At 35.9% G+C, this 64,085-nt stretch overlaps 1 protein-coding gene and 2 pseudogenes across 11 annotated transcripts; all 3 read right to left on the bottom strand.

Moving 5' to 3' along the window:
• Window positions 1-7,232: 7,232 nt before the first annotated feature.
• Window positions 7,233-21,504, bottom strand: LOC147500063 (mitochondrial import receptor subunit TOM40-1-like). 11 transcript variants are annotated; one of them, XM_086561784.1, is made up of 8 exons: window positions 20,972-21,498; window positions 20,800-20,883; window positions 20,474-20,569; window positions 19,307-19,374; window positions 19,036-19,096; window positions 18,461-18,560; window positions 9,620-9,726; window positions 7,233-8,035 (listed from the first exon to the last, which is right to left on the bottom strand). In XM_086561784.1, the coding sequence occupies exons 1-3, from the start codon at window positions 21,059-21,061 to the stop codon at window positions 20,510-20,512; spliced, it is 234 nt and encodes a 77-aa protein (XP_086417910.1). In that variant the 5' UTR covers window positions 21,062-21,498; the 3' UTR covers window positions 7,233-8,035; window positions 9,620-9,726; window positions 18,461-18,560; window positions 19,036-19,096; window positions 19,307-19,374; window positions 20,474-20,509. The 11 variants fall into 11 exon arrangements, 10 of the variants coding, with proteins under 10 accessions (XP_086417910.1, XP_086417909.1, XP_086417911.1 ...); XM_086561783.1 differs by having other exon boundaries at window positions 19,041-19,096; XR_015196185.1 differs by having other exon boundaries at window positions 7,235-7,889; window positions 19,221-19,374; window positions 20,972-21,504.
• Window positions 21,505-26,516: 5,012 nt separating this feature from the next.
• On the bottom strand, window positions 26,517-63,577 carry LOC147500061 (CBL-interacting serine/threonine-protein kinase 23-like; annotated as a pseudogene).
• LOC147500062 (putative aspartyl aminopeptidase) lies at window positions 33,685-35,050 on the bottom strand (annotated as a pseudogene).
• Window positions 63,578-64,085: the final 508 nt, after the last annotated feature.

Raw genomic sequence — 64,085 nt, 5'->3', positions numbered from 1 at the left:
GTCATCACCAAAATTGGTGGATTTCCTGTCTCTTTTACTCTTCCGAATTTCTTGTTCAGAAATTTCAGGATCTGTTGATTGTTGTTCACTAGGAGCTACCAACCTCTCAATGCCAATTTTCAAAGGAAACAAATTCTCAAAGAAATCAGCATTTTTACTCTCTATAATAGTGTTAGCATCGACAAGGTTATTATCAGATTTTACTACTAAAAATCTATATGCAGCACTATTATGAGCATAACCAATGAACATACAATCAACAGTTCTAGGTCCCAATTTTCTCTTTTTAGGTTCGTTCACAAGAACCTTAGCAAGACACCCCACATTTTAAATATGTCGGGTAGGTACATGACCTTTCCATAACTCATATGGTGTCTTATTCCCTGTTTTTCTTGTTGGGTATCCTATTCTCAGATATGGCAAGCAGATAGGATTGCTTCCCCACAAGTTCGAGGGAAGCTCGAACTTACAAGCATAGCATTCATCATCTCTTTTAGTGTTACTGTTTTTCCGTTCGGCTACTCCATTAGACTCGAGGAGAGTATGGTGGAGTAGTCTCATGAATAATGCCACTCTTGTCACAAAAAGTCCTGGAAGGGGTTAGACTCATATTCTCCACCCCTATCAGACCGAAGTTTCTTAATCTTACAGTTAAGCTGGTTTTCAACTTCAGCTTTGTACTTGAGAAACATCTCACCTGCCTCATGCTTGTGTCTAAGTAAATATACCATGGTGTACCTAGAGAAGTCATCTATGAATGTAATATAATAAAACTTCCCCCCTCTAGACATGGTACTTCTGAATTCACCCAAATCCGTATGAATAAGAGTCACCTTGACATGAAAAGACCACTGTTATTACAATAACCTTTACCAACAAAACCCTCATTCTTTGTCAGAACAAACTTGTCACTCTCAAAAGTCACCTTGACGCCAGCTTTTCCCAAGAGGACCAAAATCAGATTCCTCGAATCTAATCTCGGAACATGAAGAACATTACTAAGTGAAAGGGTTTTCCCCGGGTTAACTTCAGAAGAACCTTGCCTGTTCCCTCAACAGGAACAGACCTAGAGTCACCCATATAGACCTTTTCATCTTTCACTAGTATGTAATCTGAGAAGGCTTCAACATCACCACAGACGTGGCGAGTGGCACCAGAATCTAGTACCCAGTTCCTCTTCCCAGTGGCTATGAACACTTGTGACACGACAGCAGCAACAATATCATCTCCCTCAACTAGATTAGCATTGGGAGGATCATCAGTGTCTTTCTTGTGTCTGCACTGAAAAGTCCTATGTCCAGGTTTACCACAAACATAACAATTTCCATTGCCAGTACCACTCCGTTTAAAAGAAGTGCCTTTGACCTTGAAATTCTTATTTTTGTTGGACTTTTTGCTTCTTAGAGGTTTTGTTAGATTTCTTTGGGATTACCTTCAACGATATATTGGCTTTAGAATGAAATTCCTTAGACAACACCTCATCCCGAAGTCTTGTTCTTTTCCTCTATGTGAATGTGAATGATCACATCCTCAAGAGTCATCTCCTTTTTTATGCTTCATACTATTTTTATAGTGTTTCCAAGACTTCGGGGAGTTTCTCAATCAAACATCCAAAGAACAAAGGATTCGGGTAAATTAATACCCTCGCCAAATCATTAATCAAACACATGAAAATCATGGATTTGAGGCGTTACATCTCTATCCTCTCTCATATGGAACTTTAGAAAAATCCCAATAGCATATTTCTCGAAAGTACCAAAGATCCTCTATTATGTATTTCTTGTTCAAACTCTCCCATATATCATGCGTTCTTATTTGAACAATAAATATCAAAAATCTCATTGGACAAGGTACTCAAAATAGCATGACGACATACCTTATTCCCATTGAGCCAAAAAAGCTTGATTTCTTTTCAAATCATTAGAACCCTCCATGGGTGCTGTATCAGTGAGATACTTTGCATAGTTGAGTACATCTAGGGCTGTGAACACCCTTTCTCTCCATCTCTTGAAGTGTGAACCGTTGAAGGATTCAATCTTAGACACATTAGGTAAATTGCGAGCATTCAGTAGAGGTGCAGCATCTCTCATAGACGAAGTTACTTCCATGACTCCAGAATTAGTTTCTTTGATCGGCGTGGTGTCAACAGGTGTAGACATCTTGATCTTTCCTTAAGATTGTTGTATGCAGATAAAAGAAAACAATAGAAGACAAGGACAGAATAACAGGTAATAACCAAGGCGCGGATTAGGCTGTCCTTAAGGAAAGATTTCGCCCCTTCCAATGGTGCAGAAAGGCAACAGTGGCGTCTTCCTCACAGGATTCAATGGTTAGCAGCAGTCTGACTTTGCACTAGAACAGACTACCCTCTAGAACAGCAATATAACTCTCTCTGGCGGCTGACAGGAAGAAGAGAATAAAGAAAGCAATGAAAGACTTATCTGTTTCTCTGATTCGTGTATGGTGATATGAAGGGATAATATGCACAAGTTCTACATTTACGTTTCATTGGTTACAGAGTAGCAACAACTTTGCGACTTACTTCGCCTTAGTCGGCGCAGAAGCGGCGGCATTTTTAACACGAAGTTCTATCTCTCTGCGTCCTCTCTCTCTCTCTGTTCTGTGATTGATCCCTCTAATGAACACAGCTGTGTTTATATAGAGGTATGATCGAATCATAGATGGAGAAGGACACCTCTCTAATTCGGTTTCACAAAACCAAATCAAAGTAGAACTCTCAAGCTGATATCGAATCCAACTTGAGTGGAACTCCAAAATTAAACTTGTTCAAAAAGAAAAAGTTTAGGCTATTGATGATCCACTACCCACTAGTCTAACAGCCACAGCCCAAGCCCACGACACGACGCGACTCGGCTCGGTGCGGGGCGGGCGGGCGCGCGCGTGTGTGGCTTTGGGTGAGTCCTCCCTCCTAACACAAAAGCCTTTGTACCCTAAGGGCACGCCCTTATGCTAGAGGTTCACCTCAAATACCTCACTAGCTAGTGGTGGTTCATCAATGTGGGACTAAACAACACAAGTATTTGAAATACACATGAAGATTCCAATAATGTTATTTTTCCATAAAAATAAATTCTGTACTAATATTAACTTGAAAAAACTAGATTTTATCGGACTTTTGACAAAAGTTTCAGCACAAAGCCCGTATGGTTTCAGGGAAGTCACACTAATGAATGAGAGGTAACACACAATGTTTGTGAATTTTAAAAATAATTTTTAAAGATAATTACTTTCTTTTTTTGCAATGACTATGAATTCTAATTACTAACTATTTTTACAGGAACTATGAAATCAAAATTACTTTATGGGGTGAAGACTCCAAAAGATTTGCAAACCTAAAGAATTCTGATGGAATTGTCATTGTTATTTTATCATCACTATATATGAAAAAAATCGGAAGTATGCAAATATTTTTATATCCATTATGATCCATTTAAATGATTTATTACTAACTATTATCTAATGTTATTATTTCTTCATATGTGTGTTCGCAGATCTTTTTAAAGCAGCAGTCACATCTGCAACTCAAATATACTTGAATTTGGATATACCTCAATCAAATGAGATGAAAAAGCGGTAAAATACTATAAATACATTGGGTTGCTGGCTTAATATTTGTGAATGCATACTATATTATCGTATTGAATTTTTCTCATCATCATGCGTATGTAGGTTTAGAAGCTTAAGTTATGCGTAATTGCTTATGAAGCTAACTGCTTTTAAGGTGGCATGTATATTCATATACCAATGGTTCGAATAGTGAATAAGCTGCTTTTCTTTGACTTATTTTAGTAATATTTATGCAAACCAACTGTTTTGACGCAGCTTTGACACCAGTAACTTTAAAGTATGTAGTTTGAGTTTGAAAGGAGAAATTAAGGTTTAGAAGCTTAAGTTATGTGTAATTGCTTATGAAGCTAACTGCTTTTAAGGTGGCCTGTATATTCATATACCAATGGCTCGAATAGTGAATAAGCTGCTTTTCTTTGACTTCTTTTAGTAATATTTATGCAAACCAACTGTTTTGGCGCAGTTTTGACACCAGTAACTTTAAAGTACAGTTTGAGGTAGACAAAGAAGGTGAACCTACTACAATTTCTGAACTACTTAGTAAAGACAGGGTAATCATATCTGACCTAATTCAATTAGGCAGAGATAGATGCAATCAGGTTAGTCTGAAATAAAGATTTTGGAAGAGATTTACAAAAAATTAGTGTTTTATGTTTTTTATATTGATACATAAATCATTTTATTTGTAGCATAAGTCATTTATTTGCAAAGCAAAATTTATAAAGCTTTTTGGAAATCGTTGGAATTACAAATCTTGCCAATTATGTACTATCAAACACGTGGAAAACGGAGATGAGCCATAATGCAAGGATTGTAAAACTACTTACAATAAACCATCTGAGAAGTAAACAAATTGAATTTTTTAAATCAAATTATGTTTATATGTTACTAATCTTCTCAGTTATGTTCTCTTTATACACAAGTACTATCTTAAACTTTGTGTGCAAGATGAAACAAATCAAACAACATTTGTTGTTTTTGGAAATAAAGCAGAATACATAGTGCAACAACCATTTGACAAAATTAAAAAGATGAGTTTAAAGGCGAGTATATATACAATTTTTTATTGATACCAAGTAAATTTTTTTTTGAAATTTATATTAATGCATTTCTATTTCTACAATGTAAGACAATGGTTGGGATGAAATTAAAGAAGAACTAGAGAAAGACACTGGAAATACATACATCTTCAAAGTTGTGATAAATGAGTATAGTATGCATGAAATGTATCCAACATTCAGTGTAAACAATATCTTGAAAAAAGAAACGGATAAAGAAAACACAGAAGAGACCGACACAACAGACATTCAAATCATCGAGCAGGTATTTATCTTTTAAACTAACTTCCTTTATAACCATTGGTCAAATATTTTTATATTTCAATTTGTACATGTCAAAAATACAGGAAAATGGAGCAAATAAAAAGAAAAATAAAAACAAGAATCCTACAGATGAGGTCTCTCCAACCAAAAAAAATCGAAAAACTCAAGAATCAAAGCTATTGTGTTCAAAATATTATTTAAACAATTTTATGTAACTTTTAAATTACAAAATGACTTACTTTGAAAAACTTTTCATTTAATATGCAGAACAATGATTTGGAATAGATGTCGACAATTTAGTTTGATGCAACATGATTCGTAGCCAATATGTTATTCGAATAACAGCCAACAATTCAGTTGGAAGATATCTTCAATAAACAATGGAGAAAATAAGTTGACATTTGAATTTTCTTAATAATTCTGCTTTTACATGTCCTTTACGAGTTAATTTGGTTTTTCTTCATTATGGGAATGCTATTACGACCACCACCACCACCATGATGACAATACTCTAACGGTGGAAAAAGAAAGAAAAGGGGGTTAGTTAGAAGTACGTTATCCATCAGTACGTTGCTTATGTTGCATCCTCTGGCTTTCAAAGCAATTCTAGATTTCCCTTTTAGAATTTCTCCATTTTCTTCGCTTGATCCGATGTATTGTTTTCTCGAAGAAGAGTGACCGGCAGCCCTCATAGAAATATGGCAAGTGGGTCACCTTTAACTTGCATTCATGGCGAAAAAAAGAAGCCATCATATAAATTAGTGATGACCACCGGATGCCAAGATGCCATGGGAACTCTCCTTCCCCGATCATCACATAATGCAAAGTAAACAGTAAGTTTATCGCAATATTATAAATAAATGAAATGCACAAATTCTATGTAACGCCTTTTTTAATTAAAAGTGGGGACAAGTGGTCATAGGCTTTTGACCGACAAGTAGTCTTTGGAACAATAGATTAGTTTCCTCCCTAACCAAGCCCGAAGCCAAGAAGGTAATTTCTATACCGCATGTCAAGATTCACATAATATACCCACTTTTTGCACCTTAACTGGAATCACTTCAGATCAGTTGTGCGTAGATAAAATGAACTATGGAAGCTATGGTGAGTCTGCAATACATTTGCTAAAAATAAACGGCCTTTATGATGTAGAGCAAAATGCTGAACTGTCAAATGTCTGTATTCAGTATTCTAAACACTTTCTTTAATAAATACAAGATCCTAATGTCTATCTTGCAACTACCTCCAAAAACCTTTCCCAAAAAAAAAAAAAAAAAAAAAACAAACTACCTCCAAAAACAACTCAATGAAAACTAACAAGTAGGGTAAAGAAGTAAGAGAGATTAAATCTCCCAATATTACAATAGAGAATTAAAACCGAAAGTTTTATTACAGGTAATATTTTTCCCCAGGAAGAGGAAAAAAATAATGTAATTAATTTCAACACTAAACATCTATTCAAATAGAGGCAAAGAAGAGCTTAGCCATTGTACAGATTAAATACTTTGCCAGATATCTATATCCAGTGTAAATATAACGGAATTTTGTCTGTGCATGAATAAGATTATGATATGAACTTCGATGATACTCAGATTTGATAAGCTTATAAACACAAAAATGATGGTTTAGAAACTAATACCGATATGAGTAATGAGTGTGAAGATCAACCGATGACATGAAGCAAGTCCGTGAAGGGTGCGTCCGAGGAAGAAAAAAGAGACTTTATCAACTCATCTATGAAATTAAGATATAAGATAAATTTGTTGTCGAAGACATGGAATCCTCCTCAAATTTGTGTCCAACTCTAAACATCAATTATGCATGTTTTTTTATAGCTTATTTGATATTTTTCTGAAGGTGCTAATGGAGATGCGAGGAACATAAATGCTTATACTATAATCCCTGGGCCATCTGGGATTGGTATCGCTTTCAGAGGGAACATGGGTCAATTCCTGCTTACACTAAACATGAACATTGGGCCGGGGGACAACTATAGAGCAGAGTGCATGACTATCATTGTGGGTGTCGAGACAGCCCTTAAACAAGGATGGAAGAACCACGTGGATCGAAACCGACTCGAGGCAAAGAAAGACGAAGCTTTTGCAACCGGGGATGTTCCCGGATGCTACAACCTAGATGGATAACATGCACGAGGGGACTTCAAAGGTGGAGGATTACAACCATTTGGAGGAAGGAAACTTCACGGCGGACTTCTTTTGCAAACAGGGGAGTATCTTTGACGGAGAATGAGGAGTGTATCATTGTTGGTAGGCCAATCTGGCCGCACAAATTGGGAAGCTCCATTCCAAATATTTTTCCGATTTGTATGAGTTTGTAATAGGTTATGATATAGACATGACTTGTAGAGAATGAAATAGGGGGCAGCATGTTGCCCACCCTATACACCATCCCCTTTTGTACTTCTGTTACAGTTTTAATGAATTCAAACTTACCAAGCAAAAAAACAAAAATCAAATCTGATTATCAACCTTTTATAAATGCTTAATTTAGACTTGATCATCTGCTGTTACAAGATTGAGACATGATCGTCCATAGTCCATACAAATAGTGCATACATCTTGACCATAACTGTTCACCATAATATTTGTACCCTCAAAGAGCAGAGACATCAATTGTTGATAGCAGCATGCAAACAGAAATTGTAAAGGAAGTAAAGGAAGTATTAAACTAACTTTTTAACAGTTCATTTTAGTATAGTGAATGATCCCAGAACAATTTACACATAACAATGCCTCAAATTCATTGAAATGATTTAATATTGGATATCCTAGGTTCGATCACCAAATGGTAAGAGATTTACCCTAGCAGCTACCAACCAAATACAGATATATATATTCCCAATGATAAAAAGTATGTTCACAAACCTTGAGTTGTGGATACAGTTCTAGGGTTGCGTCCTTGAAAATCCCAGCAACAACGATCCCAGTAAGCAGGGGAATGGGTAGAAGTCGCATTTTCCTTTCATGTGCACAGTATGACAACTCACTCAATGAGGTAAGTGCAAGTAACAGCACAGACAAGTATTTGGCAACAACATAGACAAGGCCAAGTATGAGTTCAAGGAAGTTCTCCAGTGCTTCTGGCTAAGGAAAACTCCTGACAGGCTGAGGTTGTTCAATGATAGTTATCCAGGCATGTTAGTTTGAAAGAGAATTAATATACACCTACTCATGTGCCAACTCAGTTGAAAAATTATGAAAACTCCCCTAAAATGATAGGCAAGGATGTTGATTCAGATTATTCAATGATGGCAACATTACTAGCTATTAGTGCGAGATAACTGCAATGAATATACTGCAGACTTTATCATGGGAATGTTTCACCAATCAACAAAAAGAAAAAGTATTTGTAGATAAGAAAATCCCATCCTAGCATTAGGAAACTCTGCATGATATCTTCTTTGGTGAATTGCAGGTTGCAGATATTGGTTCATCAGAGGTTTCACCAGTTAATGGGATATACTGATTGAAGAATGTAAACTAGAGGTCTGAGAATGTGATATGTAGTTTGTGTTTTAAGTAACCGAGTCGAAGTAACCAAATCAGGCGCCCACTACCTACCCCCAATAAGTTTCATGTATGTGTGTTATAAACATTTATTGTCACCACATTTTCAACCCTGGAGTTGCTTATCTATTTGTCGTTGTATGTATGTATTGTAGGCCAAAAGTTTTTGATAATGCAAACAACGACGTGAAAATGATGTGATCTGACCTAAAGTGGCAACTGACAACTCAGTAAGTGCTTGAATCAATTGTTACGACATGCTTATAAAGCTGCAAATGATTACCAGGTGAGCTATGAGAGTAACGTTAGCTTGAACGGAGATAAGAAAAAGGTGTGACTGGACACATTCTGGATAAGTGTGTAGCATTAATCACTTCAAATATGTATCTCTTTAGACGATTCAACTATTAACTAGCAAGAAATGGTAATTTTTATCATTTTTTTCCTAGGTGAGAAATCCGAGTCGTTTTTTTAAAAATTTGAGACTGAGGCGAAAAGAAGGATAAATTCAAAGGCAAGTCCAGGATCCAAGACTCAATGGAATGATAGCAATGGGGGAATGCAAATGATTTTTAGAGCCATTAAAACGTAATATCAACACTACAACAAGTTACAACAACTATTTTAGTAATTTTGTGCTCAAGAACCACCAATGATCCTCTTTTGGTGAAATTGTAAGTAACATTTACTTGCTCAGCAATCAAATATAGGTAAGTTACTCAGTGAGTCATAATTCTTTATGAACATTCTTTCCAACGATTTATTTATTTTACTTAACTGCTCAAAGCTTCACTTGCAAGGAGCAGGATCATTATGACCAAGAAAACCTCTACAAGCTTCTGCAATTCCTAGACTCATTGGACAATTATGGATTTTTGTTCTCGACACTTTGTCAGGTAACAATCTTTCCATTGTTATCTTTATTGTGCCTATGTGTGTTATTGTTGTGATTGCTTAGATAACAAAATCATTGATTTGGTTACAATTTTGGATGCGAGATTGATTCTTCTTTACTTTTGAATAAGAAAACTTTTCGAGTCCGCATATGATATGGTCAGATTGCAGTGACCAAATGTGCAAGTATACCTTTAGAAACGGCCGGCTTGCAAATAGGTGGGTGAGAAAAGACGACTCAATTTAAAATGCAAAGGACATTGAAAAACAAAATAACAAAGGACTTACCTCTTCAACAAACTTTATCATATGGTGGTCCGAGGTCGAAGCTGACCATCCACTCATACAAAATGAGCAGTGACTACAGCTGGAAAACCTGCACCATCCAATACACCCTACACAAAATACCAATTTTAACAAATATTAACCACCATATTTCTATGGGAAATTAGAAAAAAGGTTTTAAGAATATGAAAATCACTAAACTACATATAGACTAACCTTTACAATACCAACAGATGTTATATACTTTCTTTATTACAAAAACCAAGTGCGGGGTTAGGCAGACCCTTTACATGTTTTATGGCTTCAGTTACTTAATCAGCATAGTGTCAGTAGCACCATCCCTTACAAGTATATCTGCACCCTTTCTTGGAGATACACAAAATACCAAAGTTCGTCATTGTTAGCACATATTGCCCCTAGACCATCTGTGCCTTCACTATATGCACGCTTAAACATATTGCCCTCAAAGGAGTTAGATAGACTCCTAATGTGATCAGCTAGGCATTCAGAATTCTAACAGTGTGTAAGGAGTTAGTTTGCACTTCAAGTTTTGAATACCCATTATAATTCCCTTCATCTACCACAAGGCCTTCCCTATGCCAATGATATCTTTCAAATTTAGCCGGAGGATTCATTCTCCGGTCATCATGAAGTACATGATGCCACCACGGTTTGTATCTTTCCGCGCCCAAGACTCTACCTTAGTTGTGCTTTCAATTCCACGGGAATATTAAACTTGAAAATGGTTTGATTTGGTCTCTTCTATACTACTACCTTACTTTCCCATTTAAATGCGAAAATAGCCATGTCGTTGTATGGAAATAAACTCTGCAATTATTTGTTGGCAGTGAAGATGAGAGCAATGTGAACCATTGAACCGCCTTTTCTTTTAGTCCGGTAGGCAAAGGAGCATCGGTCGCGATATCGATAGTTGATATCTGAATCCCCCCATCTTCAATCAGAGTTTGACGAGTGAGTGCGGGCAATGAAGAAAGACGGAGTACGAATACCAAGTTGACAAGTTGTAATGGAAAAGCAGGAGGCTATACACAAGGCAATCAATTATGTTTACTCATCGGAAACTGTGAAAATAATGTTACAGGAGAAGAAATCCGCGTCGTCGAGGCCATTGAACATTGAAGCTAAAAAAGAAAGCCTGAGGAGAGAAATGGAGCTGGCAGAGAGCAAGCGGAATAAGGCGGAAGTGGAGAGGATCCAGGCCAGGCTGAATGAACTGGAGGCAATTGTAGGAATCGTTATTTTCAGAATCAATATTTCTACAAACCGCGAGAACCCATGCGCAGCGGAATCAATGGGGTTCTCACAATTTTGAATAGAGAACATACCTTTTCGAATCGGCTTAGATGTAATCTCTGAGAATCAAAGTTTTATCAAATCCGAAATCAACCCCTTGATCTTCTGTTGTATTCCTTTAGAACAGATTGGACGTTGTGTGGGCAACGATCTACCAATCCCCTTCTTTCTCATAAAGCTAGATCCAATTTTGGATCTATCTTTCCTTGCATCTTTTTCTAATCTAGTGAATAGTGAATAGGTTAATTTCGGCCAAGAGAAAGAGTATTCTATTTATAGGCTACAACAGGGACCATGAGGAGAAATTTGGGTTGGGCCTCCTGACGGGCTTGGGCTTCCCATGTTCGCCCAGAACACACGGCCCAAGTCCGTCAACAAATGGCTTATTCCACTAAAGGTCATTGTTGCACTACCGCCCTAATCCCAAATTACGTGTCAGCATTTATAGGCTCCATATTATATGCTCGTTGATCTCCCCGTGTTTAAGATATCGAATGTCGGTTGATTAAGTCAAGTTACTGACAACTACATTAATAAACTTCTTATGTCCTTGAGTAGTACCACTCAACCTCATTGTCATGTCGAAATAAATCCACCTACAGGGTTTACATGACAATCTTTTTGAGCTCCTCAAGGGGACATCATCAACCCGACTTCTTGTGGGACACGGATTCCTTCTATAATCAACAGCACACCTTACATACAATGTTATTACCCAATCCATCGAGTTTGTTGATTCACAAATGGAATCTCACTCATTGATGATTTAAAGCAATGTACAATGCATATAAGTGCCGTTATTATATCCGGATTAAGAGGACAAGCATCCATAATAACATAGGCATTTGTTCTCTTATACAGTCAGTATAAAGAGAAACAACCTCACTTGGTCCTGTTCAATACACACAAAGTGTACTAGTGTAATCATATAGTCAAGATAGACTAATACCAGATTATACTACAACCGTACTAATGGTTTGTCCAAATCCATCTAGGTTGTGAACGATTACTTATACTTTATAAGGTATGCGATGATATATGATCTTACGTTGTGTTCACACCATATCATCTACAACATAAAGTATTAGACACATGCATATAACTAATAACATATATAATATGCATAACATTTGCCCATATAATTCTCATTCAAAAAATGAAAAATTAGAGTTAATACAAAAGTAATGCTTTTAGTATATAACCCTATCAGCAATTTCTAAGCAGGAAAAGGGATTGGACACCAAGACTGTGAGGTTGGTGGAAATGAAGAAGAAAAACAAGGCAGAGAACTTCAAAATTGCATCTGAAAAAAAGGCAATTAACACAGGCTTGAAAGAGGGTGAAGAATGATGTAATCCATTCTCTAGGAGATGGACGAGATCAACAAACTATTATGTATCAAACACCGAGGAGGAGATCGGTGCCGCAGCTCGCAAATGGGGATATTCTTCTTTGAATCGATTAGGTGTAGGTAGTGGATCAAGAGTAGCGGGGGTCACCGGAGTTGTATTTACTTTAGGCTGCACCACATTTCCCATGGCAAAGATTCCACCTCCCTTTGTTCGATCTAAGCAATGAGCAAACATTTTTTTCATTGATCCAAATTGCAGCCATCTCGTGAAATCATGGAATTACTTGACCGTCCAAAACCAAGTATCCCATCAAGTGTTTGTCGGAGTTCATCAAGATTTCCCATCTATCGAAGACCACACCTATATAGCATTATATACTAAAATAATTAAAAAGAGAGCACAAAGAAAGTCCACTCGACTTGCATCAATTGCAACCTATTGAAAGACTATATGTAAAGTCCAACTAATTTTCAATCGAACTTAATACCAAGAAGTTAAGACGAAGAATACTAACTCTAAGGATCGAACACTATCACACCAAAGACGAACATATTGAGTTGATGCTTCGGATGATGGCGTGAATGTAATAACTAAATGACTTATCCAAATATAACACTTGAGTTGCCTATTGTTGTAGCGAGATTTCCGGATACTTTCGATCATCTTGAATGCTATCTCTCACAAAGTATCCAGCAGTTGAGCTTCCATCTCCATACTGCAGGTAAGATCCACAGCCGACGATAGAAGTGCAACCAGGGATCAAGACCATTCTTATTTGCCAAGCAAAATGGGTGATTATAGTAAATTAATTGTCCAAATAAGCAGAGCTGCTTGGATCGTATAGTTTGAGATGCACCTATTCCCAAAAATGAGACCCTATAATAGTTAAAAATTGTACACGATAACCTTTAAGGAGTGCTATAAGTTACATTGAAAGCAAGAAAAAACATACTCCAAGGCCACCCTTCTTTGGACAAATCAGCTGCATCCACAAGAAATTAATTGTCCAAATGCAGAGTCTGCTTGGATCGTATAGTTTGAGATGCACTTATTCCTAAAAATGAGACCCTATAATAGTTAGAAATTTTATATGATAACATTTAAGGACTGCTATAAGTTACATTGAAAGCAAGAAAAAACATACTCCAAGCCCGAACTTCACCACTATCATGAATAACTCTAACAATGGCTTCATAGACTAATATACCAGCTAGAAGGCATATCATTTGAATGGAAACTAATGCACCAAGGATCTCGATTCTGAAGAAGCCATATGATTGACGGTAGTTGCCTCACAACCCGATGCCCACAAAGAGAACAAAGAGATGGCAAATGCAGCTATATGTCCGAAAAAGAAGATGTACCACATCGTTAAAAATGCGAGATTTGTTTGCTTTGATGCCACTAACAACTTCTACACCCATAAAGATGACACATAGTACAATAACAATTAGAAGTTTGCGCATTGATGCAAATCGTTCTTTTTGGCATCTTTTGAGTTGCTTCCACCGTTTGAAAATCCACATGCTACTCTCCCGCACAAACTTTGTTGCTTCCAGCTCTTCATCTCCCATTATAAGAGATTATAACCATGGAGTGGGAGGTAACACATTTTCTACGTCAAAATCTAATTCCAGATTTCGCACACTCTAAAACAGGTTTTCAAGTGTAAGTAGCAAACTTTTCTTCTAAATAACTTTCTTAAGTTGAATAAGTAAGGGTGGGATTAAGGTGATATTCAAATCATGTTGGCTCATGTACGATGTTGTTCCTTAATCAGCTCACACTCCTTCCTATCTGATACTTTGGGATGGGTCATGGTATATAAATTAATCATTCTACGTATATGTTATTATTCCCTGCATTTCTTTGATATGAGTTAGGAATATCAGTAACAGGATAGCCAACATCCTTAGATCTTTTTATGATTCTCGGGCATCGGATATGCCATTCACAGCTGATTTCAAGAGTTAGACCTAAGAATCTAACAGAGGACCAAAGTCGACAACATATATCTCGATGGAAAGACATTTGCATCAGCTTCCATCCTATGCAAAGTCGCCATAAAATCGTAGGTTTTCTCACTTTGTATTGATATCTTCATCGGTGCTATCTTATCATAATCATCACATTGAGAGTTTGAGACTGTAGTAATATGATTACTCTGGCTTTCAATAGATCGGCTAAGGAGACTAAAGTCTACACAGGGGAACAACAAGGTTCATCTATGGCCATGGAGCAGTTCACAAATCGCATAATGCTTAGCGAAAAATGGAAAAGTGGGATCCCCTGTTGAACCCCAGAGAGTTGAGAAAGATGGAACATAATCTTTTACTTCTCTTTTCTCTTTTCCCTTTTTTGCAATGCTATGAGGAATTGATATAAGTTTGTTATATGGTGCTTCCCTATATGATTATCCGTATCCATATGCCTTCAGCCAGGTTTAAAACATTGATATCATTGTACACCTTGGTTATGAGGAATCCTATATATGATAATCAAATGTCTAATAATTATCAAACAGGCTATCTTAATTTCACCATTAGAGTAGCATAAAACACATACATAAAAAACTATTCGATCACTATACAATTTTTAAATTATTTACAGATTTTTATTTATATTTTGATTTATATGTTGATTTATATACTTCAATTGTGGCTTCTCATTCACCCCAAATTTCCAAAGAAATGGTAAAATGGTTTGCCTTTCGTCCGATATAATTGACATTTTAGAGTACTCACTAAGGTCCTTATATGCCTTTTTGGTTTTGAGCTAAAACACACGCCATAAGCATATGTTATCACTAATCCATCCTTTGCATACGGTCAATTCTACTATCGGTATAAATGACTACAAGAAAGAGTCCCACCATGCTTTAACTTCTAATTGTCAAACAAAAAAAAAATTATAGATATGTTCAAAATTAGAGACATACTAATACTGGAATTCTAATGAAATAATTAAGAAAACCTTTTCTTTCCTTTCCAGCAACCTATATATATACAAAACATACGATCATATCTCCCCACGTACCTCTAACGCATATAAAAAACACAGGTAAACTTTTGGTTCTCAATTATTTTTTCTGACATACATGTTGAATCAAATATTACATATCTAATTAAATTCCTCTAAAATTATTCATTGCATAGAATAGAAGATATTGAACTTCATTGGATTGTAAATATGGATCTACAACAATCAGAAGAGGTACAATATTTAATAATAAGTATGTATTAATTTTTTTCCTAATGTGTATTACTACTATTTGAACACAACACTTTTTCTTGGTTATCTTATGTGAAAAATAGAAAAGGATCACCATGGAGATGAGGAAATGACAGTATTCAAGAAGAATTAAAGTGTCATTCAAACCCATGCTAGAAGATATTATTAGACAACTCAATTTGAATCCACCTATTTACGAAAATTATTTGAAGAACGGAATGTTTAATGCAAGTGTCCAGGTGAGCAACGATGTAGTGGGTATTACAAATATTAGAGGAGAACCATCACGATCACTCGAAAAGTCTGAAAACAATGCAGCAAGAACCACAATTAGATTCAAAAGTGAAGTGTATCTTTTCGAAGTTGGTGACTACAACTTGGAGAAGTTGAAAGAAAGTCAAAAGTTCATAAAAGAACAACAAGAAAGAATTGAATTTCTCGAAAAATCAATGAATCTCAAACAACGAAGAAAGGCAAGTTTTAAATTTCATATAATGTATATATGACTAACTTCTAAAACTTTAGGTTGGACGATTTGAAAAAAAATCGCAGAATATCCAGTATATATATTAAAAGTATTATTTTAGACAATACCAAACTCATGATCAAGGAGAATAAAAAAGCGATACTTTCGAAGTCGGTAAACAAATTCAAAATTCATATTTGTTTGGTTAATTTTAATTTTTAAAGTGTTTGTCTAACTATAAATTGATCTATGAAATTATGCAAATAAATCAATTTGAAAACTTATCACTTAAAACTTCAAAGATATCTTTGATGTATTGTACCAAAATATTAAAGATGGATGACCCGAGTTTCACAAATCGAAATATTAGGAGAAAATCAATACAAATGTCAAATATCAATTGACGTTCCAATCCAAATGTTTAACATCAAAGACAATCACCAATTCGAAGGAAATTCAACAACAAGTCTAGAAGATTCAAAAATTCAAAGATCAAAGAAAACAATTGATTTTCTGCAAGGAGATAGGCTTCGAAGTAGTTGACTATAACTACGAACAAATAGAAGAAATTTGCAACAAACTTGATATTGCAGAAAAAACCGACACGATTAGAAATCAGTGGATACAAATTCAAGAAAGAAGAAATTAACAGTCTGAAAGAAGAGATTGAGTATCTAAAGGCAATTATGAAGAGGGAATGAGAAAACAAATAATGGTTTTTAGAATTAGGTGAGTTATTGTTTTGTTGCTTTACGTAATTATTTCATTGAACTATCTTTTTCACTTGAGGTTTTTTAATAATTCTACCTATCTTTGTCACTATTATGCTTCATTTTCCACTACTTTTTGTTTTAGTATAGTGCAAGTGAAAGTACTTATAACAAATGAAGGAATCCAACTACTATTTCTCTCTGTAGGAAATAGTGCAAGTGTATGTGCACAAACCTTTGTTGTTTTGGCACCTCTCAATGAAGTTTGCTTGCTTGGGTACCTCAGATTATAGCTAGGTAAAGTATTAAAAGATAAATGCATAGGTGAGCACAAGCAGAAAAGTTCCACAATCTGGAGTAAACAAGGCACTTCTCAATTTAACAGACCAATTTTTTTGAAGAGTGCAAAAATTAACATCATTTTCACAATTAATAACTCATAACAAAGAATCTATACTATTGCAAAGACAAACAGAATGAATCATTACTAAAAATAACAATACACCAAAGAAGACAATCAATGGGTTAAAAGTAGATCAATTCAGTATCGCTAACCTAATATACATTTCAACCTTCATTAATGACCAAGGACCATCAATGTCAATCAATTTATACACGCAATTAGTTCAAGTCAAACAAATTAGAAATCTTATTTCATGCTTCCTGACGTTCATGACCACATATATGCAGTGTTGCCTTCTCTCTAAGTTTGTAAACATAAGTAATATGCAGTTGAAACCATTTCTGACCCTACCATTCAACAGCTCCATTCAAATTTCATTTATTTTCTATGAATGCCATCACAAAATCTAAGTTACTTTGACACGGGTACGTGTATCTGTATCCGATACGGGTGTGAAGTGTCAGGTATTTCGCATACAATTTGTGTGTACGGCGTCTGACATAGACACATCCGACACGGATTATTTTTAGAATATGGTGTGTCCATGTAACTTTGCACTAAATAAGTTACTATAAAAGATATCTCCAGGAAGAACGGATATAGGATTAAAACAACTAAACATAGCAACTAGGTTAAGATTTACGATGGTACTGAACAAGGCGTGTATACAAATTCACTACACGAGGCAGACACTTCACGTAATAAGAAAGGCAATAGGGGTGGAGGTAAAATTACAAGCACTGTGAAACCTTTTAAAAGAAACCAGAACCTATCACGGGTAAGGAAAAAAAATCACATAACCTAATATTTAGAGAGCTTTGCCCAGCGATGTACCTACCTAGAAGTAAACAAAAAACAAACCCGGCATAGCCTCCCCCTTCCTCCCAACAAGGGAAAACAAAGGAATAAAAGATACTACTCTTTCCCTCCAATGTCTGACATGAAATCATGGTTGAAGACTGAGCCAGAAAGGATACCCTTCCAGGCACCGCAATCAAATAGTTTAGGTAAAGTTAGGTCCCCCTTCCCACCAACAAGGGAAAATAAGGAATAAAGGAATCAAGACACTACTCTTTCCCTCCAACGTCTGACATGAAATCATTGGTTGAAGACTGAGCCATAAAGGATACCTTTCCATGCACCACAACCAAATAGTTTAGGTAAAGTTGGGTCCCTAACCAAAACCACAAAACACAACGAGATAGCACAGAGGTTGAAATCTAAAGATGAAAAGTGTATGACACTTTAACACGTTGACACATGTTCATATTTGTGATCAGACCAGAATTAAATGAGTTTCCTGGGATACTTAACAAAGCTAAGGCACACAGTCATAACGAGGAACTCAAAAGAAGAAAAATCACTTACAGAAAGACTCCTCATGAGAAGAAATTTCACTTCCTCAATAGACAGCTTAGTGTGTTCAGCAATGACACTTAATGGAATAGTTTGGTCCTCCGAGGGTCGGCTGCAACAAGGAAATCCAGGATCAGATTCACCAATTTTTTACCAAATAGGAGCACAATAAATAACCAAATAGAACTGCTAATACTAATGTTTGTTCTCATCTTCATGCTGCTGAAAGAAAGAAAGAGAATATGTCGTTTTTCTCGCTAAAAACAAAAAACCCTCACATATGTCGCTGATATTATAGAACAAATTATAGTTGAACAACTTCAAAATTTTAAAGACTTATTACTGATGGATGAATTGACCTCATCAAAAACTTTTAACTTTTGAAAATTTTGTTAACAACACCTGAAGTAGTGATAATTTACACTACCCCACAGGGTTAGACAGCAGCGTTCCCTACCCATTTTTCAGGTGCCCAAAGAACAATAGAACTTCTATGCATCGATTTTCAATCCTATGTCCAAAAAGAAGAAGGGATTCCATGTTCTTGAAACCACTTAGGCATATGTAACTTTTCATGGAGCACAGACCTTACATCTTTATGCAGTGATAGTTGTTTGAGCAGAGGAAGTATAGTAGGACTTCCGAGAGCTGAAATGAACAGGAACAGGAGAAGTATGGATTATGAATTAGTTGACAATCATGCAGTTTTGAAGCATTGGTGTAAAAGTTATTTGGCATAGTCCATGGTTCAAAATGTTGTAGCTCATAATACCTAATCATCGTAAGGTTGTCTTGCTAAAAATGGAACACATGGTATTCCGTTCAGTGGTTGCAATAAGAAACTGAATGGGTTATTACCAACGATAACAGTTCGACAGAGATTCTTTGATAGACATGAGAGATCCTTCACATGCTCCCGATACTACCTGTGATGTATACACCAGCAAGTTTTATAAAATACCAAAAGAAGGTACAAACCTTTCAGATTAAGCAGTCAAACATCAGAGATGCTAAATTTTCACCAATTTTATAATCACAAAGTGATCCACTTGAATAGGCCTAAACAGAAATTGTAGATACCATCACTAACCTATACACTACAAACCCTAAAAGCACTAAAGTTTAATTTTGTGATCTGATTCATGCATGTGTCGGGAACTGGAAAATCTGAATACCTTGAGATCTATATAAAAAAATGCATTTGCTGAGAAATGTTTTTAAACTAGCTTATTTCAGCATAGAGAAAATTTCATTAGCTACAGAAGAAATAAAGTGGGACAAAGCATCGCAGATAAAACAACAGCATACCCAAACATAATAACACGGACAAGAACCAGGACAAGAAAGACAAATATTCAATCCTCAATTAAGCCCCAAACAACATTTCAAGTAACCAACCTCCAAATATGACAACCTCCAACCAAAACACAAACAAGGTGTCAATCAACCCCTCCCACAAATTCGACCAAAACAAACAAAATTCCTTTATAAGACACTAGAATCATTGGACACTGCACCCAATCAGGTCAAGAATAAAAGAATTATTTTACACCTTATTCAACATGTTTGCTTTATTACACTTACGTATGGCATATAAGACAAGATGTATCTGCAAAGATCTCTCTCTCTCGATCTACGATAGTGTCAGGTAAGACAAAACTAAAAGAGTCTAGCTGTTGTAAAGAACCAGAACAAAAATAGAAGGAGATTTTGAAACTACCTAATCAGGATTAGGCATCTGATAAAAAGCAGCTAGAAACACCCACCTAAAATGTTTACAGTTTCAAAAGTATATTTTGGATCCTAAAATCCACCAGTCCAAAAAGCTCTATCTCTAAATGAAAAGTTTACAGGTCCAAAACCTCAGGTGACTAAATCTTTTTGATTCTTTAAGCTAGGGAGCTTGGGTGATACTAATAGAATGGTTATGTGATCTTTAGTTTACCAACTCTTAAAAGAGGATCCTAAAAGGCAAGGGTACATGAGCCAATAAAAATTAATCTTACAAGTGCAAGATATCCTCACCTCTGCAGAAAGAATAAAGGTGAGACCCACATTCAGTCACTCTTCCAGAAATGCAGACATGCAGCCATTAGAATCAATCTTTCCCCTTAGACGACACTGTCACCAGCAAAAATAGTAAATCCTCAATATTGAGTTCGTATACAGTTAAAGGATTTGACAAATCCCTTTCCCTAATAACTTCCAAAACATGTGGCTACACACATTCCCACCAGCACACCCACAGCCACACCAAGTCACCAACAACCCAGTATGTGGTGGAAGTATTTGCCAAATCCCTTCCCCAAATAATCACACACAACAGTACTTCCTAGATATTGACAAATTACCTGACGGAGTATGTAATCATACCCAACACTTGCTGTGATATCTCTTGACATGAGGTTAAACATGAAATCTGATGCAAGAGAAACCTGCACATTAAATGACGATATTAAACAAAATTATGATATAGCAGTAGTGACAAGTAACAACAAGGTCCTTTTTTAACAACATTCTTACATTCTCAGATAGCTTATGCACATAGCTAAGAGCAACTATCCCAGTGCTTGCTACTTGTCCTATTGCCACCTGCAATGAACATTGATTCATTTTTATTTCTTGAACAGTATACAGTATCAAATCATACAGTCATTAACCAAGGACAAGAATGACAATCAGAATTGCCTATAAAAAAATCAAGAGGAAGGCTGCATAACAACACCACTACGATGCAATAAAATATGTAAAACAACAGTTATTAATGGAAAAAAAATTGCATCACTGCACGCTTGACTAACAAAACACGCGCTACCTGAACTGCAGGTAGGCCTACCACACTGAGACAACTACTGAAAGTTTCACATAAACAATGACAATACACTCAAGTCATGTACTCAACGTGCCAGTAGCTAAGTCACACAATCCATAACAAATCTCAAACAATGTAAAAAAATTGAATGAAAAACAAAAAACTTTAATCGGATTAAGTTCACATGTTCCAATCACTCTTTTTTTCAAATTTCAGCAAAGGTTAACTGTTATTTAGAAATTTACATAAGCGCAAAGAATTCATAACGGTAATAAGGGAAGGATTGACAACTACTGAGAATGTATATAGATATATTAGGAAAAGAAAAGAACATTGCCTCTGTATTTTTCAATGAAGCAAGTGCTACACAAGCTGTAGAAAGCAGCAACTTTTCCCTTGAATTTAATAGACAATTGAACACAATTTTGTAATTTTTATTCTTTATTAATCAATTACCTTTTAGCAAAAAAAAAAAAAAATGAACACAATTTTTTATATTAGTTATTCAACCCCTGCAACATGTTTATCACATTGCTATGATAATTCCTAATAAAGTACTAAAATATTATTAACACGCACATCGCAGTGAACCATATACCAGTTACTTTATTTGATTGTTCATTAAACAATACTAAGGAACACTATTATTCGCTATGCTCATAACTAAGGACAACTAATTTATACGTTTTTATCTTTTCCTATTTGAGGCAATGAGATATCTATACAATTCTTAAAAACACAACTTTCTTCCATCTCTCCCCTCGAACCATAAAAATAGAAGCGCACGAATTCTCTCACTATCAAAAAAATCCACTTCATGTTATTTTAAGCTTGCTAGGTAGTAAGTACATTAAGCAATTATTTGAATATTTCCTTTATTTTCATTTTCTCCTTAGCCATTGCTAACATAGTGACAGACGAGCTTTCTCTAAGGTTCTAGATCCCCCTGAAGCACACTGCAGTGGAGTGTAAACCCATTGCTCATCCCCTTTACTCTTTATTTAGGACAGCAAGATAATGGAATCTGTCCTACCATGAAAAGGTAGGCCCACAATATACACTCATTTCCAATGTTCAGCCCATATCCAGCCCTTATTCAAATATTTATCTATCTATTTCTAATATTTAGCGTTTCAAATAGTCTATCTAATAAAGAGTTTGTTTCTAATAAAATTTCTACACACCGTACAACACCAAAAGAGGCAAATAGAGTCAGTATTTTATTTGTATAGGACTTCTAACACAAAAAATATACATGTATATTTATATATAGATTCCGATCACATAAAACATAATTCTTTCCCCACAGAATAGCAGCCGAGCAGTGATAGCAAAAGCCTTAAAATAAAAAGGTCAAACTCTTGCATCTCTAGTTTTTTTTCTCCTAAATTTTGTTTCTTCAACTTTTGTTTATGTAACTTCTATGTAACTTTTTTATTTGGGATAGGATATGTAACTTATTTTAAATTTTTAATAGATCTGAATGATACGTAGATCAGTAGATGTATACTTTTTCATAAAGCTATTACCTTAATTTAGTTGTTTCTTTTATGATGTCTTTATTGGCAGCCATGAGAAAAGTTTATTGTATGCGTCAATGGCTCCTCCATTGACATTTAATTTATTGCCCGATCATTTAATTTATAGGACTCTTTCAGCCCTCACCTCAACCACCTAATTTTCAAACAACAATATCAAATCCCTAATCATTTAAAAAAATTGTCTCCTTGCACACTTAGCTGACGTTGATTCTACTATAAACATTCTAAACTAAGACATATTCCTAATCTTGATAAAATTGTTTATTGCAGAGAAATGGATTACACCAGAGTTATTCAAGCTTCAAGAAGAACAATACTAAATACCATACTACTATCACTCAGTATTTATGAAAAACCTATATACAACACCATTTTAGAAGGAGACAAATTTACTTCAATTGTGACTATACAAGTACAAGTTTTAGGCACAAATGAAGAAATGACTGAAACTTTCACAGAAACTCCCGAAGTAACACAGTTGAAATCAGAAAATGCAACAACTGAAGAAGCACTTGGTTATTTGCATCATATCAATGAATTTGAAATCAGAGACTTCAATTTCAAAGAATTATTAATGAGACGTAGCCAAGTAGAAGAAGCAACAATCCAGATAAACAATCTTGAAAGAGACAAATCATTATCTAAGTGTACTACTACAATCTCTTCAAGTTCACCACATTGGCGTTCAGCAACAATTAATTGATTTGGAGAAACAGAACATCGATTTGAAGAAAGCTAGTACAAAATATGCAGAAATAGTCAACATTATAAAAGACTCTAATGATCGCAACAGCTAATGATATTGCCCAGACTCTCACCTAGAAAAATACTCACCAAGTAGATATGCAATCCGATTATGAACTTATTATTCTTAATATTAGTTACTTTGTTTTAAATATGAAGAAATTATCTTTTCTTAGTTGAATTCTCATATGCATTTAGCAGTTTAACTGCATGGATATATCAGAACGTTGTATCTTACGTAGCTGTTTGCTTTTCAAGTTCTCGAAAAACTAAGCATCATATCTTAAATGACTGCTCTCTAACAGATTTGTCATTGACAAAAACCCCTTTCTCTCTCAACCTCCTAATAGTGCTCTCTGCTTCTTAGACCCCTTTGTCCTTGCACAAACCATCGATCAAAGTGGTCAATGTGGAGGCATTGGGGAAATGACCAGCCTTCAACATCTCAACACAAAAGTCAGCAGCGTCCTCCAAATTTCTGCCTCTACAGAGCCCCTGAATCAAGACGGAATAACTTAAGGCATTGAGAGGGATGCCATTTGTCATCCTGCTCAACATAGAGCATGCTATATTACAACCCTTTTCTCCCTTCTAACTATGGTTTTTATTTTCTGTTTCCACCAGTTTTCACCTAGAGCTTTCAAACTTGACACAAGTAGAGAATGTATGTGTTCTCCTTATTTCTTCCTCGGAATGATTGCCATCAAGTGACAAAACGTTGAGACTGCAGAGAAATCTAAAGTTCCTTATCAGTGCGACAGAGTCCAAGTAAGTCACAAATAATAGTAGTAGAGTAAAAGTAGGTCTGGAAATGGTAAATTACCATCACGAGGTGTTGATGATTATATGGAGTGGTATTTTTCCTTAGATATCTTTCCAATCCATTAATACGATTGAACTCAATTTGGCCTTATTGGGGTTGTCCACGTCAGCAGGAGCATTAAGAAAAAATAGGAGAAATAACCACCCAACTAAGAGTCTCAATTAAATTATGAAGAGAGAATGGGAAAACAAATAGCACCTTTTAAAATTAGGTGAGTTATTGTTTTGTTGCTTTAAGTAATTATTTCATTGAACTATCTTTTTGAGTTTAGCTTTTTAAATAATTATACCTTACTTTGCCGCTATTATGCTTCATTCCAAATTAATTTGTTTATTCTCAATAAATCCCAGAATTGATGCCTAGGCACTATGCCTATTTTCTTAATTAACACCAAAGATATATAAAAGTTAAAATGGCTGTCTATACTAACAATTTTGGCTTTACACATATTTACTTTGGGGTCATTTCTTGCATTATGGATAATATAAACTAATGTAATTTTTAAAATGCAGCTCATGGAGTATGAAACCAAACACAATATTTCACTCAAGACAGCGTTGAGGGAAATTCTAATCAAGGAAAAAATTCAGGGAGAACCAGTTTACATATCAAAGATTGAAAACAACCAATACGCTGCAGATGTCATAATAGATTTGCCAATAATGAGAGAAATCTTCAAAAATCCAAATTATCCTATAAGCCAATCATTTCCGGGGACGTATCAAGCTAAGAAAGTGGACTCAGAAAATGCGGCTGCATGAAACGCTATCAGCTTTCTACAACAAATATACAAATTTGAAGTTTTAGACGTCAACCACAAAGAAGTCATTACTAAACGTGAAAAGCTACAAGAAGCAAAGACTAGAGAAAAACAACTTCATCAATATATTGAAAACTTGAGAAATGAAAATGCCTATTTGAAGTCAATAAATGAAGCATTGCTTATAGGATGACCAAATTGGGAAATGGACTACCTAAGCATCCCAAATAATTGATCAGAATTGGATGAGGATTAGTGTAGTGTTAGATCCATCAAATTTATTTTTTTTAGTTGTTTTCGAGATGAATTATCTATTGGATCAGGATTACAATAGTGTTAGATCCATCAAATTTATGTTTTAGTTTTTTCCGATTTGAATTATCTATAGTTCATCATAACTTAATGAAATATTTATTTTTCTCTACATTTGCATTTACTTTTACAGAAAAATTAAGTTTTGCATTAGTTGTACAAATGAAGTCATACAACCGACTACCAATAATCACGGCAGACATGTACACAGGTTTAGATGATACTACTGCCAACTCAATGGTTAGAGAAAAAAATTTCAGCACTATCACAGTCACAAAGCCCCCTGAAATTGTAATGGATTTCAATGCTGATGAAGAAATTGCAGAATGTATTGAAAAAAACGGAATTGGCTCAAGGAATGAAGGATTTGTCAACCGAGTATTCAAGATGAAACTCGATAAATTTATGATGAATTTACGCAACAACCAATATTTTGAAAAAGGTAAATCAATACGTTTTACATTTACTGATTGTTAAAAATTAACAAATCAATGATAGAGATAAAAAATTATAATTAATAAAAAAAAATTTACAGCTATCTACAGGATAAATTTTTGAACCAGAAGATTTCCAAGAGCAAATTTTTTTTTTTATTTTTACAGACTGTAGAAAAGAAAGAATATGACAACAACGAGGAAAACAAGGTTTATATGGAACAAAATGAAAACGGAAAAGCATACTAAACATACCCAACTATAGCAGAAGCAACTTAGAGGACATTTGAATTAGAAAACGAACAAGTTTTCTATATCAACAACACATAAACCATCAGAGCGTGACAAGCAAAGCACTATGAATAAAAGCTTACTATTTATGAACATTACTCACTATTGAAACTGTTATTTAAAAATTTAGTTTAAATTTTGTCTAGCTAATGGAACTATGTCATGATCAATTAGCCAATAGTTTAATGTTTATCAATTATGTCAATTCTTTTGTTTATCTATCCTCTAACATATTATTATTATCTTGAGACTACTTTGAATATGAATTAGATTGAGGTCTAATGCAATAGCTATACACACAAGAATATGAATCTTCAATAACTCATTACCTATAGTATGCAATATCTTATCCTACTTCATAACAGAGCATGGTATTCTAACGAACCCACCCCCTAAACACACACATTTGATGATTACATTTTTGTATAATGCCATCAAATTGGAATCCTCAAAAGGAAAATAACCTTCCATAAGGACAAAAAGGATTACACCACATGACCACAGATCTGCCTTTGCTCCATCGTACCCTTTACTGTTTACCACCTGAAAGAGACAGTATTTGTATAAAGTAGAATCCAAAAGGAGAGACAGAAAGAGAATAGAGGTATTGTAAGCTATTTTATGAAGCAGGAGATCATCCTAAATTCAAAACTACATACCTCTGGAGCAACATAGTTAGGTGTTCCACATGTTGTATGAAGTAGTCCATATTCCTGAAAGTTCAGTTAAATCTTTACAAGCACTGAAATATGACTTCTTAGTCACTGCTCCACAAAAACAAAATCTAATAATCATAGGGTATTCACAGCAAAAGATGATTAATTGTTTGGAATAAACTTCTATTAGGCATAACTTTCACATTTACTAACAAGCAAAAAAAATGAAATAGATGCCACCACACTCACTCAAACTTGCTGAGGCAGTGCACTTAGTCCAAAATCTGAGACTTTAAGAGCTCCATTAGAATCGAGTAGCAGATTCTCTGGATGCAATAACCAAATAATGGAAAAGATGTCTAACTCTGTTCCAACTAATCAAGTTTGTGAAAGGGAGGATCACAAGGACAAAACAAGGGATAATATTGAGGAGCCTAGAATCCAAAACTTTTTTCACCTTGAGGTCCCTATGAAAAACACCTCTGCTGTGGCAGTAATCCATGGCATTGATGACCTGGTGAAAATAATTTCTCGCTTCATCTTCTTTCAACCTCCCATTACTAGCATGTCATGAAGACAAGAAAAAGAAATGGATCCATAGAACCCTATAATGACTGAATCCTACACCTTTAACCTAAGTTATATTGACACGAATACGTGTATTGATATATGCTTCTTTACTACTACTTAGAGGTTTGAACTCTCTAAATTGATGCAAAAGCAACTCAAGGTCCTTACTCACGATCTTCGATTTCGTAGAGTTGGAATAAGGATTCGAACCAACCTAAAGTCTAGGACAACTACAAATTGGTTGTTACAATAAAGGGAACTAAGGAGTAAGGTTATAATACTAATGCTAGGTTTTCTTTCCTATATAACATTTAGAAAAACATTAAAGTTTGAAATCATGCACTTAAACAAAATACAATTTACTAAGAAAAAGGTGGAGAGTTAATCCTCCTCATGTGAAACTAACATTTAGTTGTTGATTTGAAAAGGTTTATTGATTCTTCCTAGACTCATAGACAAGTCCCTAATGGAAAAAAAAATTTGATCCCTAGCATGTATGGCTCACTAAAGAGCTCATACATGCTAGCAAGTGAAACCAAGCAATGACTTATCTCTAAGCTCATTGCTTGATTCCTAACTAGACACTACACCAACTATCATTTTGGGATAGGATGTAGAGTTAGTTGTTCTTCCTAAAAACCTACCAAACCAACAACAATTGTTTTTCCCTCATATGAGTTGGATTAACTCCCCAAAAGGGAAGTTAGCTCATGATCCTTGAGACAAGGAATTTAAACTAGAGAAACAAAGAAAGAGAGAAAAAGGAAGAAGATAAACAATCAAACTCACTTCTATTTATTTTCTAGAAGAAAACAAGTGTTTCCTCCATTAAAACTATTACAAGCTTCTTACTAAAACTAAAAACTAACTTATGATTTTTTTCACTAAGGAACTAAAATAATGTCATGTAAGGAAAATAAGTCAAGGGAGTAAATGGAGTGTCCTCCACCCTTGTCTAATTTCTTCTCCATTTGAGAGAAATCTCATTTCCTCCCACGTGAATCATCAAACCACATTAATTCATTTTTATCCACCACATTAAAACAAAGTGACACCTTGCCTTTTTTCACTATTAACACCTAATCTAATTTATTACATGCAAGGTGTCAACTTTGCACCAATAATTTGTTATTTTTGTCTTGACATGCTCCATGATTGATGACTCATCCAATCTTGTGGCCCCGTATGGGTCCGGTCCATGTGCAGTCCAGATGGCGGTCCGGTATTTTGGGCAGTTTTACAACTTCTACCTATCGTAGAGTTCATCATACGATTGTCCGAAAGACTCTCTTGTCGCATTCGGAGTCCTGGTTCGAGAGGTAGGAGCTTTGGAAGTTTGATGCCCAAAACAAGACATATCATCCAAAGACGTCAGAGTATGTAAGAAAGGAAGACAAGGTAAGTTGTGTGTTCACTTGACCATAGCTTTAAATGAAGGGCGTTTGTCGCACCCCAATTACCGCGACATCACAATTCACTCATACTCCCGCTCTTTTTTGGATCGGCTGCACCAATTAGGTTGCCTACGTACCCTTTCGGGATCAAGCCGCCGTAGTTCACCTCCACCCCCTCCTCCTCTCCTCTCTCCTCCCTCCTCTTCCTTTTTATATCCCTCTCTTAGGGTTACTCATGGGGTATAGTTTGGTCCTGGGCCCATTTTCTGGACCCAATACATACTATGGTCTGGGCCTTATCTCTTGGCCCAATACCTATGTGATACATCCCTAAATATGGCTACTACATTTGCCCCCTCTCGGGTTCGGCGACGATGACGACGGCGGACCCGAGAAGTCTTCAAACTTCCTTGTCTCTCTCTTTGAACTCCAGATATCCACAGTATCCTGTGACTGTACGTAGTCTTCTCCTCCTCAGGACATTTCGTATCCATGTACTCTGCTACTGGACCGTATGTCTGTGAAGTACTCAATCCATCAGTTCTTGTTCATATCCCCCATTAATGTATCCCCAAAGGATCTCATCCCCTTCACTCTCTCTCTTCAACTCGATACAATGCCCACAATGTGTCTCAACCCGGCCATAAGCTCTCCTTCATATAACTCACTACTATGTCCCCGGAGTGTCTCACCTCAACCAACATCTCTCTTTCCGAAAACTTGTCACTATGTCCGCGAAGTGTCGCAACCCTGTCATAATCTCTCCTTCACATAACTCACTTCTATATCCGCAAAGTGTCTCACCCTTTCATTCCCCTTTCGTAGGACTCAACTATCTCATCCCCTTCACTCTCTCTCTTCAACTCAATACAATGCCCACGACGATGTGTCCCAACCCAACTATCACCTCTCACATAGAACTCCCTACTATATCAGCAGTATGCCTCCCCCAGGCACCTGCTCTCTTTCTCGGAACTCACTGCCCTGTCTGCGGAGTGTATCACCCTAGCCACCATCTCTCCTTCAGAGAACTCACTGCCCTGTCTGCGGAGTGTATCACCTCAGCCCCCCATCTCTCCTTCCGTGAGAACTCACCACTATGTCCAGCGGAGTGTCTCAAATGTCATAAGCTCTCTTTCACATAACTCACTACTATGTCTGCAGAGTGTCTCACCCTTTCATTTCCCTTTCAGAACTCCACCTGCTCATCCCCCGGCTCTCTCTCAACTCAATACCATGCCCACGATGTGTCTCAACCCAGCCAACACCTCTCACATAGAACTCACTACCATATCAGCGGTATGCCTCCCCCAGCCACCTGCTCTCCTCCTCGGAACTCACTGCCCTGTCTGCGAAGTGTATCACCTCAGCCACCATCTCTCCTTCAGAGAACTCACCACTATGTCCGCGGATTGTCTCGTCCCCTGCATTTCCCCTTCTCATAACTCACTACAATGTCCGCGGAGGGTCTCCGCCCAGCCATAAGCTCTCCTTCATAGAAATCTCTATCATGTCCGCGGAGTGTCTCACCCTTTCATTTCCCTTTCGTAGGACTCAACATTGTATCCGCCAAGGGTCTCATCCCCCTTGCACTTACTCATGTAATTCGATATACCGTCTGCAAAGGGCCTCCTCCCCTCTATTTCTCTTTTGTAGAACTCAATAGTATTGTTCCTTCTGGAACTCCGGCACGCGGAGGGCTCATCCCCCTCCTCCCCCCACTGTCTCTACTCTGAAATGGAGTCTATTGAGGGGCCACTCTGTTTGCCCCCCAAGTCTGATTGGGATCTCATGTCCCAGAGGGCTCACCCCGCTATCTACGCTCTCGGAGTGGAGTCGATGAGGGTAACTCTGCTTGCCCCCGTGTTTGACTCGGATCTCATGTCCGCGGAGGGCTCATCGCCCCCGTTGTTCAGATCTCATGTCCGCATATCTCTTGCATCTCCGACCTGCGGCTCAACCAGGCTCTGGGGCTACTCTCTTTGACCTGCTGTCTCTTTGCCTTTCGTCCCCGCGCTGGGGCTCATCCCACTCAGCGGGCTCACTCGAGCTCTCGCCTGTTGGGGCTCTCTCATCGCCTCATGTATCTCTAGCATCTCTGGTCCGTGGAAGGCTCATCCCATTCCGCGGGCTCGACCGGGTTGTCGCCGGTTGAGGCTCTCTCATTGCCCCATGTATCTCTAGCATCTCTGATCCGCGGAGGGCTCATCCCACTCCGCGGGCTCTTGCCGGTTGGGGCTCTCATTGCCCCCAGGCTTGACTCGGATCTCCTGTCCGCATATCCTATCTCGCTCGAGGCTTCGAGCACACCGGACCGTGACAACTCTGCCTGCCCCACACGCACTGTTTGGGCACGAGGGTCCGCGGAGGGGTCATCCCCCCCGCCCCCATTCAGATAGTCCCACAGAATATTCGCGAAGGGTCTTCTCGAACCCCTCCGCTTTCTGGCATAGAGGCAGCTCCTCTCTATCTCTTTCACCCATTAGAGTAAACTCAACATCCTCACTACAATTAGCATGTTTCCTCTCAAAAGCCGGCAAACCAAAATATTATATCGGAATACCTCGGAAACATACCCCTCCATTAACTTCTTACTTTGCCATAAATCCATTGCTCCCTCAAGTTTCCCAAAGCTTGAACAAGATCCCGAATCCGGATACCATCGTGATGCCCAAGTGGAAACTTCCTTAAGCTCCAAAAGTCTTCTATCAATCGACGTGCCTCCTCAAACTCATTCTTCTTATCGTGTGTGCATCCACAAGAATACCCACCATATGATCATTTATCACATCGCCTTTTACTCTCAACCTCCTCTTCACACAATATTCTCGGGCCTTGCATCATTGTTCCTGTGGTCCGCTTCCATAACTTCCGTATCACCATTATTAGGAAGAACTACATGACATCTTTCCAACTCCCCAAGTAGTAATGATGACTCAAGGGCCCCAAATTTCAACAGAAACCTCATTATTCTCATTTGTCACAAAAGCCTCAACCAACTCATTATCTTCATCACCATCTTTTGAATCCAATAAGCTTAGATAATTATCCCCATTGCCACATCCGTAGAATTTCACCACATTCCCATCCTCATTGTTCTCCCACAAGTATCATTCAAATCAAAAACATTCCCCGGCCCTCGTGGTTGATAGGAACTCTTTTCCCACATTGTACAAACTGAAGATTCTCCTTCTGTCGAAAGCTCTCAGAGACACCACCATTGTTACAAGGCTCCGATCTCCTAACTTCAGTTCCAGTATGAGAACTATCCCTTGCATCGTAACAGCTAAGCATTTCTCCCTCATTATTACTACAACAAGAAACAATCTCTACGATATATTCCATTCCTAACTCCTTGTCACCTTGCTCCTCTGGATAGGTTGTGTAACACAATTGAAAAGAGCATCATCATTTTCTAAACAAAGAGGGAGGTCTTATTGTACTGCTTCACATCCTCCCACAACGAATTCCCCTCTTCAGATACTTTCGGCAAGATCCCTTCCACGACTTTCACCTTCTTCGCACATTTGTGCAAGTCACTTTCTAGCCGGCTGAACAGCTCATGCTTCCTCAAAATCTGAAGCTCAAGACCCTTCATCTTGTGAGACATATAGAAATGGCATCTAGTGCAGCTTGGACTTCACATCGAAGAATGTCATGACCCTTTGAAGTTGTTGCCAGCTCAGCCTGTAACTGATCAATTTCCAGATCCTTAGTGAACAGCCTCTCTCACCCCCACTGTAGTGTTTTTCTCTAAGTGACAATTGTCAAACACTCCAACTGTCACGACAGTGCAGGGATCAAACACCTCCCATGTATACTGTTCATTCCATTTCGGCACCAAACTGTCGATCACTATACAAGTCGCGAACCCATTTCGACCATACTTTGCAATGCAAGATGCATCGGTTGGCTTCCTTTTCCCTCCTTGATCTTCATTGGCATTAGTCCGGTTGCTCCCAGTACACCCATCTCAAGCACACCAACATGCGGTTTCCAGAGCTGTTTTGCAGTACATCATGGTCTCATCCAAAACATGGTAATCTCCATCAAGTGAGAGACGAAGATGAATCCTAGAACCAAACCTGTTAGACACTTTTGACTCATTGAAGTTATTGTTCATATCAAGACTAAACCACTTTGAGACCACGGGCTTGTTATCCAAACGTCGTTCTATTGCATTAACAGTACATGTATCCCACCCAAAACCTCATCTCGACAAAAAGCCAAACGATCCTCGACAGATACCATCGATAATCTTCGAAAGGCTCAAAACGACAAACATCATGTCCTCATTCCAAAAGGGATTTGATAGGCCTCTATTTGCTGTGGACGGGAGCAACTCTAGTCCTTAACACCGATTCCCCACTTGGGCTTTGGCCATAATCTCGAAATCGCATCAACCCCCCCTTTTCTCCCCATGCACTAGGTCTTGAAGCCGATAATTGAAACTTCGAGACACCACAATTTTGGGGATAGATAAACCTTAGACTTAATCGAACAAAGACTATCCAAATGCACACTAGCCGCCTTTGAGTGCCATGCTTCTGCAAATGCCTCATCAGCTTGAGTACCAAACCAGATTGAAGCCATCACTTCTCCCCCTTTTGATTTATCCCCTCTCCTATCTTCCATTCTGTACCATTGTGGAGCTAACCGACTATCGATGGAACACGCCGCACCTCGCCAAATCATACCAAACTCGACCCAAGAAATCATCCTTATTATTTTCCTTCACAAATATTTCTACCACTGAAGACTATATACAATCTTTGGAGAAGGCAAACATTTGATCCCACTTAGGACTACTAGAACCACTCTTTGTTGCCTCTGAGTAGATAGAACACTCCTGTCTGCAAGTGATGATACTAAGAAATGCTAGAACATGATCTTTCTTCATTATAGATAAAGTAACAGAGTATATGGTTCCAACTTCCAAGCTAAGTCCAAGGTAGTAACAGGAACAGGAAGTAGTGAAAGGACCATAGTTGAAGCCAACGATCGACACACCCTTTTAATCCCAATATCATAGATCCGATTAAAGCCCCTTGTATAATTACTAATGTATCTTTGAACACTAAATCTTTTTAATAATATATCATCAGATCCAGCAGCTCCAACTCGAATAGACGCCAAACAAAGGTAGAAGCCAACTCGAGCAGCATAGCGCATCGATTGACGAATTGCACGCTCAAAGGCATTCTCACGCACATACTCCTGAGACAAGCAATCAACTATTCTTCTCATGGCCTGAAACATTGTAGGTGCACCCGCTCCTTTGTACCGAATCGACCCCACCTCTTCATTGTCAAACAAAGCAACCATCCGAATAGCATGTTCACTTGCCAAGTCTCCGTGAAATTCACATGAACCAACAAGAGCTTTCAACAAGACAATAACTTGAGGCGAAGATTATCTAGCCTTCCAGAAAATATAAATTCAGCATTAACCCCTCCAAGGCAGCTTGGCTGAGTGTCACAAACATTCAACTCGACACTCGTGATCTCATCAACGCTGCAACCCAGTTCATCTGACAAAACCGATCAAGATGAATTGCCAATGTAGGTACACGTAGTAGAGGTCTTTTCACTTTGACAAGCTTGTGAATAAACGACCCATCACTAGCTTTCAAAATAACACGTCCTGCAACGCTTAAATCCCTATCAGACCATGTATGCCATAAACCACCTCCATAAGTCTGTACATTCACCATATGATATCCAGATTTCAACTACGCAGACTTTGGTAGAGTTGTAAAAATAACACGCGAGAGGCTGACCAAGGTCAGGAGTTCGACTTCGCAGAATTTCAGTTTCAATTTCAAACACGGACTATCTGTGTGTGCAGCAATCACATGAAAACCACTACCCGCCTTGTACTTTTGTCCAATGGCAAAAGCAACCAAAGAAGACATATTCCCGGTAAAAGTATCGCCTTTGGCGGGCTTTAAATCCCAGGCATCATTCTCCTTTAACAAATGAAACCCCGCAGCTATTAATTGGCGTTTTGCTTCCGCAGTAGCGTGAAAATGAGTCCAAGACTCGTTGAGGTAATCAAGTAAGTCTCCTACTATTGATGCTGAACTTTCTTTCGAATCCTGGAGAATTGGTTCGGATTTGGAGCAGAAAATAAGAGGAGTGGATGATGAGAATTTCCGAAGAGGAATTTGAGGGAAATAATAGGGGTATTTTGGGGATAAAGAAGATGGAGTGATTGGAAAATAGGAATAAGGTTTGAGGAAGTGAAAACTGTGCATTGCCGCCATTGTGTGTTTTGGTATCCATCTTCACTGTTTTGGTTTTGGTTACAGTACAAATTGATTTTTCCTTGTTAAGCTGGTGGGTGTAACGATCTTCGAGTCTCTGGATGAACAGCTATTTTACTAATCGCTCCCCACAGACGGCGCCATTTGTCGCACCCCAATTACCGCGACATCACAATTCACTCATACTCCCGCTCTCTTTTGGATCGGCTGCACCAATTAGGTTGCCTACGTACCCTTTCGGGATCAAGCCGCCGTAGTTCACCTCCACCCCCTCCTCCTCTCCTCTCTCCTCCCTCTTCCTTTTTATATCCCTCTCTTAGGGTTACTCATGGGGTATAGTTTGGTCCTGGGCCCATTTTCTGGACCCAATACATACTATGGTCTGGGCCTTATCTCTTGGCCCAATACCTATGTGATACATCCCTAAATATGGCTACTACAGCGTTCGAGAAAGAAAACTACTGAAATGTAGTGTTTCGGCGTGTGTCCACTTGACCAGTTGATCTTTGGTAATCTAATTAAGGACGTTTTGGGCAGACGGCAAGGTGTTCCAGCAGTGTACTTTTCACTTGAACTTCACATGTCACGCATGAATAATAATGATGTTCGACGACAAGAATATTTACACTCACCAGCCTTGACGGGGAGGCACTTCCAGCAGCAGCCATGACCGTTCTGGAACATGTAATTCCTAAGTGTTTCATCTTCTTGAGGTGACCACAAACCTTTCTTGAGTTCGGTCTCGGGCATGTCAAATGAGCTGCACCCCATTGTCCGAAGTGCTAACAATGCTGCTTTCCAAGCAAATTGCTCAAAGCTTGTGGTGGAGTCACAAAAAAATGTGGGACGTGGAGCCGGTGGAGGTAAGATTTATAAGCAGCTACATGACTACTATTATTATTATTATTATATTATTATTATTATTATATTATTATTATTACTATTATCTCGAAAAAAAATGACGAAAGATGACACCTAAACTAATGATGGTTGAGACATTTGTTCTAAAAGTAAATGTAGATTGGGGGGTGGGGCCGTGGGGGTAACTGGTTTAATAGTATTTTAGAGTACGATGTAAATAAGAAAAAAATGAAACTTGACCAACAATAACAAATTATAATGATGAGATGGAGCTCTTGCTCTTGCTCTTCCTTCTTGTAACAACTAACACTTTCAAAATATTTAGTTTCTTAATATTACATTTATGTTGTATCAGCAAACCAAATTTCTATTGAAAGTATCAATTTTGACAAGTAATGGCAATGCATCAAAAGTAATTCTTACATCGATGGTACTAATTGTAAGTTGTAATTAATTAGTTAATAACTCGTGTGTTTTGATACTATTGCCAAGATGCGGAGAATGCTTGGGAGTTGGCTCAATGAAGCTAGTAAAACCCTGGAAAAAATATTTAGGGGTAAAAAGAAAGGTTTATCGAGCAAGATATACTGTGATTTCTGCAGATATCAATTATAGCAACAGTAAATTGGAAAACCACGTTTAAAACCTGTAAACATTTCTTAAAATTATTACAACTTTTTGATTTCCCACAAAAGGAAGCAAAGTGAATCGAAATCTTTAATATATATATATATAGAAAAACGAGGGGTCGAGTAAATAGTGAATGTGCGTGGACGTAGGGGCATTTTGGTAATTTCATATTTTATTATTATTTTTTAACTTTTTAGGGGCAAAATAGTAATTTAACGTTTAGAAGTTAAAAAAAAATTAAAAAAGTTTGTGGATCCCACGTGGGTACCACGTGCACAGTAGGTATAACGAGGAGTCGAGTGAATAGTGAATGTGTTTGGACGTAGGGGCATTTTGGTCATTTCATTCACTTAACTGAACTTCTCAGCAATTCTTGATTTTTCTTCACTCTCTCGATCTCTCCATTTTCGCTCACTTCTCAAGCTTCAAACTCACCCACCCTTTCTCTCCGCCACCTCTATATATGTTAAAAAAAAAAAAAAAATCCTTAATCATCTGTGATCTGTGACGAATAAGTGTTTCTCTTGTTATATAATACCATAATACCATATCATAAGTAAGAAATCAATCAAGACTCTGGAAATCAGGATCGGCAATCTTTTGATGTACCGAGAAAATGCTAATTAGCTAAACCCCAAAGAGGTACCTTGAAGTTATTAATAGATATAAATATTTTTTGTATTTGTATAATTTTAACTTTGAAGATGTTGTTCCTTAAACATAGAAATACGACAAGGCTTGAAATCTCATTTGGCCTGATTTTTAGTTATCGTCATTTCAAATTAGAGTTCGTGACATTTTTTTTCGATTAATTGTTATTAATTCTTCTCATCTCTTCCACCTTCTTCATTGAAACTTATCATTACCCATACTGGTGATCGTAATGAGGACAGAGGATGACACACGATGTTAAACCGACATCAGGATTGAAACATCCCAATCGCATTGTATACCATATATATCGACTGAAAGATTCAGCCAAACTAACATTTACATAATAAATTGTTTTGAATTACTTGATTTATCGTTCTAGATTTATCACCTTCTATGCAGTAAATGTTTTTTTTTTTTTTAACAGTTCTTAATTCTAATTGGATGCATTCTCTTGCCCACCAATTATTTCAAGGCTTTGATCATGGACGACTCTTCCCTACCGGAGTCTACTGTAATTAGTGACACAACTCATGTTTGTCGGGATCATCAACAACGAGAAAGAAACCGACGCCAATACATGTCTGAAGAACAGCTTTCCTTGGTCAGAGAGCGTGATCGTCTTCGTAAGCAAGATAGAAGACGGCGAATGACAGATGAACAACGAGCCCTCGAATGCGTACGAAGCCGTGAATGAAGTCGTGCTTACTATCAACGTCAAAAGAAACTTAGGGCTGATGAACAAGAACGTTTCAAGCATAAGGAACTATGTTCATCAGGTAGACGCCGTGTTAATGTTGAATTAACGTTTAAATGTTGAATGAACAATCCAACTTAATTGCTCCTATGTTTTTACCTTTGATTATTTATGCATGCCAATGATAAAGGATCAAACCAACTTCAGTCCCGTACAAAATCTGTACCAATTAACACTCAAGGTTCACACCATTCAGGTAATTAATTGGGTCATTATATATTTGATTAATTAATATTACCATTATCATTCATGAAATTGTCTAATTAGCATTTACTATAGTTAATGCTGAAGAATCGAGCCAACTTCAGTCCCAAGAAGAATCTATCCAAGTTGACGCTCAAGCAGGGGCGGATGTAAAGGTTGGCTGACAGGGGCTGTAGCCCCCAAACTTCTCCCCCCCAAAAATAGTAGTAGGAATACTAGCCGTCTAGCCCATAGGCCCACAAGTGACAAACACACACAATTCCAGTTTGACCGTCCTGTTTGTTTGCTGTTCCCACTTCCCAACTTCCTATTAGCGAAAACAAAGAAAAAAAAGAAATCACAACTCATAATAGAGGCCCACCGCCCACAAGTCACTATCTGTCTATTCCAGTTTCTCACAATTTACAATCAGAGATTCTCCAAAAAGTAAAACCGAACAAAAAAAACCGAAAGGTCAACCAAAAAAAAAAAACTGAAAGTTCGTTACTTTGTGTCATTTCACTCGTCTGAGACGTACTATTCACAAAAAGAAAATTTTGTTCTATATTATTATCTTCTTCCAAATTCGGTTCAATTCCACGCCTAATCTATTTATCATTTTATTTCATATTCGACTATTCATTAGCTAAGGACTAAGGTAAATTGTTTTGTATTATGCCTATATTTTTTATTTCGTTATTGTTTTTCAATTTTCAAATACTAATGTGTTCTCTATTTGACTTATTGCCTTGTTAACTTATAGTTTATATTGGAGTATTAGATTGTCATTTAATTTTTTGTCTTATTTAATTAGTTGAATATTATTGTAGTTATTATTGTGATATTTTTTTTTTTTTTTTTAGTATAGAGCAAACTATTGATTATGAAATTATTATGATTTATCTTAGGTAAGAATGTCTGAACATCAAGCTCGTAAGAAAATGAAAACCATGTTTTCCTTCTTTAAACCCAAAGATGTCACCCCGGAAAATGATGTAACTTCTACATCATCTAGTCTTGATATTTCAAGACTTGATAGAGATGGCCAACCTCCTTCACAAGTTCAAGTTGTTGAAATTGAGCAAGTTGAACCTTCTCCTCAAGCCCAAAGAGTTAGTGTTGAAGAAGTTGACTCCACATCTTTATTTGAACGTGATCCGGGTAAACGTACTCCAATATATAATTACCCGGTTAATCAACAAGATGATGTTCGACGAGCTTTTCTTGGAAAGGGGCGTTGGTTACTTGAACTCAGTGAGAAAGAGTATCCATCCACCATATTCGGAAAGCAAACTCGCCGGTTCAACTCCTCTTGGTTCACACTATTTCCTTGGCTAGAGTACTCACTCCATACTGAGATAGAGCTTATTGTTTTCCATGTTTTATATTTGAAACAAATCTGCGAGCCCCCTGCATTCACTGTTGAAGGTTTTAAATGTTGGAAGAAGATTAATAATGGAAAGAAATGTTCCTTTTGCAACATGAAGGAGGTCCATGCTCACCTCATAGGTCGTGATGATAGCTTGTGAAAATTTCATGAATCCTTCTCGACATATAGATAATATGTTAAATACATTATCTAAAGAAGAGGTTGTTAAGAACCGTTTGCTAGTCAAAGCTATTCTTCATTGTATTCAATTTCTTGCACTACAAGGGATTTCTTTTAGAGGCCATGACGAGTCCAAAAAGTCAAAAATGGTGGAAATTTCAAGGGAGTGTTGGGATTTGCAGCGATGTTGAATGACAAGGTTGCAAATTATTAAAAGATGCTCAGAAATGCCACATATACCTCACATTCAATTCAAAAGACACTTTTGCATATCTATGCCGATAAAGTGAGAGAGAATTTGTGAGAAAATTGGTGATGCAAAATTTTGTGTCCTTGTTGATGAAGCACAAGATAATTCAAACAAGGAGCAAATGGCGATTGTCCTAAGATTTGTTGATAGAGGTGGTTTTGTTAGAGAGTATTTTCTTGGTATTGTTAGTGTTAAAGACACTTGTGCTTTAACTTTGAAAGAAGCTATATGCAATATCCTTGCTTTCGCCATAATTTGCATATTATAAATATGAGAGGTCAAGGTTATGATGGTGCTAGCAATATCGTGGTCAATGGAATGGATTCTGGGCATTGTTTACGAAGGAGTGTCCATATGCATATTATGTGCATTTCTTTGCACATCGTCTACAACTTGCTCTAGTTCGGCTTCTAAAGATGTTTCGATATTTGGTTATTTTTTTCCCAAGTTGGCTTCTATTGTTAATCTTCATGTTTAGCCGTGGCGTAAGCGGGAGTTGGAAGATACTTCGGAAAAATGAAATTGATATCTTTGGTAGCTCTTGGTGAACTTGTTCTTGGAAAAGGAGCTAATCAAGTTTCTACTTTGCAACGAAAGCGGAGATACTAGATGGAGTTCTCATTTTGCTTCGGTTTGTAGTCTGAAAGAGATGTTTGATTCAATTTGTATAGTTCTTGAAAGCGTCATGAAGAACGGGTCAAGCAACTCTATCGTGGAGAAGCTAAAGGTGCTATTCTTGCAATGAAAAGTTTTGAGTTTGTCTTTCTTTTTCATTTATTGCATAAGACTATGGGAATTACTAATGTCTTGTGTAAAATACGCAAGAAAAGTCCCAAGACATTTTAAATGCTATCGGCTTAGTCTCGATCTGAAAAAGCACTTCTTCAAGAATTAAGAGGATCTTCTTGGGGCGCTTTCCTTAGTGATGTGATTTTGTTTTGCAAAAACATGACATTGATATGCCTCGATATGGGTGCTTTCGACACATGGCGGGTACAGTCGTTCTTGCCAAAGAGAAAGATTACATTACTGGTTGAGCACCACTACCGCGTCGAGTTATTTAATCTTTGTAATAGATTACCGGTTGGTGGAATTAAATAACAGATTTCGGAAAAACAATAGAGCTTCTTTATCTTAGTTACGCTTTGGATCCGAAAGATGCTTTTAAGTCCTTCAAAGATTGATGACATTTGTAAACTCGCAGAAAAGTTTTATTGTGGAGACTTCCGCGAAACAAAGAGATACATCTTTTGAGAAGTCAACTGCAACATTACAAACTTGATGTGCTCAAGCATCCTCTTTTCGAAGTTGTCTACCATCTCCGAATTATGTCAAAGACTAGTTGAAACAAGAAAGATCAATATCTATTATTTGATTGATAGATTGATTCGTCTTGTCTTGACACTTCCCCGTTTCCACGGCAACTCTGAGCGAGCATTCTCAGCTATGAAATTGCTCAAAACACGACTTAAGTAACAAGATGGGGATGAATTTCTTGCAGTTGCATGACTATTTACATTGAGCGGAATTTGCTAAAGAAGTTGATTTGGATGTAATAATAGATGTATTTGATAAGAATCCACGCGGTCAAAACTTCACTAGTGTGATGCTAATGTGCTATGTTATTCTTGCACATTTCTTTGTTATATTTGTCTAGGTCTATAGTGAAAACACTATTTTGTCCATTTTGGGTAAGGTAATAAAAGCGATAATTCTTTTGTTTATCAATGCTAGTTTATTGGTATTGGTTCCTAAAAAAATCTTTAAAGGTTAACTCCATGGCAGCCCCTATCTAAAATCCTAGATCCGCCCCTGCGCTCAAGGATCACAACATTCAGGTATTTATCACTTAGGTTCTGCTATATATATTTGATTGATTATTATTACTGTTATCATTCCTGTAAATGTCTAATTACACTTTAGTATGTTTAGTTTATATACGCATTAAAATTTTCGCTTCAGGGGTCACTGTTGTTGGGTATGACGTAGATGTAAAGCATTTACTCTCTCTATTGAAGCAACATATTGAATCAGAGTTTAGTAGATTCACTGGTAATCATTTGCCGATCACACTGGATGTCAATGGTCACACATTTCGAGTTAATATTGGTATGTATTATTTTACAGTTATGATTCAATTTAATTAATTAATTAATTATTATTAGATTATTCTAATTCTTATTTTATCACTATTTATTCGTTTGTTTGTTATTGTTGTTATTATTATTTTTTATTTATTTATTTTATTTTTATTTTTAGTTGGCAGCAATGTGGGAAATCCAAACATTGACTTAGATGATATTTATGATGAGAGTGACCTATTCCATTCCGGGCATGCATTTAGGACTGAAATTCATGATACAAGGATACCTACATCCACAGGTTCATTTCTATTGGAAATTTCTCTAATTAAGATACCAGCTTCTTACTTAAATTTATCTAATCTTTTGTAAAAATAACTAGCAGCTGTACAAGACAATATTAATTTCCATCCGGTGGTACTAGACCAAGCAGAACATCGTTACGTTCATACTACAATTGTGCAAGAGGCTTTGAAGACACCCCTTATATTGAACCCTTTCGACTCAGGATTTTAAAAACATGTCATCACTGTGGAGCAAAATTATTTCCTTCTGAGACAAGTAGTCTCTGTTGTCTTAACGGGAATGTCAAACTCCCTTTGCTATCACCTCCACCCGAATTAGCATATCTATACACATCACAATCAGCTGAGGGTATTCATTTTAGAGAGAATATTCGTTCATATAACCATGTTTTTTCTTTTACTTCTATGGGAGTTCATATTGATGACAATTTGGCAAATGGTAGAGATGGTGTGTACACATATCGTGCCCGAGGTGCCATATATCATCGGATTGGTGGTCTCCTACCACAACCTGGTAACCGGCCACGTTATTTGCAGATATATATTTATGACACCGACCATGAATTGGAGTACCGTCTAGCTGAGAGGAACATTCTTGATAGGCAAGTTTTGGCTATCCTGAAAAGGGTGTTAGACTCCAACAACAGATTTGTACATATTTTTCGTGAGGTCTCTCATCATGACATTCTTAACAATATTCGTCTGCACATCAAAGAGCAACTGCCTAATCGGCATCAATATTCACTACCAGAATCCTCGGAGGTTGCAGCTATCTTAGTCGGAGGTGAAGAACCAAGTGACATGAGTGAAAGGGACATTATCGTTGAATCAAAATCTGGAGAAATATTCAACATCCCAGACACTGCAGGTTATTATGACCCATTACAGTATCCGTTATTACATCCATATGGTAACTTTGGCTGGGATTTGCATATATTTTCTGATAATGCACGTAGAATCAGTTGCCGAGCTTTTTATTCTTACATGCTGCAGGTACATGTCAACTTTGGTGTTAAATTGATAATAAGTGTGCCTAATTATGATATATACTTATATTATATTCAAGATGCACACAATGCTTACATGTATTAAGTTCACATTTGATTTGTACAGATTCGAGATAACCATTTATCATTGTTACTTCGTGGTGGAAGACTTTTGCAGCAATACGCAATTGACAATTATGTTAAGATAGCCACTCAACAGCTCCGTTTCATACGCAACAACCAAGATAAGATTAGGGCTGAGCTATACCAAGGTTTACATGATTCTCTTGCTGCTGGGGTCACTAATACAGGTTTGCAACAAACCCGATCAGTATATAAATAAATATATTTATTATTATTATTATTTATTGTTTAATTACTAATATTTTTTTCTATAAAATCTATCTTTGCCAATTCCTTTAGGTAATGTCGGTCGTAAAATAATATTACCATCAAGTTATATAGGAAGTCCTCGCGATATGCACCAGCGATACTATGATGCAATGGCGTTGGTTCAAAATTTTGGAAAGCCTGATCTCTTCATTACAATGACTTGCAACCCTAACTGGGACGAGATCAAAGAAAATTTATATGAAGGCCAGACCCCACAAGATCGTCCGAAAGTAGTAGTACGTGCGTTTCATTCAAGATTTGAAGAGCTCAAGAATGATCTCTTCACCAAAAACATCTTGGGTAAAGTAGTAGCACATGTTCACGTCATTGAGTTCCAAAAAAGAGGTCTCCCACATGCACATATACTCTTAATCCTTGACAATGATGATAAATTCAACACTCCTGATGACTACGACAATATCGTTCGAGCAGAAATGACGAGGACTTAACAAGGTTATTGGCAAACTACACGCTGTATCACCTTCCGAAGGAGAAAGATTTTACTTAAAGTTGCTCCTTGACCATGTTAGAGGCCCAACCTCTTACAGTGACCTGAAAACTATCCACTCTTATGAGTGCTCAACATTTAAGGAAGCTGCGGAGAGATTAGGTCTACTTGAAAGTGATAATGCAATAAGGGAGTCGTTATTGGAAGCAGCTAGGATTCATATGCCTTCAGCATTGAGACGGTGCTTTGTTACTATTTTAGTACATTGCCAACCAGTTGGTGTCCGTGCTTTATGGAATGAGTTATGCGACTATATGACGATGATTTCTCTTCTACAACTTGCTCTACTCACAAGACAAATCGTTTGCTCACAGAATTGAATTCATTGTTATCCCAATATAATAAATCTATTTCCAATTTTGATTTACCGTGCATATCAGAAACATGCATTCAATGCTCTTCAGACTTCAGCATAATTATGGAAGAGCGACGAGTACCTATACCACCTGAAGACTTGGCATCCATTCATAATTTGAATGCTAATCAGCAGTTTGCTTTTAACACTATTATGCAATCAATTGACCATAATGAAAGTTCTGTTTATTTTATTGATGGACCAGGAGGCACAGGAAAAACATTTCTATACCGCTCAATCTTAGCTTATTTGAGGAATAAAGGTCGCATAGCAATTGCTACATCCAGCTCTGGTGTTGCTGCCACAATGTTTCCTGGAGGTCGTACAACACACTCGAGGTTTAAAATACCTATAAATCTAGGATCAGCACCAACATGTAATATAAGTAAGCATTCTCCTTTGGCTGAATTGTTGAAAGAGTCCTCTATTATCATCTGGGATGAAGCTACGATGACCCATCGTCACGCATTTGAGGCCTTGGAAAGAACCTTGCGAGATATTATGGATGTTGAGCTGCCTTTTGGTGGCAAAGTTTTGGTAATGGGTGGTGACTTTCGCCAGACGCTACCTATTGTAAATAAGGGTACAATAGCACAAACTATAGATGCATGCATAACAAGATCAGTTTTATGGAACTGTGTAAAAGTCATCCGTCTTAGAGTGAATATGCGTGCATTGGAAGATGCTTCCTTTTTTGATTTTTTACTACGTATAGGAGACGGGACTGAGGCATGTGTCAATGGCGACATGGTAAAGATACCTGATGATATGATCATACCATGGGTGGACGATCACTCTTTGACTCAGCTAATAGACAGTGTGTTCCCAGCCTTACAAGAAAATGCAGAGAATATAGATTATGTGGTCCAGCGGGCTCTCCTTACTCCAACCAATGATGTTGCTGATCGAATAAACGAACATGTCATTCAAAATTTTCAAGTAGATGAAGTCACGTACTACTCATTTGATCATGTTGAGAATGATGAACGCCATCTGTACCAACAGGAGTACCTTAATTCTATTAATCCCAGTGGCCTGCCTCCTCACAAATTGACTTTGAAGATAGGATCACCAATAATGCTTCTCATAAACATTGATCCAAAAAATGGACTATGCAATGGAACAAGGTTGATATGCCGGTCTTTTCTACCAAACTTAATTCATGCAGAGATTGCTTTCTGGTGGTTTTAAAGGTGCACTTTTGCTTTCTTGCAAATATACCCCTAAAGCCTAGCGAGGATCTGAAGCTTCCGTTCAATATGATAAGAAAGCAGTTTGCCATTAAGCGAGTTTAAACTTTGACCATACATAAAGCTCAAGGGCAAACATTGCCTCACGTTGGTGTTTACTTACCTGATCATGTATTCAGTCATGGCCAACTCTATGTGGCACTCTCAAGAGGCGTATCAAGACACACGACCAAGGTATTAGTCAAAAAGGGGAATCAACCAGGTTACTTGGGAACTTTCACGAGAAACGTGGTCTATACTGATGTGTTATCCTCCTTTAACTCCAGACCACACTGATATCTCTCAGAGCTTACTATCTTCTTTCTGCTGTAAGTAGCTTCAAATCTTCTCTGTATTTATTAACGTCTACCTATAGGTTTTATATAATCACAACCTTTCATCTTCTTGCTCATACTTCTTTCGTGCTCATTTAACAGTCGGCCTCAATCTTTACCTTTGCAGATTGCATTGAGCGAGATGGCCGATAGTCTGACTACAAATTTTTTTCCACATGGAGACTGTTAGAATGTAAATAGATTCTACAATTCTACTTTCGTCTAATGCTAAATATACGTGAAATTTGCTCTAGATAGTTTGGTATTAAGTCAAAATGAATCTAAGTCGGCTTCTCATTTGATATACACAGGCATACCTAGGTAGCATATTCGAGCATCCAAGAATAAAGAAGGCAAATCTGGAGCTGCACTTCTAGGTCTTCCAAATCCTCTGCCGCCTCCTCGGTACATACTAACACTCATACTATACCTTGATTGATCCACATCTTTCATGCCTAATGAACTCCACATCTTAGGCTTATATTATCTTGATTTTGGTAATAAGTCATGGTGATTTTTGAATTGCTCTGAAATGTTTACATATAAGTAGCAATTTAGCAAAGAAAAGGAATACCTCGATCACTTTTTCGATTTGTTGCCTAACGGGGCTATTCTTCTCATCATGAGCATGTCCATTTGTGACACAGAAAGTCCATATAGGTATTGGGGTGCATTTTTTTGTAGTTCTCCATCAGTACATGTGAGAAAATAAGACAAATATTCATAAGAGATAAGGCATTCTTACTTACAATAGGGACTAAAAATTGGCAAAATATGATAGGAAAACACAGTAACACTGATTGCATGACAAATGGAACCAATGCACGTATTCTGCTACCTATTAATGAACATTCCAGTGCAAGGAACTATACATAGCACCAATTCCTAAGTGATAATTCAACTCATATGCACATCTAAACCAGTTCAACAATACACACATATTTATTACAAAAGTGGAAGATGGAACCTATGCCACCCAGCCACTCCTTTCTATTATAATGTAAAACAGTTGCCATGTTATTGTACCAGGACTACATACTGAAGGATAGACGTAGTATCCTTTTAATTGTATATATCATGCCTTATCGTTATTCGTATAGCTTCTATAACTAATATCATGTACTAATATTGTGTTGTCAAAGAGTGATGACCTATAGATTTTTCAATATCTTACTAGGCTGGTTCCTTTCTTGCTATGTTACTATCAAATGGTAATGGCCTATATATCGTCTTTGATATCTTAATAGCCTGCCCATGTATCATTGACCATTTCCTTTAGACTTTTCAGATCCAAGTAGTATGGGTGCGGAACTCACACGCAGAGAAGTAAGGTTACCTCTTGATTTTGGCCTGCTTTATACGGCAGTATCACTTCGTGCTGCAGTATCACTGCTTAATACTCACATCTCCTTTTCTCTTTACGTTATTATTGTCTTTTTAAAATTTTCTTTTAAATTTAAAGCTTTCCTTTGATTTTGCTGACCTTTTGTCTTCTCTTTCTTCCATCGAACTTCATGTTGTTTAATTTCAATAGTCAAATTTTTTTCAATGCATATTGTTTTAGCTCGCTTTTGTTTTACTCTTGACATAATTTCCATTTAGTGCTACAGGAGATATATAAGGTCATATCTTCACGTATATCTTGACAATTTCTTTATCAAGTTGCAATAATGTATAGCCCAAAAAGAAGATGTACATAACCTACCTTCTCCTGCTTTTGCCTGTAATATTTTGCAACTTCTAATTATATAACAATTAGGAATTCTGTACACGATGTTTTAATTTGCAGTTCTCTTTTATTTCAATAAGAAACTTACTCAGTGAACAATGATAATTTTGGTTTTCATACATCTTACTGACTATATATATGGATAATTATTTAGTCGTGTGATATGACTATATATGTTGGGGATTGTTGGGGGTAAAAGGACCCATGGAAGGTATCTCTTACTGAGGCAGAGGATTCAGTTTTGTAACTATACATCAGCTTAAGCATAAATATTCTTATATTCACTATGGAGAAGGCCTTTGAGGATCATATTTTCTACAGTTTCCGGGGATAAAATTGGCTATGTTGGGGTCCTAGCCATGCATCCCATTATTCCAGTTGAGGTTAAAAAAGAGCAAAATCAACCACCAAAATCAACAATGAAAGAAAACCTGCAAAACACTAAGGCATCCCCTGTTCCAGTACTACATGGGAAAAATGAATCAATCAAATCTTATAATAAATATTATATAATTACAGCTAAATCAGTTTTCTTACAAATCAAAAAAACTAAACATCATTACAACTGGGTCCATCAAGTAACGTATCTCTATGAAGAGCATACATGTTCGCAAGTTGCACAACTAAATGCCTCATGTTTCTTGATTTGGATGACCTGTCCTTTTTCCACCGACTACACATTTACAACCCAATCTAATCTTTCACTAGATAAAGACACAAAAAAAATTCCATTAACAAATCAACTACTTCTCAAGTGAAACTATATCACCGCCTACTTTTTTGGAAGATACCATACAAGTTATTACTGTGAACAAGCGTACACTTCCGTAAGTTCTTTTAGTTGCTTTCCACGTATATTCAAAGTTGGTTTTTTTCTTCATTAAACTATTGTCCTTTCCATGAATTCAATTTAACTACAACAAACATGTATCTTAATCTTAACAATAACTAAACTTTCGTTTACTGATATGCTCTCCATGTGGTAGAAGCCAATTTTTATTTGAGTTTCTTCAAAATTTAGCTTATTTCCATTGAACTGTTATATCATCCATCTTCTAGGCAATATTCCTACTTAAATTTTCCAGCAATATAAACTACAACATGGTAATACAACCACAATAATAAATCTCTCATTACGCGTAGGAATTCCTACGATTGGCACATGTTCAACATCATTGCATTGCGGATATTGACTCAACTGACAGAGACTGGAAAATAATGGCTAAAGTGAGTAGAATTTGGGAAGCAATTGACTACACAAATGCATTTTAAGTAAAAGTTTAGACATGCTGCTCATCGACGAGCACGTAAGTATAATTGTACAACTTTTCCATTTTTTTCTTTAACTTTTCCATATATATAAACTTCATTTGGATTTTTTATCAGGGACATCAAATACATGCAAAAGTTGATAAATCATTGATGAACAAGTTCCAGCGCCAAATAGTTGAACAAGAGATTTACTCTCTAGATCGATTTTCTCTGTCAAAAAGCAAGAATAAATATAATGTCACACCTGGAGAATATCTCATTAGTTTCAATTGGCACACCAGCATAAAGCCACTCAAAATTAAAGATATAAACTTTCCAGAGCATGTATTTTCATTTGTCAACTTCGATCAAATACCATCGAAGACTGACAACAACCATCTTATAGGTAAGTACCTATAAAACTATTTTATTAACTATAACCAATGTCGTTCTAATCTTTTGTCCTATTGTCTTTCTTTACAGATGTAATTGGACGTGTACGCGAGTGGAACAAACTGAGGAGTGTAACAAAAAGGAATGGAAACAAGACTGTTATAAGGAATATCCAACTCCAAGATCAACAGTAATTTATATCATTCCAATCAAACAAACAACTTTCTATATATCCCTATTACCACACACGTACTATCTATTTCTTACTACATTATGTAGGGGATATGTGTTGAAGATCACACTGTGGAGCAACTCAACGCAATGCAACACAATGATGAAATAATCAACAATAATTCTAATGCAGCAGTTTTGATTGTGACTTCTACAAGCGTTAAATACGATGGTATGTTTGTTCACATCAAACTCAATATTGGTATTGATCAAATTGTATAATAATTTATTATCATTTAAATTATTTAAAACTTAACATGTTGTAGATGAACATGCTGAATATGTTCTGTCAACTACAGCTGCAACAAAATTATATATGAATTTGCAAATTCCAGAAATTGCGGATATCATTAACAGGTACGCCTCTCTTTCAACTAGGATCACACCTCTTTCAAACCACATACACGTGTTAGAAATGAGGGCTTTTGCACTGGTAACTTAACATTCGTAATCTCTGAAATTGGCGCTCTTTAATTGTGTTCACTACACTCTTTGAACTATAATTGCGACTCTTTTTCTCTGTTTTGCTACGCTACCTATTATTCCTAAACTCTGCTCTCCATATGTGACATCATTTTCTACTCACTATACCCCAAATTAACATAAAAATTATTTATTACTTTACTAATTAATGACCGACTAAGTGCATATACTGACTAAAAAAAACTTGAATGACTTCAGTTTACTTGAGTACTTTATTTTGTTCAGTAGAACTGAAAGTAACATTAAACAAGTTGGATTTACATAAATCATTTTCTACTTTAGATTGTTTGCTTCAGTGATAGCAACCTTTGTAAAAGACATCAATTCCAGTATTTCACTGTTCATATTACCTGTGGAATTACTTTTTGAGACAAACTCAATCATAATTCATAACATGTTTATCTTTCTATGTAACATGAATCACTATCTATATATCTAAGTTTATTTCTTAGTTGATATTCATTGAGTGGACATTAAATTTATTTCAACATTAGCATATTTGATAAACAATTTAGTATTCTCATTTAATTGACAGACTTTTTCTTTTTCTACAGTCCAATACCTCAACAAACTAAGCTTCTATTGCGGGAGCCACCTCAAAAATTGCCATCACAGAACAAAAAAACGTTGTCAGAAATAATTGTTGCAATTAATGATGATTCATCACAGGTATATCAATCATTGTACATTATTCTACAGCTTTCATCTCCTAAAAATTCCATATCTCTTATAACGTACTACATCATTTATAGCAAATGCATTTTACCGTAGAGGCGACTATTTCAAAAGTACTTCTTGACAAAGGATGGTCTTACATTTCATGCCCACACTGCCGAAAGACGCTTGAAAAAACCAATAGTGGTTACAAATGTACAAAGGACGGCATCGTGTCTCCAAAACAAAAGTAAGATTTAACTTTTATAATTTCTATATTTATATGCTATAATCAATTCATCATATTGCACAGATACCAATTACGAATGGAGATAAAAGATGAGACGTCTACAGCAAAAGTTGTGGCATTTGATCCTGAAGCAACAACACTGCTACAAAGAACTGAAGAAGAACTTGCTCACATTGAACAGCAAGTTAAGAAAATAACTATAACTTCTCCTAGCTTGCATAAATATATTGAACTGGATTTTAAGTTGTGGCACGTTCAACATGTACAGGAAGATGGTACAGAAACTTTACTACAAATATTTCAGGATTTGGTTGGATATAAGGCTATATTCCAAATAAAAATAACCAAATTCAACAAACAACACAAAAACAGTTCATTCACCATTTCAAGAATTTATCCGATCGTGAATTATTCAACAAATCATAATGCATCTAAGTCTGATTAAAAGAGTAAGTGCAATTTTCTTACAATTTAAATGACTTACATACTATTAAATTTTGTCATGTCTAATATATGCATTCATACAAATCTCTTCTTGCCTTGCCAGGGTTGACATTTGTTGTAGCCAACAATGAATTTTGCTGCGAGATCAGAGACACGTTCTGATCCAATATTTTGTTCTTTTGCATTTGTGATGTGTCGTTCTTTACGAACTACTCTGTAGTCTGTATATGATATTATGCATCCCTAAATCAACAATGAATTTTGCTGCGAGATCAGAGATGCGTTCTAATCATATATTTTGTTCTTTCAAGAAATTGGGCTAGAGAGTCTCATTTTAAAAAAAAAAAACACAACTCTAAAGCCCTATCCATAATTTTTTTGGGTTTTAATACCCCTACAATGTTTTTATTCGCCATAAGTGTTTTTTTTATAGAAAATCTTTAGAATCTAAGCTTTTGACTCGAGACCAGGTGCTGATATATGCTTCTTTACTACTACTTTGAGGTTTGAAATCTCTAAATTGATGCAAAAGCAACTCAAGGTCCTTACTCACGATCTTCGATTTCGTAGAGTTAGAATAAGGATTCGAACCAACCTAAAGTCTAGGACAACTACAAATTGGTTGTTACAATAAAGGGAACTAAGGAGTAAGGTTATAATACTAATGCTAGGTTTTCTTTCCTACACAACATTTAGAAAAACATTAAAGTTGAAATCATGCACTTAAACAAAATACAAATTACTAAGAAGAAAGGTGGAGAGCTAATCCTCCTCATGTGAAACTAACATTAGTTATTGATTTGAAAAGTTTATTGATTCTTCCTAGACTCATAGACAAGCCCCTAATGGAAGACAAATTGATCCCTAGCATATATGGCTCACTTAAGAGCTCATACATGCTAGCAAGTGGAACCAAGCAATGACTTATCTCTAAGCTCATTGCTTTGATTCCTAACTAGACTCTACACCAACTATCATTTTGGGATAGGATATAGAGCTAGTTGTTCTTCCTAACAACTTACCAAACCAACAACAATTGTTTTTCCCTCACATGAGTTAGATTAACTCACCAAAAGGAAAGTTAGCTCATGATCCTTGAGACAAAGAATTTAAACTAGATAAACAAAGAAAGAGAGAAAAAGGAAGAAGATAAACAATCAAACTCACTTCTATTTATTTTATAGAAGAAAACAAGTGTTTCCTCCATTAAAACTATTACAAGCTTTCTAATAAAAACTAAAAACTAACTATCATTTTCTTTTCACTAAGGAACTAAAATAATGCCATGTAAGGAAAATAAGTCAAGGGAGTAAATGGAGTGTCCCCCACCCTTGTCTAATTTCTTCTCCATTTGAGAGAAATCTCATTTCCTCTCACGTGAATCATCAAACCACATTAATTCATTTTTATCCACCACATTAAAACAAAGTGACACCTTGCCTTTTTTTCACTATTAACACCTAATCTAATTTATTACATGCAAGGTGTCAACTTTGTACCAATAATTTGTTATTTTTGTCTTGACATGCTCCATGATTGATGACTCATCCAATCTTGTGGCCCCGCATAGTGGGTCCATGTGCATCGATGGCGGTCCGGTATTTTGGGCGCTTTTACAACTTCCGCCTATCGTAGAGTTCATCATACTGATTGTCCGAAAGCGACTCTCTTGTCGCATTTGGAGTCCTGGTTCGAGAGGTAGGAGCTTTGGAAGTTTGATGCTTCTGTGCGGATTTGGGAGAATTCATATATACGCCGTTCCTCGTGCTTTATTGCAGGTTTAACCAATATTTTCATGTTTACTGCAAATACCTGCAAAAGTATGAAAACATATTTATTTCATGATTATTAAACACATAATTAACCAAATTTATATGTCTCAATGGGGTTTCATAATACACTTTTGGGTGCTTATCATGTATCCGTATCGGACATGGATGCAAAGTGAATTTGAGGTAAATCACATACAATATAAGTCTGATATGTGTCCGACACGGACACGTGGAGACGTATCCGATACTGATTTTTTTCAAAACGTGTCCATGTAATATAACATTAAACCAAACTGCTAAAGGGACCAAATGTATTGAACCAAGAGCTTACAATTTTGTCAAAGAGTTCACCACCAGTCACAAATTCCAGAACAATGTATATCTTTGTATTGCTAACCATAACCTACACAAATAGCAGTAAACTACGGTAGCTAGAAGTAGAAGTAGAGTAAACATTCTACAATCAAAATCTTCCACGTGTAGAAACAAATTACTGAAATTAGCAAAAGAGTGCGGACTCGGGCAATGCAGTGAATTCCCAATCTACACACTAAAGAACGCACAACTATTGGTCACAGTTCACTAATGAAACAATGAACTCATAAACAAGAGATCAATTATATGCTGAAGATATATTATTGTGAAAACAATGTGATAGCCATCTTACCTCATACATTCATATAACATTTGGGCATCTATTAGAATTCAAATTGGATTTCAAATTCGAATTAGCAATCCTTAAGTAAAGCCCAAAAAAAATGGAACCATCTGATATTACTGCCAAATTTCCTATAAAAATTGCGATCAACTCAAGACTCCACCCTCCTAACATGAATTTCATATAAAATTGAGAATTGGGTATGAAAATGCCTGCTATGTAGTTCTCTGAGTTGGTTTTCGATTGGGTGAATCTGATCATTGAAAATTTGTTTTCGTGTAATGCCGCGGTTTCTTCATTTCACTCCCATATAGTTGTGTGCTTTGCATCTAAGGCAAAGTATAGGCGGTAAGTGAAAGTCTTCGATCATTTGATTTGGAGTGTGCTCTGTAACTTAATTTGAATATAAGTTGCGATACAAATATCCGCTTAAAATATATCTTATAAAATTTGTTGGGCCTAGGCCCAATAGTACACGTAGAAGTTTGAAAAAAAAACTATTTTAAGATATATACAAAACTAAATTAGATCACTCCTACGAAATCATGCCTTATCTCCTATATATGTACCCCCAAAAAAAATTGCACTACACATATCGAAAAACCAGGTAGCCAACTTTCTTTCTCTTCTCCATTATTTACAATTCTTTTATGAGTTCATTTCATATTTATTAAGTTATATATATATATATATATATATATATATATATATATATATATATATATATATATATATATATATATATATATATATTAAAGAGTATTGGATAAAGAATTTATAAATTTTATTATGTATATTGCAGATAATGGCGTATGAAAATTACAACTTATGTCAAAAAAAATTGCTAAAGGAAATTCTAGGAGAAGGACTTAACGTTCAACAAGATCCGGTCTACAACACAGAATTAGAGAACGGACGATTCAAAAGCACTGTAACATTAAAAGTACCAAAAGACTTATTATTTAACAATGAAGACGTCGTAGTTAAAGAAATTGATGGAAGCACTACATATTTTGTTGCAAAAGAAAAGGATTCAGCAGCTTTTCACGCAATATAGTTTATAAATGATGAACATGATATAGAAATTGAAGACTTCAATTTCAAAGAATTTATAAAGAAAAGTAAAAGAGGTTGAAGAGAAACAGAATCAACTCGACAGCCTCAGAAATATTATGCTAGATTGTTTGGTTGGTGATAAACACAACAAAGATAAGATATATTGTCTCAAAAAAAAATTAAAGAAATGAAGGCCATGGAGAAAAACGAAAACAATGACAAAAGCAACAAAGAGGAAAAGAACGGTTTCATAATAAAGAAAAGAAAACAATGAGAATTAGTACTTGAATAGCAAAATTTTATTATATTGATCAAATAATATATTTTTTTTCTGTTGAACGGTTATTTTAAACTTTATATATGCATTAATTTCAATTATTAAGGTTGCTTTGAAAGAAGAATGTAGTCAGAACTTTTGAAAGAAGAATGTATGGCATTGCCAAATATGTAGTCAATCGTTCCAGTGATTCTATATTCTCTATAGAACTTTGTTTCTCCGGTCCTGCCGTGTTATTAAATAAAATTAACTCTTCAACAGGATCAACATCATATGTGTTGTCACCGAGTTCAACTGATGAGGTATGCAATTGGGAATCAACAGCTACTACAATTATCAGGCTAAAAACGAACCAACACTCCAACATAACTGCCAGGTGGGACTGCATCAACACCCAAGCTCATTACCTTATAATCAAATATGATATATTGAACTACCTAGCTATAGCTAATGTATTTGAATATGGTAATGCAAGTAGTGGTTAATCTTGAAACATATAGACAATTATTTGTTCAACTAACAAAAGAAAACATGCAATCCTAAAGACTTGCAACAAAAGTTTCTAAATTGATATTACATTTTCAAAAAAAAAAAAAAAAAAAAAAACTGCTCCTGACATATTCCTGATTAATGCTAAGAGAGAAAAATGGATAGGAAACATTACACTGTGATCACCATAAGCTAGAAAATAATTTAACTAACCCAAACACACAAACTTGAAAAGTATCAGGAAATATTACAATTCAAAACATACAAAACTGCCCTCCAAAAACAAAAAAACTAACACCAACTTTCTAAAACAAACAAAATAGCAATTAGTATTTCTTAACAATATTCACAGCTACCTCAGCATCCAAAGCATATGTGACATTGCTATCCATTTCTGTGTTTGCAACAACCACACATTTGTCTTACAAATCCATACTCTACTCCTGATGTAGGTTTACTGCTAAACCTATCAAATTAAACATCAAATATTCAATTCATCCAAAACATAAATTAGGAGAAAGAGGAAGAAACGTCAAATAAGTTATATAAATAAAATAGCCTAAGAATGTGGTTTGGAGGGTTTATACTTTATACAACAACACACACACGCACAGAGAAATTGAAAGGGGAAAGAAACCCTATGACCAACCCAATCTATAACACAAACATTTTAGGACTATATGGACCTAAATATGACAACCAGCGAATGGTAGAATTCTTTGATTCTTCTTCCATCATAACTTAACAATTTAGTAAGTGCAAGTTTATACATCAACAAAAATGTCTTAATAACTAAACCAATGACACATTTTCATTAAAAAATTAAACTCAACCACAATTAAATGGGTTAATAAACTTTATTATGGGATATGTCTTTCGACAATGCAATAGAGGATGTAGTTGACTTCATAGCAGTATCGTTGTGTTCTATGAAGGACCCATAGAAATAGGTTTTTGCCATGTAATGAGTGGGATTTCCTTACTTTTCATTTGTGATAGGAAGTCCGAGACTTGTCAATCATATATTTTCATTCAAATAAACATCTCCCCTTTAATATATTTCAGCAATTGAATAATTTTTTCCAAGTTATCATTCACAACATAGTAGTTGCATAATTGCATCATTGATTGGCACAACGCCCTAGCCAACATAGACAATAGAAGAACTGCATGTTCTTTAATCTGAGTGAAGATATTACCAACAACGCTTGATTCTATGTCCTATCGACCAAGTGTTAAAGGCAGACTTAATGCACTTTAATTACGTTATTCTTAATTAAACATTAGTTTTCATTACGAAAACTAATTTGTATGAAGCTAAGTACCCTGGCTATAGTGTAGTTTGGCATAAATTTTCTTGCTAAAGTGCTCCAAATTGTACAAGTGTATATATGCAGCAAATAGAACGCCCCAATCATACACTTCAATCTTTAGAAACTTGAATCTTTAAGTTACAATCTATCAAAAACTACCTATTATTTTATCAAACATGCATGTCTATTGCGATACTCAAACTATTGTGAGAATTTGTTTGGTTCAATTCATCAATAATCCTTGCAAGAGCAGACACCATCCTTGAAACTGTGAAGCCTGTTGTTATCTCTCACAATTATTTCCCTTTCAGTCAGCTTTTAAATCACCTTAATAGCAGCATGGCAATCTACACACACCCTGAGGTTCTTCACCACCTTGATAACTAACTCTGCTCCACTCACAGCTCCAAGTTCTATAAATCGTATGCTTTCTCTAATAATAATCTCCAAACTACTTTCACTCAAGGTACATGTATTTGATCTCCTTCTCAGTTTCTAATCAAAATATATATCTGCAAGCATTCATAGAAACATAAAAAATCAATATAGAATTAAAGAGAAATTGTAAACTATATGCAAATGCATCGAACTAGCCTTAAAGAACAATTAACGAGAAATCAAAAACAGGATGCAAATGCATTGAACTAACCTCAATGAATAATTAACGGAAAATCAAAAACTGGATGCAACTGCATTAAACTAACCTAAAAAAATAATTAACGAGAAATCGAAAACTAGAGCTAATCTTAAAGAATAATTAACGGAAAATCGGAAACTAGATGCAAATGCTTAACCTCGAAGAATAATTAACAATAAATCATAAACTATATGCAAATGCATAGAACTAACCTCAAAGAATAATTAAAGAGAAGTGGGAAACTAAATGCAATTGCATTGAACTAACCTCAAATAATAATTAACATGAAATTAAATCAGAAACTGAATACAAATGCATTGAACTAACCTCAAAGAATAATTAACAGGAAATTGGACACTGGATGCAACTGCATTGAATTAGAATAACTAACAGGAAATAAAAAATTGAGCACAAGTGCATAGAACTAATCTCAAAGAATAATTAACGAGAAAACAGAAATTGGATGCAACAGTATGGAACTACCCTCAAAGAATAATTAACGGAAAATCAAAAACTAAATGCAAATGCACTAAACTAACCTCACAAAATAATTGACGGGAAAGAGGAAATTGGATGCAAATCCATTGACCTAACCTTAAAAAAAACGGAAATCGAAATTGGATACAACTACATTGAACTAACGTCAAATAATAATTAACGGAAAATTGAAAATTGGATGCAAATGCATTGATCTAATTAACCTCAAAAAGTAATTAATGGGAAATCAAAAACTGGAAAAAGAATAATTAACAGGAAATCGGAAATTAAGCTCAAAGAACAATTAACGGGAAATAAAAAACTGGGTACAAATGCATGGAACAAAACTCAAAGAATAATTAACGGGAAATCAAAAACTTGATAATTTTTTGATGATTCCACGAGCCATGTATATATATTTTTTTAATGCCAGGTGTGCAAGGACACTACAAAAGGATAAATAGAAGTTGGTATTACACACCACCTCGGATAATTAATGAGAAATCGGAAACTTGATATAAATGCATTAAATTAACGTCAAAAAAATACTTAACGGGAAATTGGAAACTGGATCCAACTGCAAGGAACGAATTGAACCTCAACTAATAACTAATGGGAAATCAAAAACTAGATGCATCGAACTAACCTCAAAGAATTATTAATGGAAAATCGGCAACTTGATGCAATTGCATTGAACAAACCTTAAAAGATAATTAACGAGAAATCGGAAACTAGATGCAATTGCATTGAACTAACCCCAAAGAATAATTAATGGGAGTCGGAAACGTGATGCAAATGAATGGAACTAACCTCAAAAAATAATCAACAAAAAATTGAAAATTAATTGGATGCAAATGCATTGAACTAACCTCAGAGAATAATTAACGGGAATTCGAAAACTTGATGCAAATGCATTGAGCTAACCTCAAAGAATAATTAACGGGAAATAGAAAACGGGATGCAATAAATAGAACTAACATTAAAGAATAATCAACGGGAAATCAGAAACTGGATGCAAATGCATTGAACTAATCTCAGAGAATAATTAACGGGAACTCAAAAACTGGATGCAAAATAAATTGAACTAACCTCAAAGAATGTTAACAGGAAATAGGAAACTGGTACAAATGCATGGAACTAACCTAAAAAAATATTAAATGTAAATACATCGAACTAACTTTAAAGAATATTTAATAGGAAATCGGTGGATGCAAATACATTGAAATAACCTCAATTAATAGGAAATTTAATCAAAAAATAATTAACGAAAAATTAGAAATTAGATGCAACTGCAAAGAACTAACCTAAAAGAATAATTAACGGGAAATCGAAAAATGGATAATCTATGATGATCCCACATAATGAATCATGTATATTTTTTTATGCCATGTTTGCAAGGACAACGCTACAAAAGGATTAATAGAAGTTGGTATTACACACCACCTTGGATAATTAACGAAAAATTGGAAATAACTAGATGCAAATACATCGAACTAACCTCAAAGAATAATTAACGCGAAATCAGAAACGGATGCAAATGCATCGAACTACCATCAAAGAATTATTAACGGAAAATCGGAAACTGAATGCAAATGTATCATACTAACCTCAAAGCATAGTTGTATGGTATGTAGTGAGAAAGTCTCGACAAATATAATTTTGCATTTAAAATTGTGTTTATCATATATTTTTTGGTATAATTGGGATTGGGATCGTCTTGCTATTCAAGTGACTTCATTATGATCTTCACCTCATTCGACATTTTCACAAAACTTTAATCAAATTTCTATTATTAAACAACAACAAAAAAGTCAAGAGTTTTATCAGGGTGGGGTCCCCATTCTATTATTAAAAAAATCAATTATATAAAAACGGTCACCGTTTTGTGAAGGGTGCCGATTTATGTAATTTAAGTAAATAATTTAAAAATATAAATAATTCCGTTTTCACAAAATGTGAACTAAACATGTTCTGCTTTCTGCCTATGAATTAAAGTGTAAATATAATCAATTAGAAAGTGTCAACAATTAAATTTTGAGTTCAATGACTTTTCCAATTTGAATTTGTGCATGAAAGAAAGATAGATTCTACTTTTAAATTTTAGGATTTGTCAGTGGTTTGTTCATAAAACAAATTAATTATGTTTGTTGAACTATTTTTTTTATTTTATTAATACTATATTATTATGCCCCAACGCCCTTTCTACGAATCATTACAGTATTCTAAAGTTAAAACTTTTTGATACATAATAATTCAAAAAATATTAAAAAAAATCAAATCAATTTTATGAAAACGGTCCCCGTTCGTTGAACGGGCTCAAAAACTAGTTTAAATTAAAGAGAGACGTCATTTTAAGTAACGTCCGAGTTTAAAATTCAATTTTTTTTTACACTACTCCATTGGAATGACTGGTTGTCAAAATATAATCAATTAAAAAGTGTCAACAGTTAAATTTTGAGTTCAATGACTTTTCCAATTTGAATTTGTGCATAAAAGAAAGATAGATTCTACTTTTAAATTTTAGGATTTGTCAGTGGTTTGTTCATAAAACAAATTAATTATGTTTGTTGAACTATTTTTTTTTTTTATTAATACTATATTATTATGCTTCAACGCCCTTTCCACGAATCATTACAGTATTCTAAAGTTAAAACTTTTTGATACATAATAATTCAAAAAATATTAAAAAAAATCAAATCAATTTTATGAAAACGGTCCCCGATCGTTGAACGGGCTCAAAAACTAGTTTAAATTAAAGAGAGACGTCATTTTAAGTGACGTCCGAGTTTAAAATTCAATTTTTTTTTACACTACTCCATTGGAGACGTACTATAGAATGTGGATATTTATAGACTATACAATAGTATGCAATTAGAGTTGTAAAATCCTAATGGCACCTACGTGGAGGTGTAATTTTACACCCTCCAATTGGAGATGCCCCTAAAAATTGGGTATATTGTGAAGTTTAACAGCTAATAAAGTAAAGTGTCAATTAGTTTTCGGACCTGCGTTTGCTTATTTAGAGTGTGTTTGTTATGATGGAAACACTATAGAAAAGAAAGGAAAATAAGAGTGGTCCACATTTTCCATAGTTTTTAAGGTGTTTGTTTACCTATGGAAAGGAAATGGGCTTTTCCATATGGAAACAAAATTATGGAAATGGAAAAGGTTTTGTGTCCTTGGCTAATCTCTGAAAATTTTGTGGAAATGAAAGGAAATAGATAGTTAAGGACTTACTACTAGCACACCCAACAATACAATTATGGATTTTTTAGTATTACCCCCCTACTAGATGAGTCAATTAGGATTTCAAATCCTAATTGACTCATCTAGTAGGGGGGTAATATTAGTTAACCCTACAATTATTCATTTCCATAGCTTTTACAAACAAACATGATTATTCTTTTCTCCAGGTTTTACTTTTCTTTCCCCAGTTGACCAAACACATACCATTTAAAATTATTTCTTTTCCATTCCATTCTATAGTAGACCATAGGGGTGGGCAATGGGCTGGGTCGGGCTAGCCCGGCCCTAAACATTTAAAGCCTTTAAGTTATTAGGGCCGGGCTGGCCCGGCCCTAAAGTCCCCATAGGGCCGGGTCATAAGTCTAAATTTCAAGCCCTTACCCTACCCTAAGCCCTCTTTAACAGTTTAGGGCCAGGTCGGGCCGGGTCTATATATTTTCTTCTTTTTACTGCATCAGTTTTAAAACTCATTTATATTACAAAAAAATTCAAAGATTTGCAAACTCAAAGTCCCACCACTTTGAAATTTGAATAACAACCAATCTAGTAATAATTCTTGATAAGTCCAACAATTTAAAATGCATATATCCACAATCTAATAAACTGAAGTACATAGAGACTCATATTTATATTTCAAAATTACAGCTTAAAATGCACAAGACACATTTTGGAATGAGCTTTCAATCGACATAAATCCGTTATTTCTTGTACTCAAATCTCACCAAAATTACATTTAACATTGAAGAACACAAAGGCAAATAAGAGTATGGAATGAGTTTTTACTTGGCGCCAACCCTATTTTTCATTAGGCTAGTGCCCGGTGCTCATTATTTTTTTGGCGACTAGGTTAGGCGGGGAGTTGTGAGGTGTAATGGAGTTGTGAGATAGAAACAATTAGGTTTACAAGGTTTTATGATATAAGACAAATTATTAGAAGTACCCATACGGTAAGTGATAAATTACAAAGGACAGTGTTATTTTAATTGAAAATATGTAACAAGGAGTTTGATAGTTTTAGTTGTTATTTTTATAGTGAAATTATAACTAGGGCTTGGTTAGGGCTTAGTTAGGGGTCGGGCCTATGTTTGAGAACCTTAGCCCCGACCACCTTTTTAGAAGGCATTAGGGCCGGGTCGGCCCTGCCCTAAACTCTGTAAGGGCTTTAGTTGTAAGGGCTTTATAGGGCTTAGAGTCGGGTCGGTTAGGGCCGGGTTAGGGTCGTTAGGGCCAAATTCCCACCCCTACTAGACCACCCATTTTATTTCCTTTCCTTTTCATGAATTAAAATTTAACAAACACACCCTTAGTTTAGGGCCTTCCAATTCTTGACTTTCCAATTAGTTGTAGTTTTTGTTTCTTTTATTGCTTCCTCTATTATAATTTCCACATGATAAGTCTATCCAATCCAAATCTTCAAAATTTATCTTTGCCAAAAAAAAACCAAATCTTCTCTTTTTAGGTACTATTGCACAATTACTAGCCAGTTAATTGATAGTAGGAGTAAAATTGAAGTTTTCATATACAGGCGGCTCAAATACTAACCAAATGTCCAGGGACACATTAGACAAGCTAAGATCGGGAATTACCGTCCCACACACAATATAAAAATAATTTTCTCATATCAAATCGTTAAACTTGACTATCAAGATTAGTAACTGAGGAGTTGGACGGTTGGGCCATGGAATCAGTGTGATAATTTAGGAGTAGTTGATCTTTGATTTTCTGATCATAGTAGATAAGTTAGCATGAGGCATACACTCAAGTAGTTTTAAGTTTAACCGCGTGGGGACCCCTTTTTTCTTCATCAGAAACTCACCTATATAACTCTCACTCTTCTCAACTTCATTTCTCTCGTCCGACAACATGGTTCTGAGTAACATAGAAAAACTGTTCATCACAATAATGTTTTACGTAATGTTTAGTTTCCTCATTTCCTTCAAATTTTCTCAATTTGCTTCTTGGTCTAACGGTCATTATTCTTGTTGTTGTTTTCCTCCACTGATGATTTATATACATGCATATATCCTTCACCTTATTAAATTCTGGTCCATAACTATCCTTTTCTCCCTTCTTCTTCTTTGTTTCCTCTTTCATCTATAGTTCTTCCTTAAAAAAGTCAAATAAATAAGCAAAAAACATTAGTGGTTTAAGGTTTTTTTTTTGTTTCGTATAACGTTCTTGACTTGGTCTTTGCGTTTTTCATGGTTTTTGTTCAAGAAAGCATGTGGAAGAAGGAGAAATACTGCAGAATTGCAAATTGTAGTGTAGAAAAGAAAGGTATAACAATATTCTTATTTACTGTACTAATTAAGTTGCGTGGTTAAAATCTGTATTTACTAGTTTTATTTCTTTGTTACGTGTAGCTGTGGTTCATATTTTCTTCAAGTGTAGAATGAATGAAATAAAACAGGGATATATTTCCCATATTTAATTATATATACCTTTGTTTTGGCATATAGAGTCTTGGATCAGAGACTTAGAAGGAGCTGTTGCAGAAAACAAGTTGTGCCTGGAGAGTCGTCTAACTGCTCGTCTGGAAGGAGTGCTAGTTGAATTGAACATAAAACAAGACATTTACAAAGAGTTGAGAGTCACCCAGGAG

Source organism: Coptis chinensis, chromosome 5 (assembly GCF_015680905.1).
Source record: "Coptis chinensis isolate HL-2020 chromosome 5, ASM1568090v1, whole genome shotgun sequence".
NCBI classification, from domain to species: Eukaryota; Viridiplantae; Streptophyta; class Magnoliopsida; order Ranunculales; family Ranunculaceae; genus Coptis; species Coptis chinensis.
This window is presented reverse-complemented; position numbering and strand designations above follow the sequence as displayed.

Excerpts from the sequence above, each read along its gene's own strand:
- LOC147500063 (XM_086561787.1), bottom strand. The coding sequence starts at position 21,061 with ATGAATCAATGTTCATTGCAGGTGGCAATAGGACAAGTAGCAAGCACT. Across the intron at positions 20,884-20,971 it reads TGCATAAGCTATCTGAGAAT|GTTTCTCTTGCATCAGATTT; the intron begins GTAAGAATGTTG and ends TTTAATGTGCAG. Across the intron at positions 20,570-20,799 it reads ATGATTACATACTCCGTCAG|TGTCGTCTAAGGGGAAAGAT; the intron begins GTAATTTGTCAA and ends TGCTGGTGACAG.